This window comes from Macaca fascicularis, chromosome 2, assembly GCF_037993035.2.
Source record: "Macaca fascicularis isolate 582-1 chromosome 2, T2T-MFA8v1.1".
Lineage (NCBI taxonomy): Eukaryota > Metazoa > Chordata > Mammalia > Primates > Cercopithecidae > Macaca > Macaca fascicularis.
In genome coordinates this window covers 6,616,366-6,688,454 of record NC_088376.1, presented here as the reverse complement: position 1 = coordinate 6,688,454, position 72,089 = coordinate 6,616,366, and the positions used below count along the sequence as shown (strand labels likewise).

Sequence of the window (72,089 nt, the reverse complement as noted above, 5' to 3'; positions counted from 1 at the left end):
GGATTTTGACAAGTGTCTGCTGTCATGTTTTCACCATTACAGTATCATACAGAATAGTTTCATCACCCTAAAAATCTCTTGTGCCTCACCTATTCATTTCTCCTGTCTTTCCCCTGAATTTTGTCAACCACTGCTGTTTTTACCATCTATAGTTTTGGCTTTTAAAAATGCCATGTAGTTGGAATCACACAGTATGTAACCATTTCAGCTGACTTCTTTCACAAAGCAACATGCATTTTAGGTTCCTCCATGTCTTCTCATGCCTTGATAGTTTACTCTTTTTTAAAAAAAATCACAGAGTAATGCCTTCTTAGATGCATACAACAAAATGACATCTCGTTTTAGCTCTGACACGGAAAAACTTTCAAAAAATGCTGAACAAACTGAAAATCAACACCTTATTTTAGATTTGAGAATTGAGGTCATGGGAAAAATCACCACTCCAAAATTTTGAGACAGGCAAATACAGAGAACCACAGTCAAGATAAGCTTGCTTGAAGCCAAACCTGCCAGAGCCAGTTACTGGGAGTAGAACTTAGATAGTAATGTTGATGAACTGATGGAGGCTAACTCCTGAGATCTTAGGTGTCCACCGACTCTATCATAGTTTCTGCACCAAACTCTCACAGTGAAGATCAGAGAAAGATGCTCTCTGTTTTAGGTGCAGGTGGAAAGCAACCATGAAATACACAAAGAACATTCTCCATTACGAATAGAATTTCTTTCTGTCTCAAGTAACAGGAGAAAAAACAGGGTAAGAAACATTTCCAAGATATAGTTGTATTTAGATCAGGAGCTATGGAAATGTATGTAAATTATAGAAATATATTTGGTGTTTTGAAGACATTAAAGTATAAGGAATTCACTTAAGGAGGTCACATAGAGAGAGCAGGGAGATAGAGAATTCTCAGAAGGACCAATAGCTAAAGAACAATCCAAAGAAGATAAAACAGCAAATGAGAGGAAAGTATAAAAACAGACAGTTGCATATCTCCAATACATTCTTGTTGCTAGAATAAGATCCTAAGAGCTGACAGTTGTTACTTTATTTGGGGGAGGAAGGTGTGATAAACACGTGTATCAAGATGTAATTGACACATAATAAATGGCACATATTTAAGGTGTACAACTTGATGAGTGTTGATGTACATATATACCCGTGAAATCACCACAATCAAGGTAGTGAACATGTTTATTATCCCCAAAGCTTTCCTCAGATGCCTCTGTTACTTCTCCCTCCCACCCCTCCTGACCCTCTGACTCCCCAGGTAATCACTGATCTGCTTCTGTCATTATTAATGCCAGGCTTACTTTTAATTGGCTAGAATTTTACATACATGGAATCAAACTGCATGTACTCTTTACGGTCTGACTTCTTCTACTTAACATAATTATCTTGAGATTTATCTATCTCGCTGCACAAATCAATAGCACTTCTCTTTTACTGTGAAGCAATAGTCCATGGTATTGATATAGCCATAATTTTTTCATCCACTGACCTCTTGACAGGACAAAGTCTCTAATACATCATATTATTTTAGTCAACGAATGTTTTAACTTCTACCATGGCCACACACTGTGCTAAGCACTAAGTTGGGGTAGTGGATAAGAAGGACAAGCTTTCTACTCTTTTAGAGTTAAAAGTTTCACCCAAGAGAAGTAAAGCATATGTCCCTATGAAGACTTATGTACAAATGTTCACAGCTTTATTAGTAGAAAGCTGTAATTGATATGATTTTTTACCAATAAGGAGTGAAATGCCTGAATTGTATGTTAGGTTTATATTGAAATTGTTAAAGAAACTGCCAAACTGTTTTTCAAAGTGCTTGTACAATTTTACATGCCCCTCATCAGTGAATGAGAATACGAGCTCTATCAGGTCTTCACTAGCATTTGGTATAGTCAGTAATTTTAATTTTACCCAGTCTAGTATATGTGTCATGATATCTCATTATGGCTTTCATTCCTATTTCCCCAGTGACTAATGATGTTGAATATTTTTTCATACATTTATTTGCCATCTGCAGCCATTATTTGGTAAAAGATCTGTTAATTTTCTTTACTGGTAATTCTAATATCTATGCGAGGTCTGTATTCATTTTTATTGATTGCTTGTTTTTCCCTCATTATGAATTGTGTTTTCCTTCTTTTGGTATTCCAATAATTTTTCATGGATGTCAGACTCTGAATTTTACCTAGTTGAGCGTTGAAGACTTGTATTCTTATAAAACTTCTTCAGCTTTGTTCCAAGGTGCTGTTGAGATACCTGAAAATGGTTTAATTGTTTAGAATGTTGCTTTTTGTGGTTTGTCCGTTGGATTCTGAGAAATACTCAGCCTAAGGCTAATTATTCCCACTACTGCCGCAGGACATTTCTGAGCACTCCACCCGATATCCCATCAGTGATTTATTTATTTATTTTGTCCAGCGTGGCTTGTGAAAACAGACACTAGTTCTGGGCCTGTTTTATCTTGGGCACTGTTGCCTCTAATTCTTTCAGTCAGTTCTTCCTCAGTCTTAGCTAGTTTTCTCACCCTCATGTGGATATCATTACTCTATTGAAAAACCGAAGGGAACTCTGCAGATCTCAAAGCTCTGTCTCTAAACACATTTGCCCCCGTCACTTTACCCTGAACCCTCTTGTGCCCCCTTGATCTCCCCAGACTCTGTCCCCTCAACTCAGATATTCTGTAGGCTCTGCCATGGTTCCCCCTTCCTGTTCTACAGCCTGGAAACTTTTGGAATGCAGTCAACTGAGATAAATAATAGGCTATTACAAGAATTACTGTCCATAATCACCTGATATTCAGTGTCTTTAAAATAGTCGTTTTAGGGGCAGAGCAAGATGGCCGAATAGGAACAGCTCCAGTCTCCAACTTCCAGCGCGAGCCACACAGAAGACCGGTGATTTCTGCATTTTCAACTGAGGTACTGGGTTCATCTCACTGTGGAGTGCCGGACGATCGGTGCTGGTCAGCTGCTGCAGCCCGAGCAGCGAGAGCTGAAGCAGGGTGAGGCATTGCCTCATCTGGGAAGTGCAAGGGGGAAGGGAATCCCTTTTCCTAGCCAGGGGAACTGAGACACACAACACCTGGAAAATCGGGTAACTCCCACCCCAATACTGCGCTTTAGGCAAACAGGCACACCAGGAGATCATATCCCACACCTGGCCGGGAGGGTCCCACGCCCATGGAACCTCCCTCATTGCTAGCACAGCAGTCTGTGATCTACCGGCAAGGCAGCAGCGAGGCTGGGGGAGGGGCGCCCGCCACTGCTGAGGCTTAAGTAGGTAAACAAAGCTGCTGGGAAGCTCGAACTGGGTGGAGCTCACAGCAGCTCAAGGAAACCTGCCTGTCTCTGTAGACTCCACCTCTGGGGACAGGGCACAGTAAACAATAACAAACACAGCAGAAGCCTCTGCAGACGCAAACGACTCTGTCTGACAGCTTTGAAGAGAGCAGTGGATCTCCCAACACGGAGGTTGAGATCTGAGAAGGGACAGACTCCCTGCTCCAGTGGGTCCCTGACCCCTGAGTAGCCTAACTGGGAGACATCCCCCACTAGGGGCAGTCTGACACCCCACACCTCACAGGGTGGAGTACACCCCTGAGAGGAAGCTTCCAAAGCAAGAATCAGACAGGTACACTCGCTGTTCAGAAATATTCTATCTTCTGCAGCCTCTGCTGCTGATACCCAGGTAAACAGGGTCTGGAGTGGACCTCAAGCAATCTCCAACAGACCTACAGCTGAGGGTCCTGACTGTTAGAAGGAAAACTATCAAACAGGAAGGACACCTATACCAAAACCCCATCAGTACATCACCATCATCAAAGACCAGAGGCAGATAAAACCACAAAGATGGGGAAAAAGCAGGGCAGAAAAGCTGGAAATTCAAAAAATAAGAGCGCATCTCCCCCGGCAAAGGAGCGCAGCTCATCACCAGCAACGGATCAAAGCTGGATGGAGAATGACTTTGACGAGATGAGAGAAGAAGGCTTCAGTCCATCAAATTTCTCAGAGCTAAAGGAGGAATTACGTACCCAGTGCAAAGAAACTAAAAATCTTGAAAAAAAGTGGAAGAATTGATGGTGAGAGTAATTAATGCAGAGAAGGTCCTAAACGAAATGAAAGAGATGAAAACCATGACATGAGAAATACGTGACAAATGCACAAGCTTCAGTAACCGACTCAATCAACTGGAAGAAAGAGTATCAGCGATTGAGGATCAAATGAATGAAATGAAGCAAGAAGAGAAACCAAAAGAAAAAAGAAGAAAAAGAAATGAACAAAGCCTGCAAGAAGTATGGGATTATGTAAAAAGACCAAATCTACGTCTGATTGGGGTGCCTGAAAGTGAGGGGGAAAATGGAACCAAGTTGGAAAACACTCTTCAGGATATCCAGGAGAACTTCCCCAACCTAGTAGGGCAGGCCAACATTCAAATCCAGGAAATACAGAGAATGCCACAAAGATACTCCTCGAGAAGAGCAACTCCAAGACACATAATTGCCAGATTCACCAAAGTTGAAATGAAGGAAAAAATCTTAAGGGCAGCCAGAGAGAAAGGTCGGGTTACCCACAAAGGGAAGCCCATCAGACTAACAGCAGACCTCTTGGCAGAAACTCTACAAGCCAGAAGAGAGTGGGGGCCAATATTCAACATTCTTAAAGAAAAGAATTTTAAACCCAGAATTTCATATCCAGCCAAACTAAGTTTCATAAGTGAAGGAGAAATAAAATCCTTTACAGATAAGCAAATGCTTAGAGATTTTGTCACCACTAGGCCTGCCTTACAAGAGACCCTGAAGGAAGCACTAAACATGGAAAGGAACAACTGGTACCAGCCATTGCAAAAACATGCCAAAATGTAAAGACCATCGAGGCTAGGAAGAAACTGCATCAACTAACGAGCAAAATAACCAGTTAATATAATGGCAGGATCAAGTTCACACATAACAATCTTAACCTTAAATGTAAATGGACTAAATGCTCCAATTAAAAGACACAGACTGGCAAACTGGATAAAGAGTCAAGACCCATCAGTCTGCTGTATTCAGGAGACCCATCTCACACGCAGAGACATACATAGGCTCAAAATAAAGGGATGGAGGAAGATTTACCAAGCAAATGGAGAACAAAAAAGTGGGGGTTGCAATACTAGTCTCTGATAAAACAGACTTTACACCATCAAAGATCAAAAGAGACAAAGAAGGCCATTACATAATGGTAAAGGGATCAATTCAACAGGAAGAGCTAACTATCCTAAATATATATGCACCCAATACAGGAGCACCCAGATTCATAAAGCAAGTCCTTAGAGACGTACAAAGAGACTTAGACTCCCATACAATAATAATGGGAGACTTCAACACTCCACTGTCAACATTAGACAGATCAACGAGACAGAAAGTTAACAAGGATATCCAGGAATTGAACTCATCTCTGCAGCAAGCAGACCTAATAGACATCTATAGAACTCTCCACCCCAAATCAACAGAATATACATTCTTCTCAGCACCACATCGTACTTACTCCAAAATTGACCACGTAATTGGAAGTAAAGCACTCCTCAGCAAATGTACAAGAACAGAAATTATAACAAACTCTCAGACCACAGTGCAATCAAACTAGAACTCAGGACTAAGAAACTCAATCAAAACCACTCAACTACATGGAAACTGAACAACCTGCTCCTGAATGACTACTAGGTACATAATGAAATGAAGGCAGAAATAAAGATGTTCTTTGAAACCAATGAGAACAAAGATACAACATACCAGAATCTCTGGGACACATTTAAAGCAGTGTGTAGAGGGAAATTTATAGCACTAAATGCCCACAAGAGAAAGCTGGAAAGATCTAAAATTGACACTCTAACATCGCAATTAAAAGAACTAGAGAAGCAAGAGCAAACACATTCGAAAGCTAGCAGAAGGCAAGAAATAACTAAGATCAGAGCAGAACTGAAGGAGATAGAGACACAAAAAACCCTCCAAAAAATCAATGAATCCAGGAGTTGGTTTTTTGAAAAGATCAACAAAATTGACAGACCACTAGCAAGACTAATAAAGAAGAAAAGAGAGAAGAATCAAATCGACGCAATTAAAAATGATAAAGGGGATATCACCACCGACCCCACAGAAATACAAACTACCATCAGAGAATACTATAAACACCTCTACACAAATAAACTGGAAAATCTAGAAGAAATGGATAATTTCCTGGACACTTACACTCTTCCAAGACTAAACCAGGAAGAAGTTGAATCCCTGAATAGACCAATAGCAGGCTCTGAAATTGAGGCAATAATTAATAGCCTACCAACCAAAAAAAGTCCAGGACCAGATGGATTCACAGCTGAATTCTACCAGAGGTACAAGGAGGAGTTGGTACCATTCCTTCTGAAACTATTCCAATCAATAGAAAAAGAGGGAATCCTCCCTAACTCATTTTATGAGGCCAACATCATCCTGATACCAAAGCCTGGCAGAGACACAACAAAAAAAGAGAATTTTAGACCAATATCCCTGATGAACATCGATGCAAAAATCCTCAATAAAATACTGGCAAACCGGATTCAGCAACACATCAAAAAGCTTATCCACCATGATCAAGTGGGCTTCATCCCTGGGATGCAAGGCTGGTTCAACATTCGCAAATCAATAAACATAATCCAGCATATAAACAGAACCAAAGACAAGAACCACATGATTATCTCAATAGATGCAGAAAAGGCTTTTGACAAAATTCAACAGCCCTTCATGCTAAAAACGCTCAATAAATTCGGTATTGATGGAACGTACCTCAAAATAATAAGAGCTATTTATGACAAACCCACAGCCAATATCATACTGAATGGGCAAAAACTGGAAAAATTCCCTTTGAAAACTGGCACAAGACAGGGATGCCCTCTCTCACCACTCCTATTCAACATAGTGTTGGAAGTTCTGGCTAGGGCAATTAGGCAAGAGAAAGATATCAAGGGTATTCAGTTAGGAAAAGAAGAAGTCAAATTGTCCCTGTTTGCAGATGACATGATTGTATATTTAGAAAACCCCATTGTCTCAGCCCAAAATCTCCTTAAGCTGATAAGCAACTTCAGCAAAGTCTCAGGATACAAAATTAATGTGCAAAAATCACAAGCATTCTTATACACCAGTAACAGACAAACAGAGAGCCAAATCAGGAATGAACTTCCATTCACAATTGCTTCAAAGAGAATAAAATATCTAGGAATCCAACTTACAAGGGATGTAAAGGACCTCTTCAAGGAGAACTACAAACCACTGCTCAGTGAAATAAAAGAGGACACAAACAAATGGAAGAACATACCATGCTCATGGATAGGAAGAATCAATATAGTGAAATGGCCATACTGCCCAAGGTAATTTATAGATTCAATGCCATCCCCATCAAGCTACCAATGACTTTCTTCACAGAATTGGAAAAAACTGCTTTAAAGTTCATATGGAACCAAAAAAGAGCCCGCATCTCCAAGACAATCCTAAGTCAAAAGAACAAAGCTGGAGGCATCACGCTACCTGACTTCAAACTATACTACAAGGCTACAGTAACCAAAACAGCATGGTACTGGTACCAAAACAGAGATATAGACCAATGGAACAGAACAGAGTCCTCAGAAATAATACCACACATCTACAGCCATCTGATCTTTGACAAACCTGAGAGAAACAAGAAATGGGGAAAGGATTCCCTATTTAATAAATGGTGCTGGGAAAATTGGCTAGCCATAAGTAGAAAGCTGAAACTGGATCCTTTCCTTACTCCTTATACGAAAATTAATTCAAGATGGATTAGAGACTTAAATGTTAGACCTAATACCATAAAAATCCTAGAGGAAAACCTAGGTAGTACCATTCAGGACATAGGCATGGGCAAAGATTTCATGTCTAAAACACCAAAAGCAACAGCAGCAAAAGCCAAAATTGACAAATGGGATCTAATTAAACTAAAGAGCTTCTGCACAGCAAAAGAAACTACCATCAGAGTGAACAGGCAACCTACAGAATGGGAGAAAATTTTTGCAATCTACTCATCTGACAAAGGGCTAATATCCAGAACCTACAAAGAACTCAAACAAATTTACAAGAAAAAAACAAACAGCCCCATCAAAAAGTGGGCAAAGGATATGAACAGACATTTCTCAAAAGAAGACATTCATACAGCCAACAGACACATGAAAAAATGCTCATCATCACTGGCCATCAGAGAAATGCAAATCAAAACCACAATGAGATACCATCTCACACCAGTTAGAATGGCGATCATTAAAAAGTCAGGAAACAACAGGTGCTGGAGAGGATGTGGAGAAATAGGAACGCTTTTACACTGTTGGTGGGATTGTAAACTAGTTCAACCATTATGGAAAACAGTATGGCGATTCCTCAAGGATCTAGAACTAGATGTACCATATGACCCAGCCATCCCATTACTGGGTATATACCAAAAGGATTATAAATTATGCTGCTATAAAGACACATGCACACGTATGTTTATTGCGGCACTATTCACAATAGCAAAGACTTGGAATCAACCCAAATGTCCATCAGTGACAGATTGGATTAAGAAAATGTGGCACATATACACCATGGAATACTATGCAGCCATAAAAAAGGATGAGTTTGTGTCCTTTGTAGGGACATGGATGCAGCTGGAAACCATCATTCTTAGCAAACTATCACAAGAACAGAAAACCAAACACTGCATGTTCTCACTCATAGGTGGGAACTGAACAATGAGATCACTTGGACTCAGGAAGGGGAACATCACACACCGGGGCCTATCATGGGGAGGGGGGAGAGGGGAGGGGGGAGGGATTGCATTGGGAGTTATACCTGATGTAAATGACGAGTTGATGGGTGCAGCACACCAACATGGCACAAGTATACATATGTAACAAACCTGCACGTTATGCACATGTACCCTACAACTTAAAGTATAATAATAAAAAATAAATTAAAAATAATAATAATAATAATAAAAATAAAATAAATAAATAAATAAAATAAAATAGTCGTTTTAGGCCGGGTGCGGTGGCTCACTCCTGTAATCCCACACTCTAGGGGGCTGAGGCGGGTGGATCACCTGAGGTTGGGAGTTCGAGATCAGCCTAGCCAACATGGTGAAACTCCGCCCCTACTAAAAATACAAAAATTAGCTGGGCGTGGTGGTGGGCGCCCGTAATCCTAGCTACTCAGGAAGCCGAGGCAGGAGAATCGCTGGAACCTGGAAGGCGGAGGTTGCAGTGAGCTGAAATCGGGCCAGCGCACTCCAGCCTGGGCAGCAAGAGCAAAACTCCATCTCAAAAAAAAAAAAATCATTGTTTTATATATTTCCCTTTTCTTTAGATTGTTTCAGGTGGGAAAGTAAGTGAGCTTCCTGTTTTCACTCAGTTTTTAAATTGCTACTACTGTTCTACGTTTTTTTTAAAATCTGACTTTAGCTTACATCTTTTCACATCTTACAAAATTGGCTATACCTATTTCTTCATATCTGTAAATATTTCAACTAAGTATTATTTTCAAGTCACCAGTGGTCAACTATTTAAGATATGTTAACATTTTCATGACCAGAAAGCAATTAGTGAGCCACTTATTTCTATGTACAATTAAAATTATAATCCATTAAGATGTCTTGTGGACTTATCTAATACCAGCAGCACTAAAATTATTTTATGTGTTAATCTTCAATTATCTGTTATTTTTGGACATTGTGCCAGGTAGACATTTGCTTCAACTGACTAATACAGTAACAAAATGATCAAATCTGTGCAAACAATCCTACATGTGAGACTCAATAAATCCAACAGCACTTTATAGTTAAATAGTAAACTAGATTTCTAGGTTATGTGACCAGGGAATTTTGTAGATTTCTGTCTCCCAGCCTATTAAAATGCATATCACAGAAACAAAAGAAAGAAAATACAGCAACAGGAATATAAACTAAATATGGACGAAGAAATATCCCCAAATCCAGAGAGACTTACCCCGATTACATCAATTATGAGGAAAAGTTTAGAAACTCTGTGAAAAACTAGTAACCATACGCTCCATCTTCTGATGGAAAATAGTCCAAACAGTATCCAAGAAGTATTAAACCCTGTTGTTGCTAAAATTCTGGGATGCAGAAGCTTCACTAACCTGAGAAACACACTGCAATTATCTATTTGAACAGGAACTTTCTAGAACACTAAAAATAACCAGGGCATCTCATTTTCCCTTATTTCCCCTTGCATGCCATTATCTTTCTCTTTCAAATCCCAGTAAAGAGTTCAACTATTCATACAATGTTGAAAATAAAAGTATTTTAAGGTGATATCTTGGGTCTTTCTTGAGACACAGAAATCAGGAAAAAACAAAACTTTTTTTTTTTTTTTTTTTTTTTTTTTTTTTTTTTTTTTAGACAGAGTCTCACTCTTGTCAGCCAGCCTGGAGTGCAATGGCGTGGCCTCAGCTCACTGCAACCTCTGCTTCCCAGGTTCGAGCGATTCTCCTGCCTCAGCCTCCCAAGTAGCTGGTATTACAGGTGCCCGCCACCATGCCTGGCTAATTTTTGTATTTTTGATAGAGATGGAGTTTCACCATTTTGGCCAGGATGGTCTCGAACTCCTGACTTCAGGCAATCCACCCGCTGCGGCCTCCCAATGTGCTGGGATTACAGGCATGAGCCACCGCGCCCGGCCAACAAAACTTTTCAAACGAGGTCATTGACGGGAAAATATACAAAAGCAAGTCTTACCGTGAAATAAAGGTGAGTGTCTTGACTCCACATTCCAAATGTCTGTTCTCTCACCCCCATCTCCATTTAGATGCTCCTTGTTTGTTATATTTCTTAACTTCTCTGTTTCTCATTTAATAAGAACGTTAAATAAAATAAAGCATGAGAAGTTTAGCACTTGAAGTAATATATAGTAAACATTCAGGAAGTATTAACTATAGTCATTGTCATCATTATATTAACTCTCAACATCATTATTATTATCACTTCTTTACATTGTTATATAGAAAATTAATAGGGAGAATTTAGCTTAGTATGAGAAAGAACATGATCCGAGCCTAACATCTAAGATACTAGATTCAAAACCTTAGCTAATAATGCAGAATGTGCAACAGTAGAGAAATTATAGTTATCATTAATGTATTATATATTTTAAAATAGCTAGAAGGGAATAATTGTAATGTTCCCAACACAAAAGATAAATATTTGAGTTGCCCCAAATCCCGATTACCCTGATTTAATCATTACACATTTTATACATGTATTAAAATATCACATGTTCCCCCAAATATGTACAACTGTGATATAGAAGTTTAAAAAGTACAGAATGTGCAATTACCTAGACTATTTGTTTTGCATATTTTCCTCAATTGTTCATGGCCCTTTAAAAAGATATTGGAGAAAGGAATGGACGTTTCTAACAATGTGAGAAAGAAATTTAATAAAGTTTAATAACTATTCCTCATTAAAATGCTGAGAAATCCAAAATAGAAGGGTATTTTTCATGTGATGAAAAGTGACTGTTATTCTGAAATCCAGTAGCAAATATTATACTTAACAGAGAAACACTGGTGGCTCAGCTCTTCAGTTTGGAACAAACAATAAGACAAATTAATAAGAGCTACTGGCAAGAGAGACACTATAATCATTTTCCAATAACAACTTCTTTTTCTTCAATACTCTAGAATTTCTGCTGAATAGCTCTTGGAATTAATGAGGGGGCATAAATAATATCATAACTTAGACCAAAATAAATTCCTGATGTATTTAATTTCAAAAGTAAAATGGCTTAACTGAAAGGAAATTTTTAGACTAATATTTTCTAAGATAAGGAAACACATGCTAAACATAATTCCAATGGGAGAAGTCACCAGAGATAGAATCCAAACATTTTATTGCGTTGCAAATTTTCAAATCTGTATCTTCAAACAAAAACAAAATGAAAAATTGTAAAATAGGAGAAACATTTGCAAAAAGCATTGTATAAAAACAGCTAAATATCTTGGTAATTAGAGTTAATAAAAATTCATAAGAATACAAATATTCCTTTATGTCAATGAAACAGTTATGGCTTTCTGATTTATAAAATATATAGTTAATGCATATATAAAAATAAATAGTAATTAAACATAAACTAAAAATATAATTTTTACTTCAGATACTGCTAAATATTTCTTAAAATATACAAATTATTCTTCACAATAGTATGTTGTTAGTACAGCACACTCATATTGATACTGATATTTATCAGTTATTAAATCTTTTGCATACAGCATATTTATGTAAATTCTATTACTTCATTAAATATTCAAAACATATGAAGTAGGTATTTTGTTTGTATAACTTTACAAACATAAGGAAAGAAACACAGAGCAATTAAAAACATGCCCAAGCAGACAGTTAGCTGAAGGGAAATTGGGGCTTTAACTCATGTGGTCTGATTAAAGATTCTACCTCATTAATTACAATACTACCCTGATTTAAAAAATGCATACTTCTCTGAAAAGAATTTAAGTGCAAAGTCAAAGATTTTTAAAAAAATTATTTAATTCCTTAATTTAATTTCTTGATCTTATATCCCAAGTATACAAACATATAAAGGAAGTCTTATGCCTAAAGATGAATAACAGCATAATTAATTTATTTTATTTTATTTTATTCTATTTTATTTATTTATTTATTTATTTTGAGACGCAGTCTCTCGCTCTGTCACCCAGGCTGGAGTGCAGTCGTGAAATCTCAGCTCACTGCAACCTCTGCCTCCCAGGTTCAAGTGGTTCTCCTGCCTCAGCCTCCTGAGTAGCTGGGACTACAGGCACACACCACCCTGCCCAGCTAATTTTTTGTAGTTTTAGTAGAGATGGTGTTTCTCCGTGTTAGCCAGGATGGTCTCCAACTCCTGACTTCGTGATCCGCCCTCCTTGGCCTCCCAAAGTGCTGGGATTTCAGGCGTGAGCCACCGCGCGCAGTCAACATGATTTATTTTTAAAAGTGAAAACAAACCAAATGTCTAATATTGAAAAGTTTAATAAACAAGTATATACAATTCATGAAATATTATTCAATAATCAGTGTGTATAATAGAAATTTTCACTGTTACAAAAAACGTGACCAATATGTAACAACATAAGAATGATGCAAGAAAGCACAGGATTAATGAATGCAAAATTCAGAATAGTTGTTCACTCTTGGGGTTAAAAAAATTTACAATATTCAATTTAAATTACACATTGGATACAAGTTCTTCATCTTACTATTATTTATACCTTTCACCAATGTTAAATGAAAATAGGAATATAAATATTCGTTTGTGTGTATTACACTCTTTATAAAACACTATAAAGACAAAATGTAATATAAAGTGATGTATTCAACATGAAAAAATATAAATACCTTGGTAAAAATTGAAATAAGTAACCCAAGAGTTTCATGGACTTGTTCTTAATACTTACATTGTAGTGCTTTCCAATTGTTATATTACTCAGTGTACCCATTATTTATATCGAATGTATCAGATTTCCTACTTCTGATAGTGGCAACTCACCTATCCTTGAAAACAACAGAAAATAACAAAGAAGCCACAAAGCACTGAAAATCTGGGAAACAATCACAAGGCTAGAGCCTAAGAGAAGAGGAGAAAATAAAGCACTAGGTTGAGGGTAAACGTCATTTTTGCGCTACAGTGGCTTACGTAATTGAATGGGAATTTGACTTTTTAAAATTTTTCATTTGGAAATGTTGTCCCACTCTGTTGCCCAGGCTTGAATGCCGTGGCTATTCACAGGTGTGATCACAGTGCACTGCAGCCTGGAACTTCTGGCTATTAGGGATCCTCCACCTCAGCCTCCTGAAGAGCTGGGACTACAGGTCTGTAATATAGGGCCCGAGTTTTACAGTGAAAAACACAGCCAACTTCAAGAACTACCAATTGGGGAGCCTTCTTAGGGGACAAAGTCATGCTTTCAGGACAACTATGAATCAGAAAACAACTATCCAATCCATGTAAGCAACTACACAGCACTGTGGAAGGTTGCTGTGACTCCCACACATCCCCTTAGTCCTAGAAAGGTGAAATGACTTTTTCAAGGTAACGAATCTAGTCAGGAGAAAAACTAAGCCTTGAACCTAAGTGTGGTTATTAAATCCTAGTGCTGTTTGTGCTAACCACAATTGTAGGGGGAAAAATAGTATCTTTTTGACTTTTATTTTTTATTTCAAATCTGCTATAGTGAGTGGCATCCCCCCCTTTATTTATATTCCAGATGAATATTAAATAAATAAAGCCCAATGCTAAAATATCTTCAGAGAGCACATAACTGAATGCCTAAGAAGCAATAATGACTGGGGTGTTACTAATCACAGTGCTACCTATTTCCTTGTGTAAAAGTTGTATAGTCTTCTATCCCTGACATAGAGGGTTTTAAAAATATTTTAAAACTAAAATACTTCTTTCCAAACTAGGATAAGTGTTATACATAAGGAATTCTCAGTAGCATTTTCCCAGCCATTTCCAGCTATCAATATGTCTCCAAAATGTCAGGGTCAAGGAAAATTGTATTTCCCCATAATGATAGACATAGTATTTTCAAATTTAAACAAAAGTTAAGATAACATACCTGCAGAGACTCAAATGCAATGTATTTAGAAACATTAAAGCTTAGATTTCCAACGGCATAAAAAGAATGGTCATAGAGATACAGGAATGCCTACCTGATCCCAAAGCCATGGTTCAAAGCCTTCCCCATTTAGGTCAATGATTCTCACCTGGGAGACGAGGGAGATTTTGCTCCTTGAAAGAAATTTGGCAATGAGGGAGATTTTGCTCCTTGAAAGAAATTTGGCAATGTATGGAAACTTTTTGGGGTATCAAAACTGGAGGTGTGATATTGGCTTGGCATTTAGTAGGTAGAGGCCAAGGGTATTGCTCAACATCCTACAACACACAAGAGTACTCCCCCTATACAAGAAATATCTGCCTAGTGGGGTGGCTTGTGTCTGTAACCTCAGCTGCCTGAAAGGCTAAGCCAGAAGTTTGAAGCTGCATTGAGCTGTGATCACACCACTGTGCTCCAGCCTAGGTCATAGGGTGTGACCTTATCTCTGAAAAAAAACAAAATTATCCGGCCAAATATTTTATTAGTGCTTAGGCTGGAAAACCCTGCTTTAGGCTGAATTTGTCACGGATTGTTTCCTGCAGACTTAAGTTAAATATAAGTCATTCAGGGATGACTTTTTCATGATTTTTCACTTATTTCCAAGTCTTCATGTTTTCCTGTGGAAGAACTTCCCTGGAATAATCTTTTGGTCAATCCTGGTCTCTTTCTTTACCATTTGTTCTCGGTTCCTGGAAAGAGGAGAGGTAACTTTCTGGTTAGCAAATTTGGAAAGAGGAACTAGCCATGCTCAGCTGAACTTCAACTTTCCTGCTTTTTCAGAAGCATATTGCCAACAAAAAACATACATTCTAGGCATTCTCCACTTCTCCATGGCTAGTTACAAAGGCATCCACATCAGGTAGGCCTACAATTATCCAGCCAAATTGTTTAACTACAGTGCAGCAAGACAATTGTCTACAGTCCGACTAAACCAAAAACCCAAGCCATTAAGCTGATTTATTTATCTGCATCTTTTGGATTCCTCTGTCCTATTTAACAACAGACTGGTTCAGAACTCAGGTAAATAAGAGGGATTTAATCATTGTACCCTCTTTAATTTCTATAATCCCTATTTTCCCAAGTCTTTTAACAATTTAGTCTTCTCTATATTTAGATTGCTTCCTTGATGGTTTTGTTCATCATTGTCTTATTTTCTGAACTAGTACAATCACCCAGTCTACCTCTATTCCTCTTGATCTTCATGGCTCCTCCAAATTAATCTTTTCATACCACAGTTCTGATATGGGGAGTCATTTGTTTCACAGCCTTCAAATGTTTCTCTTCAATTCTATTCACATAAATACCCAAATTTAGCATTAATTTCAAGGACCCTTTTAACTTGTTCTAACCTACACCTCAAATCTACATTCCAATAAAATTGGAACAATCATTATTCTTTTTATGTTTTATAGATGACCATTACTAGATTGGCAATAGTGTAAATTTAGTCTTTAATGGGATCATAGGCAAATGACTTAAACTCTTTGTGCCTCTATGTTCTCATAATACAAAGGGTTAATTATGTCTATTTTCTTCTAACAGAATAATGAGGATGATTTTTAAAATTTGTAAATGTGCTGTTAACTTATATGCAAATGTGGAAGGCTAATATAACACTAAGGAAATGTGCACAGCTCAAATACATATAGACAGAATTTTGATTGTAACTGTCAAAGATTGGCAGGAGTCCTAATTATCATTTCTTATATTTAATCTGCAGAAAATTGATACTAAAGATTTGAATTCTAGCATTTCATAATCATGTCATACATTTTGTACTATGGTAACTTTTTGTCTTTGCTTTTCCTTTTAACAGAAAAGTGAAAAATTACAAATTGTCAGTGTTTTTTAAGTGTGTATTTATAGGGTTTATGTACATTTTGAAGTTAATATTTCCTTTAAGATAGATGTGTCTAGAGCCTTGAGCATTCACACATCAGAGCAGTGAATAATGTTTGCTAATTACATAATGCTTTTCCTCAGAGAGCTCAAAGCACCTTATATATTACAAAACCATGCAAATTAATACCTATTATGAACTCAGAAACTAAATACAATCAAGCAAAAATGTTAATTTAAAAAAGAGAGTCTGACAAAACTACTGCACATTTTCCAATGATAATGATGACAAACAAATATAAACTCACTATTACAAGCCATGAATTACTCTTTTTTGATGAGAGGAGTCTCAATTCTTCCAAATATCCATGGAATTAATTATTATTATCCCCTTTATCTCTGTTCACATATAAATGGACTAAGAATCTGAGAGGTTGTGTGATATGCTGAAAGCCTTCTAACTATTATATAGTAACCTTAGAATTCATATCTATAACTCACTCCATAGCCCTCACATATATCCATAATCCTATTAAATCTTTAAGACTACACATGCAATTTTTCAAAGCTATCCCTAGAATAGACCCAAAGTGTCGTTGTGCTTTGAAACTGAAAGCGTCAACAACAATTCAGCAAATGTCTCCATAGACCAGCGAGAAGGGTTGGAATTCAGACAAGTCAGGTGATTAATCAACGTCAGGTACCATATTTGCAGTAGGTCAAATACTACAACCCTTTGGTTCTGAGTCCCAAGCCAGTAACTTTTTTTTTTTTTTGGCCGGGGAGTGGCAGAGGCATTCTGGTGAAGAAAAAAGTATTGTCTACCTGGATACAGATATAACTTGTATGTAGTGAACACAGAACAACTAAAATTCAAACCTCCTTGAGGCTGGAAGGCATAAGGTAGAATGCAGCATTTCCTAACGTGAGCAGCCAAGGAAGAGTGGGACCCTCCGCTGAGGTGGGGCTCTGCAGTTGGTGAAGGAAGGAAGAAAGGAAGAAGACAGGGAAAGAGGAGGGAATATCATAGATAAAAAGGACTTTACCTCAAGGGAGTCAATCTTTCTGGTAACACTCAACCCAAAACATATTTTTTCCTCCCTCAAGCTTGGGGAAGAAAAATTCATTTTCTTGGAAGACGATGGCGCCGCTTTGTAAAGCACTCATAAGAGGAGTGTTGCTGAGTTTCCTGGCTTGGTAAGCGTGTGTACATTTGAGAAAACGTCTCCTGCACTTGGAGCATTTGGACAGATCAGTTCAACAGCTAATGACAAGAAGAATCAATTGGATTGATATAAATGCAGCTGATGAGATCTTGTACTTGAGGCAGAAAGACATTTGTAGTAAAGAATTTTGATTAAATTCTAGCCAAAGCCTTGAGAACTCTCTATAACTAATGAATCATGTAAGGATATTACTAGTCTGATATGAGATCATGTGATAAATAGGAACAAAAAAGAAATGTAAACCAAAAAGGAGAATGCAAACTGTAACCATGAGAAATAGGCACTCTAACAAATCTGGGCACAGGGCTTTAAATGCACTTTGAGATTGGACTGATTTTTTTAATGGTAAAACCACTGTGTAGCTATGATCGAATATTATTTATAATTCTGTCTGCTATAACTGCGTGTGTGCAGTTAATTGCTAGAAAATTGTCTATAGTCAATTCCTATTCTCCCAAACAGCTTGACGTATAACAGCACCTTTAAATTTTTAAGAAAAGAAACCAGAGAATATGCAAACTTACATTTTTAATCTAAACCATAGTACCTAGATGAAGCTGGGTTTGGCAGCAGCTGTAACCCAGTCACAGGTTGGGTCCTCTGAACGCAGATACTAAGTCAGAATTTCGGATGCAAGATGTTTTAAAGATCAACACGTGTGAAGGAAGGCGGGGGAAACAAAATTGGGCTGAAGAAGAAGTTGAACTGAGGTGCACATGAGATAAAGCCTGGCCAATCTGGCAAGGAATTCTGAAGAGAGCAATGCCTCAGAATTTTCTCTGATCAGGCCAAAATAGCTAGGCCTTTCTACCTCTGCCTCCGTCAGTTATGCATGTGGACATCCTGGCAAGGGTCGACCTCAGGGAGGGGAGGAACCTGCCGTTAAGGCAGACACTGAAGATGTTGACAGCTGACCTTACAGCTGGGCAGCAAGTCCTTCCTTGAAGAACTTTCTTGTAGTGCCATACAGAACTATACTAGAGCCTGAAGCAGAAAGAAATCTCCATAGGATTTATCCCATCTTTATTTTAATATTAATAGCTGCTATTTAATGCATTTGCATAACTTTTTAATTTTAAAAATATTGCATTAAAATATTTATCTTGGTTGCTGAGCTTTGGGCAGCTCCTTAAATTTTGCAACTCTACTCCCAGCACTACCTCGCTGTCTATGGCATTCCTCACAGAAAAAGCGTGGAAAGACCTATGTGCTGTCTCTTCCAGAAGGCACGTTGTCTTCTGGGAGTTTTTAATCCAGTCGAGATATAATAGACAGTCTGTTATAACAGAAAACCATGTTGAACAGACTCAGAAAAAAATGACTTTGTATCCCATTCCTACAAGCTCTGTAGAATAAATCATTCCATTTTCTATGTAGATTTCCTGTGATACCTATACCCTGATAGTCATAGCACTCGAGATAATTTAAGAGGTACATGCCATATGGCCTACAAATATTAGAGAATTTTATTAGCCACATAACATCTACCATATAAATGGATATCAGGCAAAATGCTGACTGAGCCTGACTGAGAAATAAAAATATTCACAAAAATTTTAGAAGTACCAGTATTAGAATATTCTCCAGATGCTTTCAAATTCCATTTAATCCATCATCAAGCCAACTCACATCAGGAAGGAGCAAGAGCAGAATTTTCTAGTGTGTCTTTTTTCAGGAGCCTTTTTTCCTTTAACATATCGTGATTTTTAAAGCCACCATAAATTTAACTTTATATCCTAAAACATGACAGGTATTATTTCCTGTGAAGTAAAATGGATATTTGACATAAAATAATTTTGAAATATTTCTCAATCAGGTTCCCTTACGAAGAAGGGCATCTTTTTCTCTTGTACCCTAACCTTTACCCAGTCTTTACTGTGTTTCCTCCCTCAAGCTTGGGGAAGAAAAATTCATTTTCTTGGAAGACGATGGCGCCGCTTTGTAAAGCACTCATAACAGGAGTGTTGCTGAGCTTCCTGGCTTGGTAAGCATGTGTACATTTGAGAAAACGTCTCCTGCACTTGGAGCATTTGGACAGATCTGTTCAACAGCTAATGACAAGACGAATCAATTGAATTGATATAAATGCAGCTGATGAGATCTTGTACTTGAGGCAGAAAGACATTTGTAGTAAAGAATTTTGATTAAATTCTAACCAAAGCCTTGAGAACTCTCTATAACTAGTGAATCATGTAAGGATGTTACTAGTCTGCTAGTTAGCTCTAAGGCTTGAGTCAGAAAGAATATGGCCTGGAAAGAGCAAACACCTAGGCTGTCTCACGGATGGATGAAGAAAAACCTTGCATATCCAAAAAGAGAAAAGCAAAAGAGAAACACATATATCTTCTGCCTAAGAGATTGTGGGAGAAGAAAGGATTCCACTGAGCCAGCAAAGCAGAGGGCAGGGTAGTTCTGCCCGTCTGCCATCTCCAGATCAAAGTGCCAGAAGAGAGACATGCTGGAGATGCTGAGAGGGATATGAAGGCAGAGAGGGCTTGGAAGGACCACTGTGTGTGTCAGTCCCAGGCCAGCCTGGAGCAGCCCCAGCCAAATGTACCCTGCAGTGTGGTACTATTAGGCTAAGAGAAGGCTTCTTTTTGGCTTTTCCAATAGGATGAGCAACTGTCCTGGTTTTCACAGAAATATCCCAGCTTTAGCATTGAAATTCTTGCTTCCTTGGAAACCTCTCAAGCTTAGGCAAGCCAAAATGGTTAGTTCTTCATCTTATTTCCCAAACCATACTTGCTTTATGTGCAACAGACTCAAGAATCCTGTGGTTTCACAGTGGTCTGATATACGTGTGTCAGCAGTTTTAATGGCATTTGTCCTTCCATGGAGTACACATCTTAGCACAGAATGAGGAAACCTCATGGCAATGTGTTGTCCTGGACAGCCTAAGCCAGGGACAATATGGGGCAGGTGGTAGATGATAGGCAGAAGTCATGTAGCACCAAAAAGAACCCAGATGATGCAAAGTCAGATAGGTAGCAGCACCAGGTCCTGTCTAAGACAAAAGAGAATAGATCGGAAGTTGAAGAATACCCATAGTTAAGAGAATCTAGAAGTTTCTATGTGGATTTGAGGACCTCTATTTTTTTCTTCAAGCACATGGTAAACTCTCTCATGCACCTATCACTTTGAGGAAAAATGTGCATATTTTTGTGAGGTGTGAAATGTTTGAAAGACTGAATATTTATCAAAAAGAGACTGAGTCATGCAACCCTAATAAAATGATTTTTTCAAACAAAGATCAACAGTGGACGTTGGAACTATTAAGTGAAATGATGACAGAGAGCAGAATAACTGCATGGATGCAAAATATCAACCCATAAAATATCTGGTTGCCAGGGGAAATCTAACTATACAAATTCTTTTTTTAGAATACCTCATTTATTGGGAAAAAATTCACAATTAAAACTTTAATTGCATATTCTACAACTTACAAAATAATAACTTGAATGTAAAGTGAGCTCATTTTCATTATGTAAGTACAAATGGTAAAAAATAGTAATAATTAATCTGACGTATCATATATATGCCATTCAGGGAAACTCACATCCCTGTTGCATGGTTTACATCAGACATTTTACATCTCTTTACCAAAAAAGACCAGATTTTTCAACTATATGTAGGTGTCTGCTCACAGTTGCAATCTACCAGAAGCTTTGTCTATGTGATTACAACCTAGTTAGGCCTGAAGGGGGAAAAAAAAAAACTGTTTCTTCTTCTTAGGCTATTTTAATAGCACTCCTGTGATGGGAATGGCCTTTCTAATGCTTTGCTACACAACTTAATCAGGACTAGCAGTCATGATGAATTAGACCCAGTCCATCTTTCATCCCAGTCTACTTTGGTACTGAACATGCAGACACAAAACAGTGCAGATTTATTTATTTATTAATATAGCATTTTTCCCACACCCTCACCCTGTGAGAATTTTCAAAGAGAAAATTTCATCTAAACATTTTACTGTTTAAGAAAGCCTTACCACTGCAACATGTTTTGGCCACAAAACAATCATTTCCTAAATGGCATGTAAAGTCAACGTGAAACTTAGCAAAAACGGTGAATTATTCAAGATATTAATGAGAAATTCTTACAAATGATATGTATTTAGGAAACCATTTTGCATCTTTAAATAATTGAAGGCTCAATAACAAAAAATATTTTGTTTTGCATTTCTTTTTAGAACGTTTGGTCACTGACAATTTTTACCAATATCTCTCTCCTCCTTAGCCCTTAATAGATACAGTCCATTCTATCTGGAAATAACAAAAACGTGATCAGTTTATTAAATCTTGGAGGCTTTTTCATTTTTACTTTATAAAGTGGTACGTTTCATGTTCATCTTCTCTTATAAATGTAATGTAACTGTTATGGATAGATACAAGGTTAGTGAAAACAAACACGTCAGCTCCAAAGAACATATATAAAAAGTGAATATGAAATTGTAACACAATATTTTCTCCCAAATTATTGTAGCATTTTCTACTAGTTTAATACTGTGAACACTGCCCCAAAATAGGTTGGAAGTCGCCTAGGGAAACAGCTTCTTCCTCTGGAGTCCTTCTCAGCAGGGTCTTCTCCGGTTCTCCTCCCCAACCAGGCGGATGTGGAAGTACCAGGGCTTGGCGCCTCCCAGGAGGTTGTCTTCGTCCTTCAGGCCGCAGCAGAAGGAGAAAGGACAGCCAATCAGGATAACTGGGGCCAGTGACAGATGTGATGTGACGGCAGGATTGGCGTGAAGGTTGAAGGTATCGGTATACTTCACAGGGTTAATTACCAGGGAGATGATCTGTCACACAGCAGCCAGGGCAAGGAGGCCTCCAACTCACTTTCAGGAGGACTAGCATCGGGGCTGCACAGAGGGCAAAGAAGGTGAGAATGGAACAGGTCACCAGCATGATACAGCCACAGAAGAGCATGGCAGCGGCTGCTCTTCCTCCTACGTACTCCATGAGGCTCCGACACCCATCCTGGTGGCACCTGCTGCCGTCATCCTGGGCATTGCCACGATGGTGAAGGTGATGGAGCTGGGCAGGGGCAGGGGCAAGGTCCAGGGCAGCAGCACAGCAGGCCCATGTAGCGGTGCGAAGCAGAGGAGCACGGCAGGGAGAGGCTGCGCAGACTCTGTAACATAGTAACCCACCTTAGCGTCACTAACAGCAGGAAAACTAGAAGTCATGTGCCTTCTAACATAACACAGTATAAAGCATCCAGCAGCATCCAAAATATTCTCTCTCAAAGAGTGGAACCCAAATGTTGGGTTATTCTACAGGACAATCCACCTAGTGTCTTCAGCAAGTCAATGGTATATGAAAAGAAAGACGTAGGACACTTCTAAATTTCAAAAAACCTTACAGACTTAACGAAATTCAGTTGATGTCTTTGATTTGATGCTGCTTTGAACAAACTCATACAAACACACATTGGGGACAATTAGAGGATTTGAAAAATAGACTGCATAATATTGTTACTTTTTAAGGTACCATAGTCATAGAAAACATATAAAGGAAAAAATGATTTTTAGAGATACATATAAAATATTTAGAGGTAAAATATAATGATGTTTATGATTAACTCTAAAAATAGAGTGAGAAAAAAAGGAAAAACTAACTTGGCAAAATGGTAACGATCATTCAATGTATGTGATTGATCACTGGAGTTTATACTGTTTCTTCTACATTTTTCTTAATTTTGAAAAGTAATGTACACCAAGACCGTTCAGATAATAGAAATTGTTTAAAGTTAAATTGTTTATTATCTATTAAAGATAATAGAAATTGTTAAAGTTAGTTTACCTATTTGTGTATTTGTTTTGTTACCACATAGTAGGTAAGGGCTAATAAGAAAAATTAGATCAGTTACACAAAAAATAAAGAGCTGACTTCTTTTGGATGAGTGTGAGTTCTGCAACTTATAGAATTAATGCTGATAACAATGAAGAGACACATACACTATATGATATGTAGATACCAATTTAACCCTATGCTTCCTGAGACTCCTATGTCTTGGGAAGAATCTCCTGCTAGCGTCCTGTCTGATTTATTCTGCATCTTTCACTTCCATCTGCACTCCCTATAAATATCTCAATAGGATGCCCCTTGGACACCTCAAACCCCAGGAGTTTAAAATGAAATCCAACTTAATTATCTCTACTAATCAAATCTTATTAATTTGTAAGATGGTGTATTAAATGACTAGCATAGCATTTAAAACATAGTAAGTTCCTAATAAGTAGTGGTTGCATTATTATTTTGTTTATTGATCTCCATATTGATTAACTCCATTAACTTATTTTATTTCCCTCAACATTCAGTCTGATTCTCCACAATGCTTGCCACACATATCCCAGGCTATTTTTCCCTTTCCATTTTTACTATCATTATAAGTGGTACATCATGGTAAGCATGTACTACCATTACATACTCATCAGTTCTCATCTATTATTGCTGAATTATTTCGACTATATTTTACCTTGGATTCATACCATTCATGGCATGGTACAATGGAGCTTGCTACCATGCCTAAGAGCGTGGACTGTGGAGTTAAGTTGTGTCAATTCGATCCTTACCCTATTATTTTTCAGCCAGGCACTAAGCTAATTGTTTCACAATTACCTCATCTGCAATGTGGCTGTACTAATAGTGCCTAACTCATATATTTTTGGTAGAAATTAAATTGAGTTATACATATACATCACTTAAAACTGAGTCTGACACATTGTAGGGACTTTAAATAGCTTCCAGAAATAGAATTAAAGGTTAAAATGGACCATGAAATACTAATCTATTTTCTTAATTTTAGATATTTATGCAGTTAGCTATTTTAAAATGCTGCTGTAATGAAAATTTTTGTAAATAAGAATTCGATGCTCAGCTCATATTTTTATGCCTTATAAGTAGATTGTACCAATTTACATATCTGCTTGCAGTTTATAAGAATGTCCATTTCCAAAGAAATTTACCAAATGATAATTGTTATTCATTTAATATTTGACAAATTGATAAATACTTCATTGCTTAAGTTTTAATTTCCCAAATTTACAGAGACCTGTATACATTGGAAATTTAATTTTGTGCGACATAATTCAGATCCCGGATTACAAATAAGAAACTAGGGTTGAGAAAGGTGAAGTTACTTGCCGAATGTCACACAGTAATTTACTCTTCAATCCAGGAAAATGATTCAAGTCTTCCTCCTCCAATCTCATCTGAGTTCTTCAAATTGCTATTGTCAATTATATTTGTATTTAATAATTTTACATTCCCAAAATTATGCTGAGCATTTGCAGAGAAGGAGTCTACATTTCCTGCTAGTGCTTCCCACAATGCTTTGCATAGAGCACTTTTCAAGTAAACATCTATTAAATAAATATATGAATCACATGTCAAATAGGAACAAAGGAAATTACTGAGACATATTAAGCAAGCCACACATTTTAACATTTTTATGACATGTTTGTCACTATGAAGCCACAACATTAATCCGCAGATATGTAGGACAGTTTGGTATAGAAAAAAACAAAAGGCAGGAACAGGATTTTAAAGATTAATGTGAGGTGGATGGGGAGTCAAAAAATTAAGAGCTTTGCTTAATTTTAACGTGGGCCTCTATATAAATCGAACATCATAAAATGGGGGAATGTGTTTTGGGATTTGGGGGAATTTCTCGTTCCAATTTAAACTACCAACATATCCTTGTAGGGCATGATTATTTTTCTAGAAAATTGGATTTAGGATCAAGATCAAACGCCCCAATTTTTTGTGTCTTTAATGCAAATGAGTCATGCGGAAGCAGAATGAGCTCGTGAATCTGTTTGGTATATGGGCAAGCTTACTTTACTTCTTCAGCACATATTTCTGGAACAGCCATTACGTTACAGAAACTGTACTAAACTGGAAGGATAAAATGGTAACCAAAACAGACAATTTCCCTGCCTCAAGAAGCAATATTCCAATGGGGAAAACTAACGTTACACACACACACACACACACACACACAGAAAAAGGCAGTGACAGGATGACACGATGCAGGGGAGCCAATATAGAAGAGGATTAACTCAGGGCTACTTTAGTTCGAGTTGTCAGGAAGGCCTTTCTGAAAAGCTAATATTAAGCTAAAATCATGTGAAATGAGTGTTAACCATGTAGAAGAAAATAGTATGAATGAAGGCCCAGGTGAGGGAAATAATCTGCTAGTTTTTAAAAATAACTAGTTTGTTAAAACTGGAACTAAGCATGTTTCTAGAGGAGTGAAGGGGGATGAGACTAGAGAGCTAGACAGGAGGTAGGTTAGGAAAGATTGTGCCCGACTAAGCAGCATGGAATATAATTGCTGACATTGAGAAGCTATCAAATAATTTGTAGGCAAGAAGTACATGTTCACATCTACATTTCAATACAATCAACCATCAGTCAGGTGGAGAATATACTGGATATGAGACAATCTAGAACCTGAGAGAGAACTATGATAATTCAATTAAGAAGTAGTTAAAAAAAAAAAAAGAGAAAAGACTCCATAAGGATAAGACCTGATATATTGACAGGGGACTTGGAAAAGTTAAAGGAAGAGATGATGAGACACTTAGCAACATTTTGTTCATGTCTCTTTTATAGCAATTATTAAATTGTTCTGGGGTCATTTGGTTTCAGGCCTATCTTCTCCATCAGAACATTGGTTTTTTGGAGCATTGTACTTATCTCATGATATGTCTCTGTTTTTTAAAGTACTTGCCACATAGAACTTTACATTTTATCCAAAAATTTTCCATTTTTTGGATAAATGGATTAATGCATAAAATAATTTTATGTGAAAACACACTTCTGCTTTGTATTTTTATACTCAGTGCCTCTTGTGATATGTAGAACCACTCCATTTTCCAGATGGGGAAAATGAGGCTCACTTGGGGAGTGGACAGTCTTCTTACCTTCTCTTTATATGCCTCTTTTCTTTCCTCATAACTAAAATAATTTACAGGAAAGGCAGGAACATTCAAGCAATGAAGTACATTCACAGCTCACAGTGATTCCCCATTTCCTCCTATTCTCATTAAGATAACTTTTAAAGACAGGATTATTATGTATGTTTGACTTTCCAAAGTATGACTCTTTGTCATTTTCACAGAATTTTAAAATGTAAAACATAACAATGGTAGATTGCATTTTCCATTTCAGTTTATTATGGGCTCAAGTAGACTTGAGATACAACAACAAATATTTTCTTTTGAACTAAAGATCACATTAAACTGGAGACTTTCTGAAGTTATCCAGTGGCATGAACACTGGCATTGCAAAAGTAGAATTTTGCACATCAGTTGGTGAAAGTTCAAGGTCTCAGAATTTATAATATGAAAACAAAACATTTAAGTATTGAGAGTTTACTTTGTGCCAGGATTTCTTACAGGCAAAAAGATAGGATAGCACATGTAAAGCAAAAATGCATGGCAACATAGAATCCAAAGAAAGGGAGAATTTTAAGAAGCGTTGATCAACAATGACAAATACAGCCAACAGGTCATGTAAACCACAACTTAAAATAGCCGTTGGTTACAGACACATAGCAGTCTTTCCTAATGAGTTTTTGGTTGTGGTGGTAGAACACATCTAGTTAGAATTTTTTACTGAGAGAAGGAGGGAGGGATGGAGAAGGAGGAAGGGAAGAGATGACAGTGAAAGAAAGAGAAGCTAGAATACTTGCATTTTTCTTATTAACAGTACAAAAATTATTGGTAAAATATATGTAGGGGTCCATATATTTACTGAATTTTTAAAAACATTAAATTGTATGAGCAAAGCTTCATTTAATGACTTAGGAGAGTATTATTATACCCTTTTAAGCTCAATTTTCTCATTTTTTAACTAGAGTTACTATATAACTACTCATAGTACTGTTGTGTGTATTAAATTTAACAATCAAAATAAAATACAGGCATGTAGCTTGAGGCATAACAGGCCTTTAATAAATGTTAGCTGTAATTATTTCATATGATCATTATTATTATTTGATAGCTTTTTTCTTTCCTTGTTTCTATCTCTTCCTCAGAAATATCAATTATATGTAAGTTTTTGGCTTACTTCCTAGCCATATCAGTGGTGTCTTTCATCTTTTATAGAAATACGCGTTTTTCCTCTCATCCTGAGGGAGTTTCAAGTTTATGAGCTATATCATTGACTTGACACTTCCAATGAAGATTCATATTCTGCTATTTAGTTTTCAGTTTTCTTTACATATTTGCTTATCTCTTCCATCTCCATTTTCATCAGAGAAAAATTTCCCCTTATGACTTTCATATCCATTTTCATAGAAGACATGTCTTCTTTAATTTTAATGAAGATCTTAAAACAGTTTACTGTGGTTTCTTTTGGATCCAGCAATAAAACATTTTCTGAAGTTATGCAATTCCTCTGAGTCTTCTGAATGCTGTGTTTGCTCTCTTATTCTGTAGAATTTTCCCTTAAAGTATATGTTGATTTTTTAAATGTTTTTCTTCCTTTTTAATAAAAAATTAACTAAATTTAATCGAGTTTATTTTTTCTTACTCATCTTCATAAAAAGACAAAGTCTTGTCATTGGATAACCCTTGGAATTTCCCTGGGTCCACTTGGGAAGTGGTGTAACCCTCCTGAGATCTTTAGCTGAGGAGAAGGTTGTCATACGTGCACAGCTCTGCATCTAACACTGAACTGGCTTTTATCCAATTAACTATTGCAGGTAGCATCTTCCTCTGTCTCCTTCTGGCAGGTTCCTCATTAATTTAAAATGATGTAATACATAAAAAGCACAATTGCTAGCAAACGTAGATACTTGTGGCTGCCCACTTTTGTTGACTTTTATGGTACTTTTCTTGTGAGGATTATCCCTCTCAATTGCCACATGTCACTGCCAGATCCCAATTCTTATGAGAGATTGAATATGCAAATCCACCATAGGCAGTCCGTTTATAAACACAGAATTCTAACCACAAACTGCAGCAACCGGCCCAGTAGGCCAGCCTGCTACCTACAAAACCAGTCCAAGAAGCCTACCTACTCTTTACAGTAACCAATTCAGGAAGATGGTACCAGCCCAGGAAGCCAAACAATAACCCCTGTAGCAATAGATCCTAAATAGCCAAGGCTTGATAACTAACAGCTTTCTGTATTTTTGCTCCTGCTTCCAACTTAGCATCAACCAGAGAAAGCCAAATATACACCCTAAACCAATCTCACAGGGTGCTCTCCTTCTAGTTAGCCTGCCTTCAACATTCCCATGTCAATTGTCTCTTCTCAGGGCATACATAAAACTTTCTTTTTCAAAGCTTCCCCGTTCCTCTGTCAGCTTTTGAGTCTCTGTAAAGCACACATGGTGGTAGTTAGCTTCCTTGCTGTAGCAAGCTCTGTATAGCTTTTGTTTGTTCCCATTTGAGTGATCTTCATTTATTTCCTTACTAACTGCCATGTTGAATTCTGGCTACAGAACCTCTGCCCAGATAAATAAAGATGAATCAACTTATATTTTGGGCAACAATGTATTTTAAAAAGAAAAGCAAGATAAATTGTAAGCTAAACTTTGCAAATTTTAGTCATTTGCATCTGCCTCATAATTATAGTACTAGTTTTTCATCGCTTTTAGTTTTCAATTTTTTTTTTTTGTCTTCATAGCTGTTTTAGTGTAAAGTTACAAGAGGGTGCTTAGTGCAGGCAACTTGTAACAGGAGTATCTATACTACTTTTTACAGGTATATACTATTATGATACAAGTTTTAACACACTAAAGGTTAATATGCTTCTAGGGCTGGCAACCTTGACTCTCCATACACAGGCGCCTGCGTGCGCGTGCACACACACACACACATACAATCTTCCAGTGATTAATGAATCCTATTATCCAGATCTTTTTTTATTTTTAAAAATTTACCCTCAAATGTATTCATATTTTAGAAAATAGTATTATTTCCCAGAATTGATCATAAGCTAATTCACAGAACCACTTGGTTGTCTAATAAATTTTCTAATTAACGGGATGCCTTCTAATTAACAAAAATGTTTATACCTCACATTGTGCTATTAATAGCTTTGTAGATTTTAATGAATAAATGAGGACCTAGGACGCATACAGATCGTTAAAGGAAGAAAAGCATCAGGTTATTTAAAAGCAATGAACAGGTCTTTTTTTCAGTTCTTTCTAATCAACTGAGAAAAGTTAAACTTCATAACTTGTGGTTGCTATGTGAGTCGGTTTTTCTTTTATCTGCTTTTCACCTCTGCACACAGCCTTGTGTCCTTGAGACACGAAGTAATTTAGAGAGGCTCTTTGCTATTCTTGGTAATTCGGCCTTGTTTTTCTATCGCACACTCCAAAGCTAAGTGAAAAACATTTATCCTACTTAATCATGACAATGTAGATGCCAGAAGGAATTGAGTAAAACAGCATTGCAGGGAGGATCTGGCCCTGAGTGGGGAATCTTGGCTCCTTTGTTCTTTGTAATTTCCATAGCCATGTACTCCTTTCAATATTTTAGTAATATTTTCTTCATAAGTGATTATTGCCTTAAGTTATCAATTTGCATTCTGCTCCAATTGAAAATTATTTTTCTTTTCAGCCACATCTCACAAATGTGTTACATATGCTGATGAGGTTTATAGGATAATTTCTACATCTCCAATACAGATAGATGAATGTTTTTTTGTTGTTGTTTGTTTGTTTTAGACAGAGTTTTGTTCTTGTTGCCCAGGCTGGAGTGCAATGGTGTGATCTTGGCTCACCTCTGCCTCCCGGGTTCAAGCAATTCTCCTGCCTCAGCCTCCCGAGTAGCTGGGATTACAGGCGCGTACCCCCACGCCTGGCTGATTTTGTATTTTCAGCAGAGATGGGGTTTCTCCATGTTGGTCAGGCTGGTCTCGAACCCTCAACCTCAGGTGATCCACCCACCTTGGCCTCCCAAAGTGCTGGGATTACAGGTGTGAGTCACTGGGCATAGCTTTAGATGGGTGAATTCTTTATCATTTATTTAGATCAATTTGATGTTGTCAATATGTTCTGTACTGCATTTAACTTGAAGTATTCCACTGAGATATATCTTCCTATTTGAGTTGACATTCACACTGACTCAGAGAATTGTCGTTTTTAAAGTAAAATAGCTTGAAGTCAGCCAGTTTACCATCAGGCTAAGTCCTCTATCATTTGATTCCTTCCTCAATACTCCTTCATCTACCAAACAAGTATACAAAAGAAAAGTACATATTTTACTTAGCAGCAATAGTTGAATCACTTGAGTGATATTAATCAATAAAATTGCTGACAATGCAAGCTCTGGTAGACATTATTTTCATGTGCTTGCTATGTGCTGGGCACTGACTTAGGGAATTATATCTCACCAGCAACCACAAGATGCAATTAGCATTCTTGTCTCCATTTAACTGAAGAAAAAGCTGATTCTTCAACTAGACAAGAAATTTTCTCAAGGCCACACAATGTTGAGTCTGCATTCTTACTTTGAATGGGTTGTTATCGATTTAATAGTTCCTGTTAAAATTTTTCATAAAAGGAAGTAAAAATCTCATGCAAATAGTTTTGTAAATGAAAAAATAAAATTTTAAGCCTGTTGCTGAATGAATGAGCACCCTCTTGGCCAAGGGGACCCTAGAGAAACCTTAAAAATTGAGTCCCCAGCCATGATGGGAAGGAAAGTCGGACACTCCTCATTATACCACCTCGTTTTTGGAGTTTAGGCACAACCACTGACCAGCAGGAATGTTAGAACAGGGATCCTGAGGCTGACAGAACACTCTTTGTGACAATAAGATACCAAATTATAAACAAAACCTAAGGCCATGCAAGGCAAGTGTTAAGTCACATCTGCGGCACATTCATCTTGCTAAACAGGTCACGTTATAGCTGACTGACACCACATCTTTATCTTAATTTAAACATTCCTTCCTGCTAACTACAAGTTTTTAGACAAAGTTTTGTCCTTTATTTGCAGATTAAAGAGTCTCGGAATCCCCTTGTGGTTTGTAAGCCCCTGCTTTAAGACATCCCATCTTTTTGGGTGGAACTAATGTATACCTTCCATGTATTGATTTATCTCTTTGCCTGTAACTCCTGCCTCCCTGAAATGTATAAAACCCAGCTGTCATCCAACTGCCTAGGGCAATTTTCTCAGGACTCTTTGAGATTGTTTCGGTGAGCAGTAGTCAGTCATACTGGCTCAGAATAAGTCTCTTTAAAATATTATACAAAATTGGTTTTTTCATTAAAAATGTAAACTTACTTCTTAACTACAAGTATGAAAAATAAAGTGAAAAAACGTGATTGAAGGGAGAGATTGCGTTGGATTCACATACTAGCTCTTTAAAAAAATCTTTTTAATTTAAAATACAGTATTTCTTTGTAGAAAGGATTGAAAGGTTAATCATATAACATGTCACCGTTCAAATGAAGCATGTTTAGGAATCAAGGTTGACTGCCTCCAGAATCTGTTACTGTAAGACTTTATTTTGCCTCCCCAATATGTTAACTCTGTACTTCTTATCTTTGTTGCCTGATGTAAGTTTCTTAGATTCCATGAGCCTCAGCTTCTTCATCTGTAAAATGGAGATCTTTGAAGAAATGTATTGTGAAGATTAAATAAGACCATGACTCTCAAGTGCTTAGCAAAGCATCTAGCATCTACTAAGCTTTCCATAAATAGTAGTTAAGAGCTGTGGGATTTTGCTCACATTCTTAGCCCATTCCTTTCCTTGCTTTGATTTATTCTCTATCACAATTTTATTGTGGATATAAAGATAAGATTTTGTGTTAATATCTAGCATGGTATAACATAAGGAACTGGGATGAGGGAGATTAGACCTCATTTCCCCTCTCAGGTTTTTCCCTAACACATTACAACACTGAGAACCTCAGTGAGCTTTCCCTGTGCTCAAATTCACCCTTACGGAAAAAATAATGTAGGTATAATGGGTTCTGACAACAAATACTCAAAGTTAAGCCAAACTTCACAGGCTTTGGACACAATCTGCCATACTAACGCCCTCACTTCAGACACCAGACACAAGTTTAGGAGTCGTCAGGCCACCCTCACTTTACACCAGCCGGCTACAATTTCAGGGGCTTCCATTGTTCTCTAGGTTTGATAACTTGCTGGAAAGATTCACAGAACTCAGGAAAGCACTATTTTTATGATTTCCATTTTGTTATATCAAAACTGATACAAATCAGAATTGGCCAAAGAGAGAGATGCTTAAGGCAAGGTGTGGGAAGCTCTCGGTTGCAAAGCTTCCATTGTCACCAAGGATGCATTACTTTTCCAGCACATCCACGTGTGACAGCACATAGAGGAGTGCCAACCAGGGACACCCACCTCAGCTTTGATGTGGAAAGTTTTTATCGGGGCTTCGTTAAATAAGTATGACTTATTCAATCATAGGTCACACAGTTGAACCCAGTCTCTGTTAGGCAGGAATCTAGACCCGACATGGTGGCGCCACCCGGCGTAGCAGGCCCTTTGTTCGAGACTTCCCTTCCTCTTTGTACACACCCACAGACTTGCATACGTCAGAGGTTCCAGCTGGGCAACCACACTCCCCCATGACAGGCAGCTCACCTGCATTCCACAAGTTTGTAAACAGCAGTTTCGGTTGACAGTTTCCAAAGACCCCTTCCTCATGACCCTTACTCAACTCCTGCCCTAGTAGTTTCAAGACCCCCCCGAGGACTGTTTGCACAACCAGCTTCCCTGCCTCTCGGGCTATAAAAAGCCCCTACCCTCCTCCCTCAGCGCGACTTCCTCGGCCCGCACCTTTGGACCGAGGAACCTCGCCCGCGAGTCCTAGTAAAGGCTATTCTCACTGCCATTTGCCTTGTGTCTTCGTTCCCAGTTCGGCTCCAGCCTCAGTTTACCTTTACAGTCTCCACAGATTTCCGACTGATATCACATGGCTCAAAGCCTCAAGCATGGCATCCCCTGGTCTGCCTTTCTATTGTGGCCAGCCTCCCATCCTGAGTCATTTCCTTGGCATAAGCTATCTAGGGGGCCCTGCTGTGAGTCACCTCATTAGCATAAACGACCAGATGTGGTCCCACTGTGAATCACAAAGACACTGTGAAAAACTCCTAGGATTCAGAATTGACCTCCTCGGAAGTGGGAACAACGGCTGGCCACATTCTCTATTACACAGCAGATGACACGAAATATGCTCTCCAGGAGCGTGCTCATTCTATTTTCATCACATCAGCTTAAAATACAGATTCCAGGAATATTTTTTAAATGAATAATCATAAAAAGAAAAAGCAAAAAAGTACGTGAAGGGGATGTTCTTTCTTCCATAATTGACTTCCACAAAGTAGGCACAGAAGGAAGAGATGACTGGCATCAGAAACACACTCTGGCTGGGAAAAAAAGAAAAAAAAGGTAGCTGGAAAAAGTGGCAGTGAATAAATTATGCCCAATTACATAGTCATCTATTATCTAAAGCTTCAACCACATGCTGTTATTAATTCCTGAATCAGTCATATTTATAGAACTATATCCTGGTGTCCTTTGGTTTGTTTGTTTGTTTTTTGAGACAAAATCTCTCTCTGCCGCCCAGGCTGGAGTGCAGTGGCACAATCTCAGCTCACTGCAACCTCCACCTTCCAGGTTCAAGTGATTCTCCTGCCTCAGCCCCCTAAGTAGTTGGGATTACAGGTGCCCGCTGCCATGCCTGGCTAATTTGTTGTTGTTGTTGTTGTTATTTCTTAGTAGAGACAGGGTTTCACCATGTTGGGCAGGCTGGTCTGGAACTCCTGACCTCAGGTGATCCACCCACCTCAGCCTTCCAAAGTGCTGGGATTACAGGCATGAGCCGCCATGCCCAGCCTGGTGTCCTTTTAATTGTGCACCAAAAGCTGTAGAATTACAGTAGGTTGTGGGACTTGATTCCTCACATCTTTCATTCTTAAATCTTGTGATATGACCCTTTTCCTATACAAATATTATTGGGCAGTAATAGAATTTTCCACCTATCAGACCATAAAAAGTGTCAATACAACACATGAAACTTACACATATTGTTTTGTTTTTCAGCTCTTTCTAAAAAAAAAAAAAAAAAAAAAAAAAAAAGCAACCTGTTTCAGGAAAGTATTTTAAGCATATCATAATGACTTAAATAACTTACTTATTACCATAAACAGTCATATACTAAATCATCACTGCTTTGCTACCCTTTACCATCAAAAGATGTCTTCTCTGTTTATCTTCCCAAGCTTATAAGTAGAACATCAACCTGCTTTAATTGTGTGTGTGTACGTATAGGTATGTAGAGATGCATTCTTTGTGATAGGAAATGATTAATATTGCAAAGAAAATGGACATCATCCTTCACTGAGATGATTGATTAAAATGGAATGCTTTCACACATGTACTTTTGTTTGTAGAGAGATGCAATAACTTAAAAAAGCATTCTCTGTGCAATTTCTTATGCAAAATGCTCTTAGATATGATATATTAAAAAGTTTTAAAATACTAGTTGGCAGTGTAATGCACTGTTTGTATGGAGAAAATATTTCTAAGATGTAATATAGAACCAAATGAGGATAAATGATTGGATTTTTTTTTCCAGTCATCTTTTAGGCCAATATGTAGCCAGGCTAAACTAGGTTAGGTCTTAGCAGCAAAGGGATATGGAATGTCTTGTTCTCCTGGGACTGAGCTTCTGTTGAAGAGGTAGACATATTTCATAATTTATTCCAATGAGTTTGATGATGATAACATGTTCTATGAGGCAACAGATCTTAATAATCCCATTCAGCTATACCTCCTTATTGAATTTCTTATGAAGTTGACACAAATACATGTGTTATTGAGGTGTGTGATATGGAATGTTCGAAGTTTTGGATGAACTAAGACTTATTCTACCTAGGTGCTGTCAGAAAATCCTTCAGAAATGAGTATTATTGGAGATGAATCTTGAAGGATGAGTAGTAGCTGCCTAAGCCAATAAGGGATGAAAAATATTTCAGTGAGGGGTAGCTTGTGAGCAGCATGAGCATGAGACAAAAAGGAATGGCCAGGCACGGTGACCCATGCAGGTAATCCCAGCACTTTCGGAGGCCGAGGCGGGTGGATCACCTGAGGTCGGGAGTTCGAGACCAGCCTGACCAACATGGAGAAACTCCTTCTCTACTAAAAGTATAAAATTAGCTGGGCATGGTGGTGCATGCCTGTAATCCCAGCTATTCGGGAGGCTGAGGCAGGAAAATCGCTTGAACCAGGGAGGCGGAGGTTATGGTGAGCCGAGATTGTGTCATTGCACTCCAGCCTGAGCAACAACAGCAAAACTCCAACTCAAAAAAAAAAAAAAAAAAAAAAAAAGACACAAAAGAATGAACTTCCAGGTAATGTAAGAAGTGGAGATAAATTTAACATAACCAGGAACTAGGATACATTGAGTTTAGATAAATGCTGCCTGAGGAAGTAGAGGAGTATGAAGAAGGTCACTGCTGATATAGAGAAGTCTCTGCTAATTTGCTGCAAGAAATATACAGCAGGAAGCTCACTGCTTCCATCTCTCATCTGAAGGTTCAGGACCCTTCCATGAGCTGTTCCTGGAGCCTTCTTGTGTGTGATCTCCCATAAAGGCCACATGATGAATTGGTTTACAGTGACAGGAAATGAAACAACACACAGAAGCCTTCCTTCATTCTGTATCTCTCCATTTCTTCCTGTTTTGCACCCTCAGCCAATTCCTTTCTCTGTCTCCAAGCTTACTGGGAACATTCCTGTTCCTGGACACAATTCCTGCCTGGAATACTCTGCTCACCTTCTGCTTCAGAGGTCAACTCTCCAAACCCTTCTCTCTTTAAAGCCTTTCCAAAACACCCAAACTAAGATGAATCTCTTTTTGTCCTTTTGCATTACTATTTCACATTTGTCGAAGTAGATTCCATTTGTGCATCTATTTCAACAGATCGCTCCCAGTCTTATGTCACAGTAAGTGTTTGCTTCATAAATAATAAATTTCTCAGGGGAGGTCACCGTGTTTGAATCTCCAGTGGTCCCTACAACCATGTGTGGCACATAATGGATATACAATATACACCTGGTCCATAAAAATTAAGCTGCTAAAAATTTTTAATAAAATTTTCAAAGCAGAGATCATGCCTCTATAATAATTTGGCTTTTTTGGACATGTAAGGCAGCATTCTATACTATCTATTAAGCTTTATTCTAGGCTTTGACTAAAAATAGAAGCATACTATCAGTTAATGGGGCACAGAATATTCAGGTACAGGCTTATCTTTTCTGACACTTCAAACTATAAATTCGTTTTCCATTTTCAAAGCCATAAACTATGTTCTCTGATATCTGGTTCAACCAGAAGGTTTTACTATGTAATTTTATACTCCCTTTGTTGATGTACCTAGATAACTTATTACTTTACGAGCTATAGCCTATTAACAGGCATTTATATTGAGCAACTTCTTTTGAATAAAATATTCCTGGGGAAATACAGACACTGCCATGTTATTATTAAAGCACTAAGGAAATCTATCACTTTTCAGGAAAAGAAAAATCTCACACTAACCACATCCTTTTTGCTTCTAGTGTCAAATGCTTTTTAACCAGTTACTAGCTGTTCTTGCTCTTTTCCTCTCTGTTTTGTTAAAAATATCTACAATCTTAGTATTCTCTTTCTTACTTTGTACTAGAATATTCAAAAGTAAACTTGATTTTTCTATCTCCAGTCCTTTTATTTAATGTAATAAGTTGTCCTTACTATTTGCTCAGTGATTGATATATTTGTTGTCTAACTCAAAATTTGAGCATCAATGAGATGATAATCTACCAAATTAAATTCTCTTTATAATGATGAGTTGCCTTACTCTAGCCTCAATATGGTTTTAGCAGTTGGTGTATTTTACCTTCTCACAGCAATGCTCGAGATTATCTCTAAAGAACCTGAATGTGACGAAGAGAAGAAAAAAAATCATTGAGCAAAAGTCAAGAGCTTGATACATTTTTTAGGACTCACTTGTGCCAAATTAATTTCCTTCCCTTTGATTTAATTTCCTTATTTTGAAAATTAAGTCGCACTTGATATTTAGGGTTCTTTTCTGCTTGAATACGCTGTGGCTTCTAGGAGACAGCTCTTCTTTCATGAATTTAAACATAAATCATTTTAGATAAACCTAGTTTTCAGGCATCCACCTGATTCTCTGTGCTTTCCTAATAAATTAGCAAATAAATTTATACAACTAGGAGCCTAAATTTATTAAAATAGATAGCTATATTAATCTTACTTATTACAGACAAAATTTATTTTTCAGATCATCTTCTCTGTTTGATCTGGCCTAAGAATTAGTCTTCTAGCAGAGAAGAAAACAGATATTTAGTAATTGAGTAGTGTGCTTGCCTCGTTTTCTAGAATCTTTCTTAAATAGGGAATCTAAGAGACTTGCTTCATTTTTTAAAAAACCTTTGGCAGTTTCAAAAACTATCTCCATTTTACTATAGTAGAAAAATTCCACAATATCCAGCTGACCTATATTGTCCTTGCTTTTATCTGTATTTGCACTGTTGAACAATGCTGCCTGGGTCCCCGGCCTATGGACTTTAAAGAAGTTTCATATTCATCAACAGAACAAAATCCCAGTCTTTTTCTCCTATACATCCCCTTCTTCCCATCCTGACTCTGTCTTCTTCCACTTACCACTCATAGTTCTCACATGTGTTCTCACAAATGAAAGTCAGGTATAGTCATCACAAGATAATGGTAGTTTTAAATTCTCTTTCTATTTTTATTCTCTTGCTTTACTTATCCCATTTTTATTTCAATCTCTGCCCTCCAAGAGGTCACCACAAGAGCAAGATTTCTAGGAAAACACACCTAGATTCTCTGTGCCACAATTTTTTGGGGTCTCATGTAAACATAGAAAGGATACCCTTATTTAAATGAGGAGTCACTTTTATCATGTGCTAGGAAATACTCCTTATACCCAGAGACTTGTACAATATTTTATGAAGGTAGAGTCTTCAGCTTCAGAACTAATCTTTTTCTTTGTAGGACATTAAATTCATTCTAAATGAAGAGAAAGAGTCTATGCCCATCTTCCCATTATCTCCAACTTTCTCTTTTTCTGCTCTGCCACGAGGTCACATGATAGAAAGATTTGGAAGCCTGCTTCTTTCTCAAACTTTAGTCCCCTAAATCCACACCCCTATAGTGTGTCAATTTAGTTTAGACTCAAGAACCTCTGCAAGTGGAAGTTCTTACTGTATTTTTTTCTAATAACTATTTATTAAAAAGAATTCCTTAAGTGTCCCCATGAACATCTGGTAGATTCTCTCTAAGTCCATATAAGCAGCCATATTTGATGTCTTCTAGGAATTAACAATATCTGATAGTCAAGGCATCCAGGACTGTATTCTACAATGAGTAGAGCTGAATTGTATTTAGCTTTTGTATTGCTAGATAAAAAAAGCACAGTAACCAACATCTAGTCAGTAACCTTACTTCAGGAGACTTTACCTCTATTCAGACAGTTTTGAACCCAATTGAAAAAAAAAAAAGAAGCTGACGAAGATCAGAAAATTACTGACAACTTTGCTATGATGCAAAATATATTGTACATGGAGTCAAAAGCCTAGGGTTCAAGTTCTATAGTTAAAAATTACTGGCTATATGGACTTACAAAATCTGGTCTGCTTCTCTGAGTTCATATTTATTTATAAAGTGAAGATAATGATATCTAGCACTCATTTTTACACTGATTATTACACAAAACAATATGTTAGCTTTATAAATTGTGAACTACCATATAAAGGTATTTTGCCCCTTTTACATAATATATAGTGACTGATTTCAACGTGGCTGTTTTACACCTCCCAAAAGATAAAAACAGGAAATAGGGAAAAAATAGAACCAAAGAAGTATTCTTAGTGTGAAGCTAAATTATTATGAAAGAAATGCCAACCAACCCCACAACACTAGAAAAAAAGACATTAAAGCCACCATGGGTAGACTGTATTGCTCTGTGATAACATAACGGATATTCATAGTGATAATCCTCAATATCAAGAAAACACAGGCCAGTATCCTGTGCTATGGAGAACAATGGAGTTATCCATTTTCGAACAGTATTAAAGAAAATTATAGAGGGTAAATTTGAGTTATCTGAAGAATTCAATTATGTGAAATACCATGTTCCCAAAACTTTTGATTAAATGCGGTTTCATTAAATCTAGTTCTTAACAGTAAGTTACCTCTTAAAACCCTCCAGGATAAGAAAGTTTGAATCTCATTAAAACCAGAATAACTTAAAGGATATATATGCATTAATATTGTCCATTTGTGCTAGAGAGAAATGATGATAACAAGTTCTTAGTAAGTGAAACAGCAGACGATAATATAGAAGTGAGCCCATTTTGCCTATTTTTCACTTTAAAGTGGGTTTCTTCATTTTTATTTCATTTTTATCTAAAATATTTAACTGAAGTATGACCTCCTTGACCAGAAAGTACCACCCTATCTTAAAGATAGCTGATTCCTTCCACCAAACAGAAATTAGCACATCAGCACACAGTCCTTTCATTTTACTATCAATAACACTTGCCAGAGCTGAAACAACCTTCCTTCGTGATTGATAGTCGGTTTTTTGTGTGTTTTTATAACAAATGGCTAAAGTCCACCGAATGTGGTGGCACAAGACTATAGTCCCTTGGGAAACTCAGGCTGAAAGATCTCAAGCCCAGGAGTTCAAGACTGTCATGTGCTATGATCACACCTATGAATATCTGCTACACTCCAGTCTGGACACGATAGTAAGCCTTTTTTAAAAGGCTAAAATCACTTGTAAAAAGAGGTCTAGCCATTACATATGTGTGTCAAGGTTTTTTCAAGGCAAGAAGGTTAAAAACATTGCTATAAAATACTTCAATAGGCCGGGTGCGGTGGCTCACGCCTGTAATTCCAGCACTTTGGGAGGCCGAGGCGGGCGGATCACAAGGTCAGGAGATTGAGACCATCCTGGCTAACATGGTGAAACCCCGTCTCTACTAAAAAATGCAAAAAACTAGCCAGGCGAGGTGGCGGGCGCCTGTAGTCCCAGCTACTCGGGAGACTGAGGCAGGAGAATGGCGTGAACCCGGGAGGCGGAGCTTGCAGTGAGCCAAGATTGCACCACTGCACTCCAGCCCGGGCGACAGAAGAAAAAAAAAGTATTTCAATAAACAGTGGTACATAGTATGAAAATCTTAGAGACTTTAAAGTTTTGAATACAAAGTTTATGAAAGGAATAATGGAAAAAAGATATTTGAGAAATATGACCTAGTGACAGGTCATGGGGAAACTCGAATCTCAGACTAAAAGTACTTGGAATATATTGTCTAAATAAAATGGAAACCATTGGAAGATTACAAACAAAACCAAAACATGATGTTGTTAGTACTGTTGAAAAGTTAACCAGGCAGCATACAATTGATTTGATTAAGGAAATGTGGGAGAAATAGGAATCTGAATAGAGCTCTTGCAATTGCTCAAGGAAACAATAATAGTGCCTCCTTTAAACTAATATTTGAAGAAATGAAGAACAAGTGATAAATCTCCCCTTCTCCCACTACTAGTGCCAAATCAACAAGATTTGACAATTGATTAGATATCAGACTCTAGAGAGGTGATGAAAAAGATGATGCCAATACCTGAAGATGGGTGACTGAAAATGGTAACTCTACATGCAGTTTATATCTATTCCGTTAAAATTATTATGATTAATATAGAAGGTGTGACCTCAATGGAACTACAAAGTAAATGGAATTTCTGAGATATGACCATATTGATTATTTCCAAGGTATTTATATGCATTCATTTAGTATAAATTTGTTTGAGCCCATCAATTTCCAGCAGCTATTAGCCTAGAGTGTAAAATGACATTTGAAGTATATGTATCAACTGTACCTAGGAAGCCCTGTGAGATTCTAGCCAACAAAAATAGTTCCATTTGATATTTCATTTTGAGAAATATGTATACTCACTGTTACTATTTATATATCACTTATAAATTTTAATAGGAAATATGAAAGATTTTATAGCATCACTCAAAATACCTTCTGTAAGTTATTTGAAATATCGTATTTCTAAGCTACTGTTTTCTGTAATCAAGGGCTTGTTTAACACTGCAATCAGGAGACGCTGTTTTCTTCTTTGGTATGGTGATCTTTTGTGATGCCTTCTCTTTTTTCATCTTGTTTTCTCTCTTTTTCTTTCTATTTTTTCTTTTTTTTTTTAGTAGATTAAAAAATCAGGCTTCAGAGCAAAGGAAAAAATGGTGCTTTTTGGGATGCATAAGCTGTCAATTTTCATAAAAGCAGTTTTTTTGAGGAGTTTCTTCTATACTTTTGTCAGGTCAGGATAAAAAGCCTCAGACTTGTGGAAGCTTTTGGAACTATTAGGTGACTTATGAAAAAATAATTAGAATTATACAAAAATGAATAATCTGAATTTTGAAGAATCAAATTGTAGAAAGGTCTAGAAAAAAATTCACTGGATGTGTTTCTTTTATTATTTAGAGGTTGTTGCTAAGTGGGAGCACACACAAATATCAATGGAATCAAAGGGTATTGTTGTGAAATCTGCTCCAATACCAACTAGTGTGTGATTTTGGGAAAGTCACTTCCTCGGTTCTTGGGGAAGTTACTTTTTCAGTTTCCCAAAATGTAACCTTAAAACTATTAATATGAAAATAAAAATTAAATTGAGGTATCTAGATAAGTTAAAGTATAAAACTTTAAAAGTATTTAAACCAAAAGCATTAGGTTAGTTCCTCTAAAGAATATGAAAATTAGCAATACAAAAGAAGAATTACTATGCACACACACACAATATATACTCCACATATTTGCACATATATACAAACATTATTAAAAGTAAAAAAAAAAATATTTTATTTCCTTAAAAGCCATCAATAAAAGAATGAAAAAGCAAGTCACAGACTGGAAAAGACATTATCATATGAATATCCGAAAAGTACTTATTCTAATTCCATATAAAGAGCTTCTTCAAAACATTAAGTATTAAAATACCTAATTTTCAAAAATAGGTGAAGGTCCTAAGTAAACATTTCAGAAAATAAGATATTATAGTAACAAGTAAATATATGAAAAAGTACTTAACTTATTATTCACTAGGGAAATGCAAATTTAAATCATAATGAGATACCAACATATGTTTATTTAGAATGACTAAAACTTTTTTCTTAAATAAACTAACAATACTAAGTGTTGGTTAGTGTGTACAGCAATTGGAACTCTCAAACATTGCTGGTGAGAGGATATATTGATAAAAACATATTAGAAAATTGTTGGTAATATCTATTAAAGCTGATATTATGCCACTCTCATGACCTAACATTTCTAGAGATGCAATTCCATGAAAATGGAGTCACCAAAGACAAAAAAAAATAAAAAAATAAAATGGAGATTACTGGAAGTTCTATTTATTATTGCCCCAAAGTGGAAACACTCCAAATGTTACAGGATCTTTGAAGTGTTGCTTTTCTGGCCAGAAACCTGTGTGGCCAGTGGCACCCTTGCTTGACTTTTGCTTGGGCCTGCCCAGCTCATTCCACCCATTCGGCCTGGCAGGCTGCACTTGGCTCATGCTATGGGCCTGGATCCCATGCCTGCCAAGGATGAGCCAGGAGTGGAGGGGTAAGGGGTGTGTGAGCGAGTGAGCATGGGATCCAGTCACTGCACATATTCAGGCATGCTATCTGCTGCAGTCAGATGGGCAACTTCAGGTGGCAATTCTCTGCAAGGCTGTGGCTGGACCAGGCACACTGCAAGCAGCTTCCCCAGCTGGCACCAGGAAATGCAGTGGTGTCCCGAAGTTCAGAGGTGCCAGGAACCACAGGGCCTCAAAGAGAGAGTCACAGCCCTGGCTTGAAGGGCTAAACCTCTTCTCTCCCTCTCTTTGCCCACCATGTGGTGAGCAAGGGTCATGTTTCAGACCGGTTTGTATTACAGGTCTTCTAGACTTTAGACTTGCCGTTGGGCAGTCCAAGTTCTTGTCCTGTGACCAGGAAGAATGAGGCACGCAGACAAGTGGAGGGTGAGCAAGATGAAGAGGAGCTTTATTGAGCAGTAGAACAGCTCAGAGACCTACTATAGGTATCTCCTTTCTGCAGCCATGGTGTCACGATGAGTGTTCAACCCTCAGCAGAGAGGAGGAGGCCATGTGGTCGGTTGTTCCTCTCTGCAGGCAGGTCATCCCTGGAGTGGGAAGCTCCTCTCTGCTGCTGGTCCTCCTGATGTTCTCCAGCTATCAACAGAGAGGGTAGCTCCTCTGTGCAGCTGGTCACCCATTCTCTGCTGAGCTCTGGCTGAGCCCAGGGTTTCTATGGGCCTTAGGGGGCAGAAAGTGCACACCAATTAGTCCATGACTGGCCATGGGTGAGCTGGGAAAAGGAAACACAAGTTTCCACTCCAGTGGTGGGACTGGCAGCCGGCCCCCAGCCTTTAGGTCCTCCCTGGACTGAAGCTGAGGCCTCACCAGAAACCCACCCCCTTCCACCCAGGAACCTGTCTGCCTCCTGCTGTCATTTATGGTGCCTGGGCTAGGCCCTGACTTTGCTCCATCGGAGAGTGCACTCGCAGCAGGGAGAAGCCAGGCATCAGGAACAGGCACTTCTGAGCCTGCAAGGGAAAGGGGGCCTTCCTGGACCACCAAGAGTTCAAGGACGCCTGAGTCTGCAGCCATGGTTTTGGCAGTTGCAGCTGCTGAGGAAAGAGAGGGGCCGCTTGAGGAGCAGGAGGCCTAGGTCTGAAGTGGGAGGCCTGGGTCTGCTGCCATGGTTTGGGCACCTGCTGCTGCACCCAGGGAGGCAAGGCTCCTGCCTGGTCCTGGCCCCTCAAGGGCACAGGGAGGCTCAGATCTGCAGCCACAACTTGGGCAGCTGCCACTCCACCGAGGAGGGTGGGGCTACAGTCTGCTGCATGGAGTTGGAAGCCCAAGTCTGCAGCCATGGTTTGGGCAGCTGCAGCAGCACCTGGGGATCTCCGACTCCAACTTGGAAGGGGCGGGGCTCCTACTTGTCCCAGGCTTCCACCAGCTTCATGGAGTGTGCAGCTCAGGCTGCATGCCCCTGCTGCAGCTGGCATGGTGGCAGCTGCAGGCCCTCTGGAGCGGCTGCTGCCATCACAAACATCCATCTAATAAAACCAGAGTATACATCATGCATTGAAATATGCAATAATCAAAAGAACGCAGTTCATTATTCTTAGCAAACTAACACAGGAACAGAAAACCAAATACCATATGTTCTCACTTATAAGGGGGAGCTAAATGATGAGAACACATGGACACATAGAGGGGAACAACACACACTGGGGCCTATTGGAGAGTGGAAGGTGGAAGGAGGACGAGGATCAAGAAAAATAACTAACGGATATTAGACTTAATACCTGGTGGATGAAATAATCTGTACAACAAAGTCCCATGACACAAGTTTACCTATGTAACGAAGTTCCACATGTACCTGTGAACTTAAAATAAAAATTAAAAAAAAAGATGGATGCAGAATATCAGTGAAAATAATGGAGTAAGAACCTCCAAAACTGTCTCATCCATAAAACTATGAAGACACTAGCAAAAATTGTCAGAATCAACTTTTTCAGAATTCTAAAAATTAATTAAAATATTTTAGTAATCTGGGAAGCATTTTTTTAAGAAAAATGGCTGAATGTTGGTAGTATCAATGAGATTTGTGACATAATCACACTGAAAACCAACAGCCTAGATGCCACTGGATGAAAAAGAATATAATTGGAGTTCCTTCAAAGCCTTATTCCTAGAGAAGGAACATTTTGTGTCCTGTCTGGTAGTCTCCTGAAAGACCCCACTTGCAAGGTGGCTTTTATTTGAACTGACTCAGAATCCTCCCAGTGGCAGTAGCTTTTTCTCCAAGTCTATTCATTGAATAAAATCAGAAGCAATTGTTTAGCATCATGGCTTCATGAGACAGTGATACTATTTAGAGAAAACAACAGGCTAAACAAAAAGCTTAAAAGGAAAAAGTAATGAGGTGACGATATTGGGATGGGGGCGAGAGTACTGAAAAGCTCTGATATGTTCTTAGGAATCTCAAAGGATATACTCATGCATAGGTCTGTGCACATGCTCAAGAGAGACCCCAAAAGGCCCTAGGCTGTCATCACTGGCTAATCATGAGGTCCTATGCAAGTAGGAAGTGAATGTGAAGCTGGATTTGTAAGCTCCCTAACTGAGTATTGAAAGTATACTCCAATATGCACATACAGATGTTCAGAAAATACTAGGTCTTAATGGTTTGAGGGTTTAAGTAAATCTCTGTCTAATCATAAGTGATTTAATCCCCAACTAAGCGAGCAGAAACTTCAGTGGCCACATTTAACAAAAAAATACAGAGTTACTTCAGAAAATTTACTAAACAAACACCAGCAGCAAACAGCAACTACAAACTGTGAAGGGATGAGGGGAGAAAGATCTCATATCCAGAAATGCCATTACTTTATTTAACATGTTCAGTGTTCAGTAAAAATTTATGATGCATGCAAAAAAGTACAGAAAATGCATACAGTGAAGGAAGAAACCATTCAATAGAAGTTTTCCCTGAAAAAGTCCAGATGTTGGATTTATAAGAGAAATACTACTAGCTATTTGAAATATATTCCAAGAGCTGAAGAGGATTATGTTGGAAAATTAAAGGAAATTATGAGAAAAGTGTCTCACCAAATTGAGAGTATCAATAAAGACAGAAGTCAATTAAAAGATCTAAATGGAAATTCTAAAGGTGAAAAGAACAACATCTGACATAAAAAATTCACACCATGCATGGTGGCTCAGGGCTCACACCTGTAATCCCAGCACTTTGGGAGGCTGAGGTGGGTGGATCACTTGAGGTGAGGAGTTTGAGACCAGCCTGGCCAACATGGTGAAACCCTGTCTCTACCAAAAATACAAAAATTAGCTAGGCCTGGTGGCAGGTACCCATAATCCCAGCTGCTCGGGAGGCTGAAGCAGGAGAATCACTTGAACCTAGGAGGCAGAAGTTGCAATTAGCCAAAATTGTGCCATTGCATTCCAGCCTGGGTGACAGAGCAAAACTCCACCTCAAAAAAAAAAAAAAAAAAAAAAAGAAAGAAAAGAAAAAGAAAAGAAAAATGCACTAGAGGCGCTCAACCATAGATTTGAGCAGGTGAAATAAAGAAGTAAAAAAGAAATAAAATTTTAAAAAAACTTTAAAATACATCAATTGAAATTATTACAGCCTGACTAAAAGGAAAAAAAAAGATTAAAGAAAAATAACAGAGCCTCAGAGATGGGTGGCATAACATCAACCATGCTGAAATATACATGATAATATCCCCTGAACGAGAGGAAACAGAGAAATGGGATAGAAAGATTTTAGGAAATAATAGCCAAAAACCTTCAAAATCTGATGAAAAATGTTAAGCTGCACATCTAAGAAGCTCAACAAACTTAATTAGGATAAATTCAAAGATGTAAGGGAACTCATCATTTAAAAAATCAGAAGAAAAAGACAAATAAAGAATCTTTAATGCAGCACAAAAAAGGTGGATATCATATGTAAGGGACCCTCAATAAGATTAACAGCTGATTTCTAATCAGAAACAATGTATGACAGAAGACAATGGGATGACATTTAATGTCCTGGGGGAGAAAGGGACAGAGAGTGCAAACAAAGAATTCTACATGAAGCAAAACTTTCCTCTAAATATGGAGGAGAAATCAAGACATACCCAGATAGCCAAAGGCTAAGAAAGTTTGTCTCTAGCATACGTCCCTGAAAAGAAATATTAAAGGAAGCTTTGCTGGCCAAAATGAAAATACACTTGACAATAACCTGATTCCACTGGAAGAAATAAACAGCACTGATGAATGTCATTACATAGGTGAATTTTATTACCTATAAATTTTATCTCAATGAAAATATTAGCAAAGTCGCAGGGACCTGTGAAATATCGACAAAAGGTCTGATACTTGTATCTCTGAAATACCAGAAATTAAAAATAAACAGCATGGTGTGAAAATATTTTTAATAAATAATGGCTAAACACTTGCAAAGTTTAGTGAATGATATATACCTACAGATTTAAGAAACTGAGCAAATCCCAAACATGATAGAATGAAAGAAATCACTGCATAGGCATATTATAATTAAACTGCTGAAAATTAAGAAAAAGTAAAATTCTATGAATATCCATAATAATGTGATAAATTATTTATAAGGAAACAACAATGAGAATGGTTACAGATCCCATAAGAAACTCTGGAGGCCAGAAAAAAATAACATATTTTTTCAATGGTAAAAAAAAAAAGAGTCAACTCCAAGTGAGCTCCAATATCCACTGAAAATAGTCTTCATAAATAACTATAAAATGTTTTTTTCTCAGATAAAGAAAACTAAGAAAATGTGTTGCCTGAAGACTTACTTGAAAAGCATTGCTAGGGAAAGTTCTTCACAGAAAATATAAATAATACTAGAAAAAAAACTGACATATTAAGAACGGAGGAAGAATAGAATTGATTAATATCTTAGAGATGCATACTTTCATTAGATATTATATTTTATGTGTAATAGAATGTTTTTCTCATCATAAGTTTTTGAAAATATGACTGAGGGTTTAAGCAAAAGTATAATATTGTCTCATGGGGTTTTCAGTTTATATATGTATATTATGTGGGAAACTATAGCATAAAGGAGGGAAAAATGAGAGACCTATAGGGTGATAAAGTTTCTACTTCCAATCAAATGAAGTGGTAAAAGAATTATTCTAAATATACTGTGGAAAGTTAAGTATATATTTTGTAATCCCAGGATAAACCATAAAAATGTTTACACAGAGACACAGTCAAAATCACAGTAGACAAATTAAAATACAGTATGAAAATATATCCAGGTAACATATGGGGGTGCAGGAAAGGAGTAAGAGAAATTAGAAAGAACAGACCAAAATAAATAATAAGTTGGTAGACTAAATCCAGGCATACCTATATTTACATTAAATATAATTGGTCTAAACATTCCAACTAAAAGAAATAAATTATCAGAAATGATATTGAAACATATTCCTACTATAAACTGTCTCTAGTAAACTGACTTCAAATATATTGATGTACGTTAAAAGGAGAAAAATAGATACCATGCAAACATGAAACCAAAGAAAAGCTGGAAGGCTATATTAATATCAGCCAAAGTGGACATCATAGCAATGAAAACTAACAAGGATAGAGTGAAATACTACATGTTGATATGACAGTTAATTCACCAAAAAGGCATAACAACTACATAAAGGTATATATTCATAACAAAAAAAACCCTTCAAAATAAAAGAAGCAGAAACTGATAGTGCTGAAAAAGTAAATACACAAGTCTACAATCATAATTGGAGATGTCAGCACTCTCTCAGTAATGGTGAGGAATTAAGCAAAAATCCAAAATATAGAATAACTGATCACCATAACTAACAGGATCTAATTAATGTTATAGGACACCACTCAACAACAGCAGAAAACATATGGGTATCCAATGCACATGCCCAGAGCCAATTAGCATATACCTAATTATTAAAGCTGTGAATGATCATAAGAACCCTCAAGTTTGTAGGCAGCTGGTGTGAAGTCAGGGTGGCCTGAGAACTCCTACACTTGCAGCTTGTGTCTGAGATGCAGAGTCCTGGAGGGCTGTTCCCTCAGACATTGCAGTTGGCAAGCTCATTGCAGTAGGCCTCTCAAAATTGTGGGCAGATTTGGGTGACTGTAAGACTGGTCTTGAACCTTGAATTTTACTGACTCTAGGTAACAACTATAAAATTTTAAAATTATAAATTGTTATTATTTCAGCACTCCTTTTCACTCCCAAATATCATTATTTGGAAACTGGATGGTCATTCTACAATTAGATAACTAAAATCATTTAATTTACTATATATGCCCTTTTTACTTGCCATGTAAATTATCAAATCCTTTTATAATTTTCTTTGTGTTTTGTGACAAAATAAAGCTGGGAGCATTTTCACACACACTCATTCTCTAAACACTACTGAGAAAAGGGGAGAGAGTGTAGGGATAGGGTGTGGGTTACAGAGATAACATGCTTCACAAGGTAATAAAATATCACAAAGCAAATGGAGGCAGGGTGAGATCACAGGACCAGAGGACAGGGCGAAATTAAAATTGCTAATGAAGTTTCCAGCACTCATTGTCACTGATAACATCTTATCAGGAGACAGGGTTTGAGAGCAGACAACCGGTCTGACCAAAATTTATTAAGCAGGAATTTCCTCATCCTAATAAGCCTGGGAGTGCTACAGGAGACCGGGGCTTATTTCATCCCTTTGCCTTTGACTGTAAAAGACAGCCACCCCTAAAGGGGCCATTTCAGAGGCCTACCCTCAGGGGTCATTCTCTTTCTCAGGGATGTTCCTTGCTGTGAAAAGGAATTCAGCAATATTTCTCCTATTGCTTTTGAAAGAAGAGAAATATGGCTCTGTTCTGCCCGGCTCACTGGCAGTCAGAGTCTAAGGTTATCTCCCTTGTTCCCTGAACATTGCTGTTATCCTGTTCTTTTCTCAAGGTGCCCAGATTTCTTATTGTTTAAACACAAGTGCTCTACAAACAATTTGTGCAGTTAACACAATCATCACAGGGTCCTGAGGTGACATACATCCTCTTCAGCTTACGAAGATGATGGGATTAAGAGATTAAAGATAGGCATAGGAAATCACAAGGGTATTGACTAGGGAAGTGATAAGTGTCCATGAAATCTTCACAATTTACGTTTAGAGGTTGTAGTAAAGACTGGCATAAGAAATTATAAAAGTATTAATTTGGGGAACTAATAAATATCCATGAAATCTTCATAATTTATGTTCTGCTGCTGCGGCTTCAGCCGGTCCCTCCATTCAGGGTCCCTGACTTCCCACAACACTTGGTTGCTGTAAATGCTCCTATTTCACAGGTAAACTTGAAGGGCCATAGATGTACACACCTCATTTGGGACCACAAAGGCAGTATGCCTTTGAAATCAGATGGCCTGGTCAGTCCATGCTCTGCCTAGGGGAGTGAAATTGGACATAATGGTGAACTTCTCTAACATCATTTTTGTAATTTTGAAAATCACTAATAAAAACTTGCTGGTTTTACAGCTCAGAGAGCATCACGGAACCTGCTGACATGTGATGTCTCCCCCGGACACTCAGCTTTAAAATTTCCCTCTTTTGTACTCTTTGCCTTTATTTCTCAGACCAGCCAATGCTTAGGGAAATAGAAAATAAGCCATATTGAATATCAGGGGTGGGGTTTTCCTGATATCTGGCACCCACGTGGTCTTTCTTTTTTCCTAAGTACATGTGGGAACCCAATTCTCTTTGGAAGGTGCGGAGAAGCGGCATCGGTTTGGTCCACAGATACACATGTTTTACTCCCTGACGACCCACATTGAATATCAGGGGTGGAGTTTCCCCCGATAACCAAGCAATATTGATGGTCTCTAAAAATATTCTACAAGTGTTGTGTGTTCACTAATGCCAAGTCTGGGTACTGTTCTTTCTATTTATAGATCAGAGAACCCATATTTTCATGTTTACAAAATTGGTATAGGACATAGACTATATTTAGTAGCCAAAGGGAAAGAGATTATTGTCTTTAATATTTCAAAAAAAGAACTTCTTTCAAAAGATGTTTTTCTATATTACAGCCTTGAAATGTGTGTCTTCTAAAGAAAACATAAGGGGTTGGCCACTGTGTCTAGAGTAGGGAACCATAAATAGGGGCTAACAAAAACAAACAAACAAAAACCAAGAGAGACAGAGAGAGAGATGATGTCCTAAATGTAATAGCATTGGTGTTCCTCAGCCCTATACCTTAAGAACCATTCAGGATTATGTAATTCCAGTTTGAGAAGAGGTAAAGTAGACACTCTGAAGTAAAGGTAGCATCTATTATAAATCTTTAATTTTCCAAAAGCTAGGAAGAGAAACAACAGCCCTCAGTTATCAGCATGTTTCCGTGCTAATACAATAGACTATAATGATTCACTTAGGCTACCTGTATGTCTCTAAAGTTAGTGAAATAGAAGAATAGGTTGTTATCACTTTAGTATACAGAAAACTAAACATATTGTATTGATAATAATTAAGCTTGTTATTATTACCTTGTGATAACAGTCTAATATATCAATGATCTCAGGAGAAATGGAAGTGAAGATTAAAATATGTAAACCTAGAAACATTTCATAAATAAATAGTAAAATAATGTACAAAAGAAGTTATTACACAAACATATGAAGGTTCAATCTCAGAGTTATTTTTAAAAGAAATAAAAATGTAAACAAAGTTGTCAAAATACCTATAAAATTAGCAGTTGTATTAAAAGTATATTATACAGGGCTGGTAACGGTATGGAAAAATGACATACATGTTTATGCACTTCAGGTAAGAGTATTCAATTATGTACTAGTTTTGAAAAATGTTTTGTCATTATATTCAAGAACTTTAAATATATTCTTACATTTTGATGCAGTAATTAACCATCTGTGAAATTAAACAGAATACTTCTGAATATATGAGATTAATGCAAAAGTGTATTAATTGCTGCAATATATATGACAGATAATCTAGTTAAGCAATATGCATCTGATTAACTAGAATATAAATAATTAATTAATATTATCAGAAAAACCCAGGTATATCAAATTTTAGTAAGTCCTAGACTGAACTTCTGATCTTCCCCCTAAAACCTGTTCTTCCTGAAGTTGATCTCAACTTAATTAACTAAGACAAATCCAGACTTGTTATTTCCTTAAGTCAGAAATCTTGACCTTATCTTTGGCTTCTTCCAAATTCTACACCCAGTTTATCACCAACTGTGCCTAAACACACATTTAAAAATTATCTGAGACTTCCCTGCTTTCACTGTGGTCCAATTGTCATCACCTCTTGCCTCGATTATTGAAGTTGTCTCCTATGTAGTTACCTTGCTCTTCATCCCTCTATAGTCTATTCTCTGCACAGCAGCGAGAGTGATCTTATTAAATGAGAAGTCAAATCATGCTACTTCTCAACTCATAACCTTCCAAAGGCTCCTTAGTTCCCTATGAGTAAAAGCTAAAATCTTTATAATGGTCTACAATGCTCTCCAATAGAAATATAAAGGTAGCCACAGTTTTATTTTGTTTGTTTGTTTGTTTGTTTTGTTTTTTGTTTTTGAGACAGTGTCTTGCTTTGCATGATCTTGGCTCACTGCAACCTCTGCCTCCAGATTCAAACGATTCTCCTGCCCTAGCCTCCTGAGTAGCTGTAATATAGAAATACATTTTTTGAAAGAAGTTCTTTTTTTGAAATATTAAAGACAATATTCTCTTTCCCTTTGGTTACCATAAATAGAGGTTAACAAAAACAAACAAATGAACAAACAAAACCCAAGAGAGAAAACAGAGAGAGAAATGAATAAATGGATGTCCTAAATGTAGTAGCATTGTTGTTCCTCAGCCTTATACCTCCAGAGTGGCTGGAATGACAGGTGCAAGCCACCACACCCAGCTAATTTTTGTATTTTTAGTAGAGACGGGGTTTCACCATGTTGTCCAGTCTGGTCTCGAGCTCTTGATCCCAGGTGATCCACCCTTCTCGACCTCCCAAAGTGCTGGGATTACAGTTGTGAGCCACCACACCCAGCCAGTAGCCACAATTTTTTCTAGTAACCACTTAAAAAATAAAAAGGAGCAGATCAATTAATATTTAAATATGTTTTATTCTACCCAATAAATACAATATATTATCATTTTGCTATGTAATCCATATAAAATGTATTAATGAGATAATTATCATTCTTTATACTACATAGTCAGTGTATATTTTCCATCTAATACATACCTCAATTTAAACAAGCACTCAAGCACTCAAAAGCTAGCCAAAAGTTGCTAGTGGCTACTATAAGGAAGCATAGAACTCCAGTCCGATGTGGCCTACTACCTGCCCTCAACCCCGTGAGCTTATCTCAGAATACTCATCTCCTCACTCAGTGTGCCGCACTGGATTTCCTAGTATTCCTGGCACATACGAGCCCAGTTATTTCCACCCAGTTATCCCATGACTTATTGCTTCACTTTATGACAATCTTTGCTTAAATGACAGTTTTTCAGAGAACGTTCCCTGACTACTGTCTTAAAAATTGAACACAAGTCTCCGGCATTTTGATTAACTCTATTTTTTTCTATAGCATTTATCACCTAACATATCATATACTTTACTTTTTCTATATTCTACCTCTAGGATTTAAGCTCCATTATGTTACCAGGGCAAAATATGTCACCTGTTTTGATCACTTTCTGTATGAATAGGACTAGAAGAGTGCTTAGAAAACACAGGCAGTGCTATACATGTAATCATTCAATGAGGATTTGCATTCACATCATGGTTCGTTGCCCAGGTGCTGGATAAAAATTACCTCCCATCCAGACACTGTGGGCTACATTTTTCTCACATGGGTTTGGCCAAACTAATGCAAGAAGCCCCAAATTGACCATTTAAGCAAGAGAACCTACTCTGTTTCTATCTAAAGAAAAATCATTAAAATAAGATGAACATACATGTTTTCAGATTTGTATCTCTGGTATAGTGGCTTCAGATTCGCAATACGCCTCATGCCTTCTCCCCCCGCCCCCATCCCATTTTTACATACCTGTCAATAAACAGAACATTTGTTCTGGTGCTCTGGAAGTAAGGTGATGTGTATTCTTTATGATATTAATTTCAAGCACTTTTTTTTTTACTAAATTAACAATGTAATCAACATCAACATTGCAAAGTTGTCACTCAGAATAACCCCTAGCCATTTATTCATTTTCAGCCCAATATTATATGATTCTTTTTTTTCAACCCTATTAACTGACCAATTTTATGTGACTCTTTCTTCAACTTTCAACAAGCAGTTGAAGAATAGTGGTAACATTTGTTATCAGTTGGTTTTCACATAGCAAGGATTGGCTGTTGCCATATGCAGCCCTGATTGGCATCAAAAGTAGGTCTACAACTTAAGAAGTTAAGTTTACCAAGAAATACATAGTTTGTAGAGAAAAATTAAAAAGTATCTATGCTGAATCATTTTCATTTTTTTAGTCTATTCTAAGAAAATCTGAGTCTTTTCCTTGATTACTAAGGCGGGGTAGAAGTGCCATCCTAAGCATATCCAATGTCAGATGCTAAGCTTTCATTTGTGCTTGTGTATATGTGTGTGCATTGACTTAGCATATAAAATAAGCATTGAAAATCATTTCTCACTTTTTTTCCTCATTCTTGGATTTCATTTTCATTTTGCCTAACTATACCCTTGTATTATTTTATATAAACTTTATGAGTCCTTGAAGAAATCTATTTGTCAAGTACACATGAATGGTAATTTATGTATAGTTGTCCCTCAGTATCTGTAGGGTCCTGGTTCCAGGACTGTCATGGATGCCAAAATCTGTGGATGCTCACACTCTCATATAAAATAATACAGTATTTTCATATAACCTATGCAAATTCTCCTGTATATTTTAAATCATCTCCAGAATACTTATAATACTTAAGGCAATGTAAATACTATCTAAATAGTTGTTATAATGCTGTTTTAAATGTTTATTATTTTTATTGTTGTATTGCTATTTTTTTCTCAAATATTTTATATTTTTCTTCAATTTTTAGATAATTTTACTTGAGATTGTAATTTATTTACATTTTTATTTTTCACATAAGTATCTGTCTCCAAAACCAAAACCATATTCAAGGAATATCTAGGAAGTCTTAATTCTTCTCTGTCTCCAATGCCTCAATTTCTTTTTTCTTTAGATAACTCATCAAGTATCTTTTTTTTCTTTATTCTCTCCAGCTTTATTGAGGTACAGTTAACAAATAAAAATAGCTTATATACACAGTGTACAATATGATGTATTGATAGATGTATACATTGTGAAATGATTGCCATAATCAGGATAATTAACATATTTGCCACAATCAGGATAGGTAACATATCCATCATCACACATAGTTATTTTTTGTTGTGTGTGAATGTGTGGTGAGAATATTGAGGATCTACTTGCTCAGCAACTTTTAAGCATACAATATATTATTATCAACTCACTATGCAATAAATAGATCCCTAGAACTTATTCATCCTTACTCAAACTCTGTACCCTTTGAGCAACATGTCTCTATTCCTTCCACCCCCACTGTCAGCTTGTAGGAACCACCATTCTACACTTTGCTTCTATGAGTTTCACTCTTTCAGATACCACATGTAAGTGAGATCATGCAGCATTTGTCTTTCTGAGCCTGACATATTTTGCTTAGTGTAAGTCCTCCAGGTTTATCTACGATGCCAGAAGAATTTCCTTATTTGTTGAGGCTCAGTAGTGTTGCATTGTGTGTGTGTGTGTTTGTCACAGTGTATTTATCCATTCATTTGTTATTGAACACTTAGATTGATTCCATGTCTTTGTTACCGTGAATAATGCGGTAATGGACATGGGGTGCAGATACCTCTTCACCATACTGATTTCATTTATTTTGGATATATTCCCAGAAGTGGGATTACTAGATCCTAGGATAGGATGTAGGATGTAGTTCTGTTTTCAATTTTTTGATGGACTTCCATACAACTGTCCATAATGGCTGTACTACTTTGCATTCCCCACAACAGCATATGAAGGTTACCTTTCCTCCACAGCCTTACCAGAATTTGTTACTTTTTTCTTGATAATAGCCATACTAACAGGTGTGGGATACAATTTCATTACAGTTTTAATTTTCATCTCCCTAATTATTAGTAATGTTGACCATTTTTCATATATATGTGAGCCATTTGTATATCTTTTTGGAGTTTTTAGTTTTCTTACTATTGAGTTGAGTTCCTTTTATTTAGATATTAACTTCTTGTCAGATATGTGATTTGAAAATATTTTCTCCCATTCCATAAGTTGTCTCTTCACTCTACAGACAATCTAAGGTCATACCTCAAGGAACTAGAGAAACAAGAACAAACCAAACTCAAATGCAGCAGAAGAAAGGAAATAACCAAGAGCAGAGCAGAACTAAATGAAATTGAAACAAAAAGAAAATACAAAAGATAAATGAAATAAAAAGCTGGTTCTTTGAAAAGATAAACAAAATTAATAAACCATTAACATGATTCACCAAGAGAGAAAATTCAAATAAGCTCAATTAGAAATGAAAAGGGAGATATTACAACTGACACCACAGAAATACAAAAGTTCATTCAAGTCTGCTATGAACATTTTTACATGCACAGACTAGAAAACCTAGAGGAGATGGATAAATTCCTGGAAAGATACAAGTCTCCTAGCTTACCTCAGGAAGAATTAGATACCCTGAACAGACCAATAACAAGCAGCGAGATTAAAATTGCAATAAAAAAAAAATTACCAACAAAGAAACGTCCAGGACCAGATGGATTCACAGCAGAATTCTACTAGGCATTCAAAGAAGAATTGGTACCAATCCTGTTGACACTATTCCACAAGATAAAGAGAGAATCCTCCGTAAATCATCCTATAAAGCCAGCATCACCCTGATACCAAAGCCAGGAAAGGCCATAACCAAAAAAGAAAACTACAGACCAATATCCCTGATGAACACAGATACAAAAATCCCTAACAAAATATTAGCAAACTGAATCCAATAACAAATCAAAAAGATAATCCAACATGATCCAGTGGGTTTCACATTAGGGATGCTGAGATGGTTTAACATAGGCAAGTCAATAAATGTGATACACCACATAAACAGAATTAAAAACAAAAATCACATGATCATCTCAATAGATGCAGGAAAAGCATTTGAAAAAAATCCAACATCCCTTTATGATTAAAACTCTCAGCAAAATCAGCACACAAGGGACATAATTCAATGTAATAAAAGTCTTCTATATAGAAGACAAACCCACAGCAATATTGTATGTTCTCGTTCATAAGTGGGAACTAAGCTATGAGGATGCAAAAGCATAAGAATGACACAATGGACTTTGAGGACTCAGGGAGAAAAGACAGGAAGAGGGTAAGGGATAAAAGACTACAGATTGGGTGCAGTGTATACTTCTCGGGTGACAGGTTCACCAAAATCTCACAAATCACCACTAAAGAACTTACTCCTGTAAACAAACACCACCTGTTCCCAAATAACCTATGGAAACAATTTTTAATTTTTTTTGTTTTTGCTGCATTCTATCTTTCTGCTTTAACCCTGCTTAGCACTGTATGTATTTCTTCTGAGGTTTCTTCAAAACTTCCCCCCTTTGTTTTCACTTAGATGGATGTTGTCTCTCTCTGTCTTTCATCTTTTCTGTCAAACTTTACATTTTCATTTAAATAATATTCTACAAGATTTACTTGAACTTTTCTCCAGTTCTACTGTTAACTTTAAAAATTTTGGCCAATATTTTAAATTGACATTAACTCTTCCTTTTTGAAGACTTCTCCTTTCTAAAAGGAGCATGTTGGTTTATCTGATGGAAAAAAAAAATCATTGGATTGCTGTAAGCTTTTAAATGAAATGCATTTAAAGTTCTATTTTCTTCCATGAATTTTATTGATTTATCCAGAGTTAGTTGTTTTTTTCCTTTTCTTTGTCCCCTTTTTCATTATCTTTTGTGTTGCTAGCTTTGATGAAATTTCTGCTAATTGATTTATGTTTACTTATTCATATAGTTTTAAATTAAAAATTGGGTTAAACGGCTTAGGTTGGTGGTATGGGTTTTCTCTTCTTTCTTTATTGTCTATTCAGAGTGAGAATCCTGATTATAAGAACAGAAGATATCAGTAGGTGTTATGTTTTTGATGTTTGTTTCCTCCAAATCCCATGTTGAAATTTGATTCCAATGTTGGAAGTGGGGTCTAATAAGTGTTTGGGTGCTGGGCACTGATTCCTCATGAATAGATCAATGTCTTCCCTGGAGGGAGTGTTGGGGTGGTGGGTGGGTTCTCACTCTGTTAGTTCCTGCTAGAGTCGGATGTTAGAAAGTGCCCAGCATGTCTATTGCTCTCTTTGTTTTCTCTTTTACCGTGTGATCTCTACAAAACAGGCCCCTTTACCTTCCACCATGAGTGGAAGCAGCCTGAGGCCTTCACCAGAAGCAAATGCTGGTGCCATGTTTCTTGCTCAGTCTGCAGAATGAGCCAAATAAATGTCTTTTCATCCTCAGATATTCCTTTATAGCAACACTGAATGGAATAAGACAGTGGCATAAATACTATGCCATGCTTTATTTCATAGAGGTGTGATGCAAACACAGTAGATGCTTTCTCCATTCACCCTCAATGCCAAAATAAAAGGTATTTCCATTGCATAAGACATAGTCTATTCCAAATAGATCTTTTCATCTCTTTACAGACTCTCTTTCGTCAGCAGAAAGAAAAATGGCCAAACAAGAAATCAGTGCACCAAAATCGTATTCATATTTTCTTGTTGTTTCTACTGAAATATAGTGCCTTTCCTTCAATGAATAGATAAAATGAAAAATTAAGTGGATATTGCATATCCAATTTCCTAAAGACTTAAACTCATGCTAACAAAATTCGAACTCCTACAAGCAAATGTGAGTACTAGAACGAATAATTCTTTTGTTCATATAGATAGATTGTAAGTGCACAGCTGTTTGTGGCAGGAAGGAAGGAAATAATAAAAAGGAGAAAAGTAAAAGTACCATATTAATCCACTGTGTTACTATTCTGTAGTTAACTCCTCAGGTAGAACCTTCTTGAAAATAGCAGGAGTCTCTCAGGCCACTGCACATTCCTTTAGCACATGGTACCCAATCCAAAACGTAAACGAGGTAGAAATTTGAACACTCTGTTCCTATGACTCCAGGGAAAATCACAGACCAATCTACTCTCCCAGTTCCAGATTCACAATTTGGTGAGTATGCCTACTGAAATCTGCAATCTTACTTAAGCAAACACATGGTGAGATAATGTGTTTATATAAATGTTGGAAAAAGTACCAAAGATCAGCTGGGCCCATCTTCTGTGAGGCAATTCCAATAATTTCTTACATTTCTTCAATGCTTCAGCCTCACAATTGTCCTGTAAAGTATAAAATATTGAGATTATCAAATCTGTGCTATTATAAAGGAGAATAGATAAGTAAAGAAACTAAGTAATTTGGCCAACTTCACAGAGCTAGAGAATGTTGAAGCCATAATTCCAATCCCCAGTTCTATGGATTTCTGGTCCAACATGCTTCTCCCAACAACAGCTCAATAAGCTCCCAAATATACACAACAACAAGAGTGAAAATAATCCAATAAAGCCTTAAAACTTTTTGTTTCCTTATGAAGTCTTTCTTTGGCCACAATAAGCCTAAAGTCATTTTTATTTTTTTCTCCTATCCCAGTTGCATGCCCTAAAAATGCACAGCTGCATTTCTGTCTGCCAGAAGAGAACTAAGACATTCTCAAGATATAGCTATGATATATTAATCCTAGAGCTTGTACCCGAGCAACAGGAACCAAGACTCTTTCAGTAAAACAGCAGGCACCATCTTTCATCTCACTCTACTTGTCTGAAAGTCTAGGAACTAGAACTGAAGAATAAAAGAAACAATGAAATGTAATCTCTCCTGCTATTTTCCCTCACCCCTTGATACAGTTTTCTGATTTGTTTCAATGTCTTTGAAGTACATAAAGGAAACTTCAACAAGACACACAACAGTAGTAGTAGAGCAGCAGGCACTTATAAGCTTCAGCATTTGTGCTAGCTTGGCATTTCCAAAAGGCATTCCTTTGGGGATCAAAATACTGACCACAAAGCCTGTATGCTCTGCAGGGAAACCTGATCACTGGGCAAAGTCAAGCCATTTCAAAGGTTCATAGTATCACTTTGGGAAAATCAAAGGATTTTTTTTTATTTTTTTTTGAAACTATAAATCTAGAGCTTAGCACTTTTAACAAATTATTCAAACCTTACATTATAAAGGTAGGCCCCTCAGGAATTGCAACCAACCGCAATTGATTTTAACAACTGAGGGTAAACAAAATGTTACACTACAACATGGAAGCAGCAAATTGCCATTTTGAAAACCACTCTTTGGCAATGAAGCTGAAACTTCATGAAGATTGTTTTCTCTTTGCTTATTCACCATGTGACAAACTCAATCATGAAACCACAGTTCTCCAAGGCAGAAAAAGCAGACTTTGTAGATATTCAACCCTGAATACCTTCATGAACTCCAACTCACTGACTGCATTCACAGGCCATTTCATCTATCAAGAAAACCAATCCAGAAATATCCCCCCAGAATAGTAACATTAACATGAAAGCAGGAGAGCAAGTGTTATCTAAACCACTCTTCAGTATTGTAAAGTATTGTAAGGTGTGGTTTCAATATATAGAATACCTATTTACTCTTTAAGGCCCAAATGAAGACGTAGAGCTTGAACATTTAGGGATGAAGGAGGGAAAAGTAATAGAGCGTAAGGCTGATGGTATAAGCCAGGGTGCCCGAAGTGAGTAAAAGTACAGTGTTATGTCAAAAATGGGGAATAGTCTCATGCAGTATGAATGTAATGCTAAGCGTCATATAATGAAGTGGTAAACAAAATAAGTTAGTTTCAGATCATGGAGATCCTCAGATGTTGTAGTACTCTCAACTAATTCCAATTTTTATATTGTTAAGCTCCAGGCTCCCTTTCCAGGGCATGAAATACTTATCTTTTGGCAAAAGGCTCAGGGAATCTAACTGCTTAGGACAGCTGTTCATACACAGCTCATTCGATTCCACTCCAGGCTGACAGTATTCGGATCTTTTTTTCTGTAACAAAAAGAAGTCTGCAGGTAAGAGTCCTAATATCACAAGGAAGCACGAAGATCACACTTTTTCTTTTTTAATAAAGAAGTTACCCAACCTCTAGCTACTTAATTTGACCACACTACAGAAGTAATGTAAGTTATAAACAATTAATACCTTTAAAACATATAGATTTAAATAACTGCTAAATTATGAATGGCTAATATGAACATTCATTTTTGCACACCAAACTAAGATAGCTCTCCAAAGGAGTAAAATGTTATATCTAGAACATACATGTGCTAATATCTAGTAAATAATAGTATATTTGAAAAGAAGGTAGAAAATATTTTTTGCAAATACTTAAAAGATTGAAATGTTATTAATAAATGTTAATAAGTATTCAGCAAGTATTTATAATTCACTTTTAGGGTTAAGACAGATAAGAAAGTCTTCGGATGGATTTAAAATTTTAAAGACAAACTACTCGCTTTTCAGATAAAAATCAGTTATTTTGTAGGTAGAGTAATAGAAAAAAGTCTTAACATTTTATTATATCCAATTATGGTACAAATTAGTTTTCCTTCAATTACACAGCAGTTAGTATCATTGTAAGAAAAAAATATATTGGTCATTCTTAGGTATAGGAAAATAAGATTAGCCACCCTGGCCAACACGGCAAAACCGCGTCTCTACTGAAAATACAAAAAAAAAAAAACAAAAAAACAAAAATTAGCCAGGCGTGGTGGCTTATACCTATAATCCCAGCTACTTGGGAGGCTGAGGTGGAAGAATCACTTGAACATGGGAGGCAGAGGTTGCAGTGAGCTGAGATCACATCACTGCATGCCAGCCTGGGTGACAGAGTAAGACTCTGTCTTAAATAAATAAATAAGATGAGACAAAAAATAATTTCTTCAAGTAGAGTGATGATAGATTTTGATTTTCATATTACAGGAAAAAAATCTGTTTCTACAGATAATGATCTTCAAGTAAGTAAATCCCCTTTTTAATTCCAGATTAATATTAAGAAGAAAATCCTACAAATATTTTAACAAAGTGAAATATATTTTGTAGTTTTCAATAGTAAATCTTTCAAATTAGAATTCTCAGTTCTTACTAGCACCAAATGCAAAACAAAAAGATAAAAACTTCATTAATATTAAATGAGATAAGATGCAGTCTCATATTTGTGAAGATTAAAAATATCAGCACGAAAGATTACATTAAAATTAATTGGTCACTATTGTTTGCAACATATTTTATTGATAATTTAAATAAAAATAATTTAATCCATATATTGTGATATATATTATATTTAATATATAATACTATTTTAATTTGCTATAAATTATTTTTAACCCACATTTAAGTTCCACAAGTTCACTTCCAAAAAGTGGAGCATTTGAATGTAAACATATTAAGATGTATCCTGCTGTTGAGTTGCAGTAAGAAGCACTGCCAGACTAAGCTGTGACCATTATTGGAAAATATTCTGGGCCGGACATGGTGGTTCATGCCTGTAATTCCAGCACTTTGGGAGGCCAAGGTGGATGTATCATTGAGGTCAGGAGTTTGAGATCAGGCTAGCCAACATGAGGAAACACCATCTGTACTAAAAAAAAAAAAATTACAAAAATTAGCCAGGCATGTTGTCATGTGCCTTTAATCCCAGCTATTTGAGAGGCTGAGGCATGAGAATCACTTGAACCTGGGAGGCTGAGGTTGCAGTGAGCCCAGTTCACTCTGTCTCAAAAAAAATTCTATATTAGTAAGAATTGGCTAGCTCAAGCTGTGGAAATAAACTGAAATGCCACTGACTTCACACAGAAAAGTTTATTTCTTACTGACTCAAAGTCCTCTGAAGACCCTCCCATAGGCAGCTCCCTTCCACTGGTGACTATCGTAGAAATAAAACCTACTTCTAACTTGTGGCTCCAATATGTCACATAGTTTCTAGGATGCCACAGTAAGGGAAAAGAGAGCTAGAGGATGATGTAGAGTGGTCTGCTCCCTCAGTTCATAAGTGATACATGCCATTTCTCTTCACTGCCCATTAGCCAAATATTGTCACACGTCACCACCAAAACAAAGGGCTGGAAGGTGAGGTCTTCTGTTTGACCAGAACAGAGAAGAATGCAAGACGTTAAGGAGTACTGCTTATATCTAACACATCTCCCAACACGCTTATGTTTTTGTTTATATCTTCTTTGGTGATTTCTGTTCCCTATTGCTATCCAAAGAAATGCTCTCTTACTTCAAAATAATACCTCAAGTTTCTGTCTTCTTCCGTACCCTGAATGGCGATATAAGAATACAAGGTGTTACAACTAAATTCCCCTACACCAATAAATGCCAACACATGCTTTGTTGTATGATAAATTATATTAATCTCGACAGCTTGTTTTTTCTCTTTATTGAGTACATATCAAATGCCAAATGCTCTGTTATTTAATCTATAATGCCAACTTGTGATACGGATACTTTATTCCTGTTTTGATAATCAAAAATTGATATACACAGAAGTAAATCAACCAATGACACATAGCCAATGTGTTGCCAAACTGATCAATTCACTCTTGAGTCTATCTGACACCCAAAACTGTGCTCTTTGTGACACAGTACATTGCCCATGGTTTTCCACTCCTCTCATGTCCTTTCTCCCCTCATCAGATGGATATAAAGTGTAAATTTCTCTGGAAATTTGATAAAACTAATTCAACCAAGTCATCACAAATCAAGGAATAAGAGACTAATTTTAGAATGCAGGGCTAAAAGCAAGGAGTACTTAAACTTGACATCAAAAGCACAACCCATAAAAGAAAAAATGATAAGTTAGATCTCATCAATTTTTTTTTTTTTTTGAGACGGAGTCTCACACTGTCACCCAGGCTGGAGTGTAGTGGCATGATCTCAGCTCACTGCAAGCTCCTCCTCCCGGGTTCACGCCATTCTCTTGCCTCAGCCTCCCAAGTACCTGGGACTACAGGCGTCCGCCACCACACCTGGCTAATTTTTTGTATTTTTAGTAGAGACGGCATTTCACCGTGTTAGCCAGGATGGTCTCAATCTCCTCACCTCGTTATCTGCCCACCTGGGGCTCCCAAAGTGTTGGGATTACAGGCATGAGCCACCGCACCCAGCCCTCATCAATTTTTTAAACTATTGTTCTATAGAAGACCATGTGATGAAAGTAAAGGCATATTCTATAGACTGGAAAAAATATTTGAAATCATGTATCCAATGAAAAAACTAGTAACTAGAATATATAAAGCATTCATGTAATTCAACATCTTATAATAAATTGGGCAAAATACATGAACAGACATTGCATCAAATAGTATAGACAGATGTCAAGTACATGAAAGGATGTTTGACATTATTAGTGATTAGGGAAAGGTAGAGTAAAATCACATTGAGATCACTGCACACCTATCAGAATGGCTAAAACCAAAAATAGTGAAAACACCAAATTTGGTGAGGGTGTAGAGAAATAGGTCACTCAGAAAACAATTTGGCGATTTCTTAAAAAAAGACAGAAAAAGAAAAACACAAACAAAATAAACATCCAACTATCATATAACAAACAATTGCATTTGGGAACAGTTATTCCAGAGAAACATTATAGAATGCCAAAAAACATGGCATCCTATAAAAATTTACATTAGATGTTTCACAGGAGCTTTATTTGGAATAGACAAAAATTGGAAGCAACACAAATGTCCTTCAATGCATTAATGTTTAAACAAACTACGGTACATCCAGTGATAGGATCAGAGGTAGAGATCTACCAATTGATTGGCAATGGCTAAAGTTTTCACCCAATGGATAGTCACATGGAAGGAATAAAATTGGATAATTATTGACAAAGAAGACTGAGAAAAAGATATGAGCCAAAGGTGAGAATAGTTATATCTTATGTGAATACTCACCAAAAAAAGATTCCTCTGAAGTAGTGTTACAAAAATGTGAAAATTGTACTGTAGTCATAGTCTCTTTCTTCAAGTATTTTAGTATTTGCTCAAAGGGCTCCTGACTACAGACAGGAAGGTAAGTTATATATAAGCTCAACAACATGGATTTCACCTCACTATGGTGAGGACAATACAGACTGTGTCTAATCGGCCAGAATCAGAGAAAAATACTCAAATCCACAAGGGGGGGCAATACCGAACCATAAAATTCTGAGCATAATCAGCTGTAAAGATCAACTGATGAAAATGCTGTTTTGCCACAGCATTCCCTTGGCATCACTCCTGGACAGCTGTTCCTTAGGCATATTTTTCCTAGATATTTAGCATTTTAACCCAGTCCCCTTGGCCTATACAGGTTTTCTGGTGCTGCCAATAGACTTCAAACAAATCACTTCCTACTAAAACTATTGGAGTGAATTTTGTTGTTTGCAACTAAGAATGTTCAATGATATGTCTCAAATGGCAAACTATCATACCTAGTGGTAAACTATCATACCTAGTGGCAATTTGTGGAAGGATTTTTTTTTTTTTTTTTTTTTTTTTTTGTGCAGTGGAATTTTCTATAAATTTTATATTCAACTTTGATGGGACTTAAATCCAAGTTATTAAAGTCAACCAAAAGAGAGGTGAGAAGCCAAAGGCCACTCTCCTCTCAAGCAAAAATAATTCAAGAGGCAGTGTTCACTTTCCTCATTAACGCCAAATGTATTCTTTTCAGTTTTCTTAATAACCTCTTACAATCACTCCTTCTATTTATCTTCTGGTTTAAAAATTGTTTGCCCCCTGCACACAGGCTGCTATAAAATCACATTTTTTTTTTTAACTCAACTGGGTTTTGTCAGAAATCAATTCATTGGGATACCACATGTGCTTTGAGTCCAAGCTTTTTATTTTATTTTCATTTGTATAGTGCTATAACCGAAAGAACTTTAAAGATCACTAATTCAACATCTTCAAATGATAGAAAAACTGGAACCTAGAGAGGGAATGTGAATTGTGTATGGTCAGTAACGGTTGGTGAAGCTTAGCTCAGAACCCCGCTTCTTTGTCTTTTAACTCAGACTGCTCAATGTTTCTCTTAAATCAGAGGTTCCCTGCCACAATAATCATTGTTCTATCATTACCCAAATATGTATCTCCTATTTCAATTCATATTCTTCCCAAGGTACGGAACGTAAGATTAATATTAATGCCAAGTTGGATACTATATTTGAAAAGTTTTGGTCCAGGCGCAGTGGCTTACGCCTGTAATCCCAGCACTTTGGAAGGCCGAGGTGGGTGGATCATGAGGTCAAGAGTTCAAGACCAGCCTGGCCAACACGGTGAAACCCTGTCTCTACTAAGAATACAAAAATTAGCCGAGTGTGGTTGTGCATGTCTGTAATCCCGGCTACTCGGGAGGCTGAGGCAGGGGAATTGCTTGAACCTGGGAGGCAGAGTTTGCAGTGAGCTGAGATCGCGCCACTGCACTCCAGCCTGGGCAACAGAGCAAGAGTCCATCTCAAGAAAAAAAAAAAAGAAAAGTGTCATATCAAATTATTGTTGAACTATAACTTCCTCAAAAGATTTACCTTATTTGGGCTCACGTTGTGATTTATTCTGGATTCTGAATGTCCCTCACCCTTTTAATTTCCCTCTTCAAATACCATTTTTTTTTTTGCATTCTCATTGTGATAATTAAATGTATTGTGTTAATATGATGAAGAAGCTTTTTCCACGAAATTAGTCTCCTCAATATGTTTTTTAAACATACGTAACTTATTCCTGGGAATGACTTTGGTTATCCTTTGCAGACAAATATCAAGATCTACCATGCATAGATAATTCCAGAGATACATTAATTATCTCACTTAAGTAGCAGGCTGAGATACATCAATATTCCTTTCCTCAGAAAAGTGGTACTTATGCATTGATAATTGAGGGATATGACAAAATATGTTTAAATATTAGTCAATAATAGAGGTGATAGACCTAACCATATTTAAATGACCTTGGAATAACAACAAAAAAGTCTTTTATCTAGAGATTCCTTGGCTTGTACCCAGTTCCACTGTATCTTCTTTGCCCCCAAAATGCTTTGCTTTTATACACAAAACACGGTCATCAAATGAAAATATACTGCGAATTCCAGTATAAAAAAGAGATAAAAGTAGAGTTGCTCTGATGTACTGAAGTGTCTGCCTGACCAGAATCCTCACCTCAGTTCACACACAGGACTCTGAAAGTGTTGGTAGGAAAACAGAGAACTCTGAAAAGCACAATTAAAGGTACAAGGGATTTGAGACTAAAAGGCATCTTTGAGATAATCCTGTTCGTAACTCTCCAAAAATGAATGCCGTTTTGCTTGAATTAGAGTAAATGTAGGAGGACAAGGAAAAAGAAGTTCATGATCATCAGGGAGAGAAGCAGCCCCTCCTGCTGCCCTCCCTGACATTGAAGACGTGTCTGATGACATTTTCCAGACTAATTCAGTTGAATTAATGACACTGCGTGAAACATTTGGATACTCGCTGTAGCATATTTGGTATTTATATTCAAACATTAATAATTTGGGACTTCACCTAATGATTCCTCTAATAAGTATTTACTGAGAAGTACAGTGAGACTTTAATGAGGGAAACTCACAAAGTGAGATTTAATGGGATTTTAATTCCAACTGTATTGCTGCTAAGCAGTCGTTGATTTTTCGATGGACCCTGAACACCAGAAAGAAATGTTCCCTGGAACTTTTAAAAATAAATACTTTTTTAGTCATACAAATGGCCATTCTATCATGTTTTAAAAGTGTTGCCCAATTGATAATTTTGACTGAAATTTTCTGGTCACTTTAGTGAAGCAAGTCCTTTTTGATCATTTTGGTGACCATCAATTTCAACATCATGGCAAACTGACTGGGATTCCTGTTGCCACAGTTACATGAAAGCCCGAAGCGTCTATTGCTTCTTCACAGTTCATCTTCCCTTCTCCCTCGGGTGGAGCTACTTCACCTTCCACTTCAGGATTAGTTTCGTGCAAAGGTCGTTAACAACCCAGTCTCTAGTCCAAAGCAACATCAACGTTTGGCTCAGTATTAAAGTGGCTCATAATCAAGCCGTCTTGACTGGTTTATATGTTCCGACTCTAGTAAAAGAGCCCTTCCTGTTTTGAGAACACCAACTCAGATAACTGGGCTCTTTATTTGTTTTCCTGGGCATGGGTCCCTGTGATAAACTGTCTCTTTCCACAATGCCCCCTTAGATATTTGGATCCCATCTCTAGCTGCAATGTCATGCCAAGTACTGGGACTGTTTCCTGTATACAAGGGTTAGATAACACTGTGAAGGGAAATCCTCAGCATCGAATTCTTACAAAGAAATAATGGAAATGGCCAGGCGCCTGTGGCTCACACCTGTAATCTCAGCACTTTGGGAGGCCAAGGCGGGCAGATCACAAGGTCAGGAGATCGAGACCATCCTGGCTAACACAGTGAAACCCCGTCTCTATGAAAAATACAAAAAATTAGCCAGGCGTGGTGGTGGGCACCTGTCGTCCCAGCTACTCGGGAGGCTGAGGCAGGAGAATGGCATGAACTCAGGAGTGGAGCCTGCAGTGAGCTGAGATGGTGCCACTGCACTCCAGCCTGGGCGAAAGAGCAAGACTCCATCTCAAAAATAATAGTAATAATAAAAAAAATGGAAATTACGTTGTGCTGAGAGAGAACTTCAACAAAAGTACAGTCTTCTACTCAACATAGTAATTTAACAAGTGTTTACTGAACGATTATTATATGTCAGGCATTGTTCTAGGCACTGGAGATACAGAAGCAACTGAGTCTCTATCCTCATAAAGCACAGTAATTCCCTATCCTCATAAAACTAACATTTAAATGAGATAGACAATAAATAAATATAAAAATATAAAGAATAATGTCAGGTAATAAGATGAGCTATAAAGGAAAATAATGTAGGATAAAGGGATAAAAAATGATAGCTGCTCTTTTATTAGAAAAAATATTTCTGAGGAGATGGCATTTGAATAGAAATTTGATTTATCTAAATTCATCCCTCTTTTTAACTAAGATTTAGAAAAATGGAGCCTAATAAGAGACAAACATGCCAAGCCATGCCCCAAGAACTGCTCCAAGACGGGTCTAAATGATCTATTTCCCCTGAGGTATAAAAAAACGTGTGCTAAGAAGATAATTTAAGGCTTCTCTTAAATTTGGTTTCAACAATACAGGAGGAATTTTCTACATCTAACATACCCTCCTTGGTAGGCCAGAAATACCCTTCGAGATGGTTTTCATACTTCCTGCGAGAGTTAATGGTTTGGTCCCATAAATTTGAAATTAGAGAACCTGGACTATGAGCCACAGGAGAACCAAGACAAATAGAATAAATCTCCTTGTCTTCGACACAATTAAAGGAGACCTCCACCTCCAATCATTGTCTCTACCAGTAGCAGACTCAACACCCTTATTGCTGGCTCCCCAGGATTTTAGATCCCAGTTGCAGTGTCTCTGAAGCATTTAACAAAAAAAATAAATAAATTAAAATAAAATAAAAAAAATAAACTGTTCTCCATATCTTTCAGGAGTAACTTCAGCTTGATACCTGGAATTATTATAAACCATAGTCTTTTAAATATGAGAGAAAAGAGAAGATATTGGCCAAAGAATACCAACTTTCAGTTATAAGACAAATAGTCTGTAGATCTAATGTACAGCATGATGACTATAGTTAATATAGCAATGTGTCCTACATTCAAAATTTGCTAAGAAAGTAGATCTCAAGTGTTCTCACCTCTCTGGCCCCCGACCCACCACACAAAAAATGAATAGGCAAGTTGTTGGAAATGTAAACTCGATTGTGGTAGTCATTCCACAATGTATACATTTAGCAAAAGCATCACATTGTACACCTAAAATATATACAATTTATAGGTGTTAATCATACCTCAACAAAGCTAAGAACAAAGTATTAGTAAATAAATAATGTCCTGTTTGTCCTCCCTTTCTTCTATTTCCCACACTGCAGCTATAGTGATCATTCCAAAAGGAATATTTGATCCAGTCTCAACAAGATGTTAAAGGACAAAATTCCTTATGTCTAGAATTTTGGGTGGGAATGAATCAGCATAATCACATTCTAAAGAAAGTTTCTAGATACACTCATGCAGGACTTGTTAAAACACAGCAAAGAGAATGAAACAACCATTAGAAACTCAAATATCTATTTTAATAGGAGACTAACATATTTTTAATATTAACATATTCTTTAATATTAACATATTCTTTAATATTAATCCTACCCTTCCTTAAGGGAAAAATAAGAGAGGGGTATTATCAGCCTCTCAAGCCAAGTGAGGAAAATGCTAAGGACAATAAAACATCTGGGAGATTGAGTTGCTTGCAAAAAATAGGGACTGCCATTGTCCTTTGTTCCTGAATGTTTACTAAATTACTAAGATATATATGCAGATTACCAGACTAAAGAAATATGAAGACATTTGGGGATAACTTGAGATGCATCCCCTTAGGGAGAGGAAGGGTGTGTGTGCGTTATTTAGAAACTCATACCTGCATATCCGTGGGAGGATTCTGGAGGTTACAGGCCAGCTGGAGCAGTACTGGAGACTAGGGCAAGGAAGGAGGGGACGGCTGGCAAGCCTGCCTTCCTGCTACTTGGTGTGGTAAGCATGATGAATTTTCTATTCGCCAAAATGGATTCGCCATGGAAAGTAGCTCTTTTAAAAAGAACTCATCTCAGTAGGGTGCCTGGTGAGATAAAGAGACATTAAGGGTGAATGTGGTTACATATCTACCAAGCAGCTGGAGGAGGAAGCATTTGCAAACGTCCTGTCGGAAGGTATACTTCCTAGATGTGTGGAAAGTGGCATTTGGCAGTTTCTGTGAGGCCTCCAAAGAACCCAGAAATGCAACTCATGAAAGAGTTTTTGCAAATATCAAGGGCATCAAACCAAAGAGTACAAATAAAATAGTAAAAATTATCTAAAGGCCACCCGCCTTTCCTCTCGCTTCCATTCCCCTGCTCCAGCCTCAGAAGAGTCCACAGTTGAGAAATTATGATAACTGAAAGAGCCAGAGGAAGAGTGAGAAAACAGACGATGACTTCTTTCCCACCGCAGATCCCTGAGCCAGGAGTGAGGCAGCCGTTAAAAAGAGGAGTGAGGCATAGAAAGGAACAAGAGGCTGGCATTTTGTTGTTGGACTCGACTCTATCTTTAATACATTAAAATAAGTCATAGTTATAAATATAAGACTTTTATAACTGAATGTTACCAAAAAGAAACTTCCACTTTTAGCCATGATGATGAAACAGGGACTGGATTTACATTTACAATGGAAACTCTGAACAAAACCAGGTAAAATATATGAAACAACAGTTTTTAGATGTTGGATATCAGGCAGCCCAGGACCATGATTCCTCACTGAGGAGGGAAAAAATAAAGTAATTTGTGCAATAACCCCTAGCTTACAATCTATAGAGAGTATACAGGTCACTGTGCGGGAAGAAGAATCTGAAAAAAGCCCAGCCGTCCCGCTAAATTAAGACAGACTGTAGGGTACAGTGATGTCATCGTG

At 37.2% G+C, this 72,089-nt stretch overlaps 1 protein-coding gene across 2 annotated transcripts; it reads right to left on the bottom strand.

Moving 5' to 3' along the window:
- Nucleotides 1–21,646: 21,646 nt before the first annotated feature.
- On the bottom strand, nt 21,647–71,267 carry LOC141409605 (uncharacterized). 2 transcript variants are annotated; one of them, XM_074030771.1, is made up of 5 exons: nt 71,064–71,267; nt 60,241–61,556; nt 59,749–59,830; nt 22,691–22,867; nt 21,647–22,595 (listed from the first exon to the last, which is right to left on the bottom strand). In XM_074030771.1, exons 2-5 carry the CDS (start codon nt 60,292–60,294, stop codon nt 22,513–22,515), a joined length of 396 nt encoding a protein of 131 aa, XP_073886872.1. In that variant the 5' UTR covers nt 60,295–61,556; nt 71,064–71,267; the 3' UTR covers nt 21,647–22,512. The 2 variants fall into 2 exon arrangements, with proteins under 2 accessions (XP_073886872.1, XP_073886871.1); XM_074030770.1 differs by lacking the exons at nt 21,647–22,595; nt 22,691–22,867 and adding an exon at nt 42,611–44,903.
- Between the last annotated feature and the right edge of the window lie 822 nt (nt 71,268–72,089).

Excerpts from the sequence above, each read along its gene's own strand:
- LOC141409605 (XM_074030770.1), bottom strand. The coding sequence starts at position 44,903 with ATGGATGTTTGTGATGGCAGCAGCCGCTCCAGAGGGCCTGCAGCTGCC.